This window comes from Rhinoderma darwinii, chromosome 1 (assembly GCF_050947455.1).
Source record: "Rhinoderma darwinii isolate aRhiDar2 chromosome 1, aRhiDar2.hap1, whole genome shotgun sequence".
NCBI classification, from domain to species: Eukaryota; Metazoa; Chordata; class Amphibia; order Anura; family Rhinodermatidae; genus Rhinoderma; species Rhinoderma darwinii.
Window position 1 is genome coordinate 160,796,981 of NC_134687.1, and position 72,089 is coordinate 160,869,069.

Genomic DNA, 72,089 nt, shown 5'->3' on the forward strand with positions numbered 1-72,089 from the left:
ACATATAATAGTAAATCAGAAGTTACAATAAAAGTCGTTTTTATTTTTTTTTAATAAAGTCAATGTGGTATTTATACTTCAAAAAACCCTCTCACATATTTGTAGGCCTAATTAAAAAAATAGCTCCAGTCTTTATGGTTCGACTTGTGGGCCCCCGATTTTTTTTGCTCTGCAATGCGCCAGTATAGGAGCGATTAGTGGGACTGTGTTGTAGTTATCTGCAAAGTGTCTCTATTTTTGTGGCCAAACTCCTTTAAGTTTCAACTTTTTAGGTCTGGAAACTCATATTTTATTGAAACATAAAATAAGAGCACATGATGTAAGCACATAGTTAAACATTTTGTGAAGAAGATGATAACACACTAATGCACAAGCCATGAACAATAGATTTCTGGTAATGACTGTCTTCAAATGTCCAAAAATTGCCATAGGCATGTTATTTAACTAGTAATAAATAGTGATCTATGGATGTATGACAGAGTGAGCCTAAGGCTAGGGAAGATGACTTATCTGGATTCCTCAAGGTTGTCTTCACCAACAGATACACATCTTTAATAGATACTCCGTTTTCTATAAGTTTTTCTGGACATTCCTCAAGAGAATACCCTGTAGAAATATTTTAGAAAAAAATGTCTACTCATAGGGGTTCTCCCCTTACATTTTACCAATAAATACTTTAAGCTAGCCACAAACTAAAGATTATGGCATGCCGAAAAAGGCAGATTTAGACCATTCTCTGCCGACTGTGAGTGACTTCCGTGACAGAAACAAGCATGACAGATGCCAACCAAGGGCAGATATGTGTGGAAAAGTTGTTCTGTATATCTTTTCAGCATTGTTGAATGCAGTCTTGTAAAGTAGTTCATGCAAAACAACAGATCTGCATCCCATCAACAGGAGCCCAGACCAGGCCACAGATCAAGGCAGATATCGATTGGTGATTTGTCATTTTTACTTATTGCATTGTTGTCCAGAACGACAGCCTACCCAGACAAACCGTGTACAGCAAGTCATTCAAAACACGTCTCAAATCCCTCGTTTATAGTCAGCTTTAGATTATTACGAGGGATCAGCATTAAAGACAGTGATAGATAGCTGCACAGTGCTGTACTTATCTCTGTAAATGTAAGTAGTAAAGTTAAGGTCCTATTACATGGCCCAATATAAGCTGTGAAACCAAATGAGCGCCGATCAACGAGACAGGCGCTCGTTTGCTCCTTTCACAGGAAGCAATGACTGGTTATGTATGGGGACGAGCGATCATTACTACGATCGTTCGACCATATACATTCCCATCATGTCGGCAGCACATCCCCTGTTTATACAGGTAAATGTGCTGGCGACAACGATAATATTTATTGCTGCATAAAAGAGCAGATCAGCCGATGAATGAGCGTTTGCTCGTTCATCGACTGGTCGTTGCCCTTTAACAATTTGGCCGATCATTGGTCCGTGTGAAACGGCCTTTATATGCAGAGAAGAGTAATGGCCTATTTACATGAAATTAGTATTAGCGATTGCCGATACAATCAAACACTGATTATAGACACACAGTCACGCAAAATGTAATTGGATAAATAATCATGCTAATTTCATTGTTTGAGTGCTTAAAGAGGACCTGTCACTAGGTCTTATAAGTTGAACTGGTTATCTAACCTAAATAGCGCAGTCTCCCTGATTCCAGTGCTGGTTTTTTTCCTAGACCCCCTGTTCCAAAGATATGGCCACTATTGTGTTAGCTCCCTAATTTCCGGTAGTGAGCCAACAGGGTGGAGCTAGTTCCCTCGCCACTGATGCTAACTAATCAGCGCAAGGCAGCTTGAAGGTAGTTCATGCCCTGTTGGCTGACTACATCAAATTAGCATATAGGGAGCCAACAAAACAGTGGGAAATATCTCTGGAACGGGAGGGGGGAGGGGGTTCAGGAGAAAAAGAAAAACAGCGCTGGAATCAGGGAGACAGCACTATTCAGATCAGCACACCGTTTCAACTTAGTGACAGGTCCTCTTTGAGTAAACATCGTTCTCTGCATTCAGACATGTAGGATATTGTTAGTTAATTGGTAGGCTATGCCGCCTCTTTAATAATGTTACATGTTGTCGATCGATCAAACGATACAAGTTTACATATCCCAATATCACAACGACCAACGTTTTTTTTTTATGTTCGCATAAATGATTTTATCACACGATTAACGATTTTATTACTAATAGATAATCCGCTTCATGTATTTACATTAAACGATTATCGTGCACGCTCTCTCTTTAGCGTTAGAATATGACCGATATTCTGCTTGTGTAAATGGGCCTTAAACCATAAGAATGTTAAATGTTTCATATTGTTCACATTACTTGAGTTTACTCTAAGTACAGAAACATAATTGACTTCTATTCAAAATTTTCTATGAAGCTCTATCAGAGTTCTATGAATTTTCCTACAGACGTAAAATGATCTGTTGGATAAGTATTGCACATGGTGTGAATTTTTTGGGAAGAAGAATCCAATAGCTCATATTTCTTGTAGCTCATAGGTCTATAAGTCACCTTCATTCAGACTCCACACACTAGTGAGCTCAGAGGTCTAAAGAGCCAAGAGGTTTGGCTCGCCTGTAAGGCTACATTCAGACGAGCGTGTCCGATTTGGGCGCATATAAAACGCAGCGTTTTTCCTACATTTCTTGTCCGTGTGCATTGCATATTGTCATCAGTGTGCTTTGCGTGTGGCATGCGTTTTTCACATCCATGCAAGCACTTCATGTTTTTTTTAAATTTATGTCTTTTCAATTTATTTCATGTGTGAAACACGGACAGCACACAGATGTCGTCTGTGTGCTGTCCGTGGTTTTTACGCACTCATAGACTTCAATGGGCGACTAGGTGCGTGAAAACGCACCAATATAGGACATGCAGTGAGTTTCTCACAACGGACACACGCTGCGTGAAAAACAACGTATGATTTAATAGCCCCATTGAATTGCATGGGTCCGTGTGCTGTGAGTGATTTCAACGCACAGCACATGGTCCTAAGCCTAAATTTATCAGAGTAGCAGTACAAAGGAATGTAGACTGCCCAGTCATAATGAGATTAGATAATCCATAAAACATTTACCTAGACATAGACTAAAGGCCCTTTTACACTTGCCAATTATCGGGCAAACGAGCGTTCACAGGACACTCGTTCCCGATAATTGCCCTGTGTAAACAGGGCAAGGATCAGCCAATGAGCGAGCAAACGCTCGTTCATCTGCTGATCGTATCATTTTAAATGTGTCAAATATTATCGTTGCCGGCAGCACATCTCCCTGTCTAAATTTTTTTGGGAAGTAGAATTCAATAGCTCATATTTCTCGGAGCTCATAGGTCTATGAGTCACCTTCATTCTGACTCCACACTTTAGTGAGCCCAGAGGTCTAAGGAGCCAAAAGGTTTGGATCACCTGTAACGCTACATTCAGACGAGTGTGTCCGATTTGCACGCGTAAAAAACGCATTTTTCCTACATTTCTTGTCCAAGTGCGTTGCGTATTAGCATCAGTGTGTTTTTTGCGTGTGCCATGCGTTTTTCACGTCTCTGCTTTTTAATGTATTCAATGGGGTCTAGCTGCAGACATGATAGAAATGTATGGGGACGAGTGATCGTAGAAATGAGCGCTCGTCCCCATACTAGCTCCTTGTGAAAGGAGCAAATGTACGCCCGTCAACGACCTGTCTCGTTGATCAGCACTCCTTTACACGGCCCACGTGGGGCCATGTAAAAGTACCACAAAGCTCGTCATATGCTGGCAATTTCTGACAGCTAAATTCTGAACGACTTGCCATTAAGGGCACGTTCAGACGTGGCAGAATTTTTCCGCTGCAAATGTTGCTGCAGATTTGGGGCAATTACACAACATTTGCATATTTGACAGGTAATTCAGACGTTGCAGATATCACAGCGGACTTGCCACAGATTTCAGTTTTTGCATTGCAAAGGCTGAAATCCGCAGTGAAATTCCGCTTCTTCTCCGCAATGGAATGAGCATGCTGCGGAGGGAAAATTCTGCACGGCAGCCTGATTTCCGCACAGTTATTTTCTGCAACGTCTGAACTAACTTTCCTAAAAATTTATAGAAACAAATGGAAAAAATGGCTGCAGCAGAATTCCACTGCGGACTGTCTGCAGCGGAATTCCACAGCAATTCCGCCACGTCTGAATGTGCCCTTATAGTTGGTCTGTGAAGGCTGTTGTTCTGAACAACACTGCCATAAGTTGAAATCTCTTACAATTCGCCTGCCTTGGGTTGGTTTCCGGTAGCTCTTTTGTGTCACAAACAGATTTGAGGCACCAACATATGGTAGAAATAGTTTAAATCGGCCTATTGGGCCAACTGAAGTCTCTAGATTATTGCCAGCTCTAAACTGACTATACACTTTCTATAAAATCAGCTGATCCGGATGATTTTGGCAGAATTCAATCCCAGTCTAATGTGTCTGAGGGCCTCTCAACTGTTTTACAATGGCATATTTTAGGAGAATGTAGGATCAGGCATATTGGAATTCGATACGCCTGATCTTTTTGTTCTGTCAGGAGATAAGTCACTGTCAGAGATGTCTGGTTGTGGCTTGTTTCCCTCTACTCTATGGAATAAACATGCATACTTGGCTAAGCATGCATGTTTATAGGTATGTTTGGAGGAGAAAACTATGGTTTGAACGCTTGATATCTTATGTATATGGCCAGCTTAAGTGGCTGAAGGATCAATAAAGCCTCTGGAAGGCCTGTAGGACTTTTTTCCCCACAAACAGCCATTTAGTCAAAATTATATGCAGTTGTTGCAGGTTCCTTAACTCTCATTCCTACAAATCTGGTAATCATCTATGAACTTAAAGGAACAGTGTCACGGAAAAAAATTTTTTTACATCAGTTTGATTTTAGTGTTTTATTAAAAACTTTTAGATTTATTTGTGTGTTTGTGTTTTACTTTTTTTTGTTTTTTAACTTTTTCTTCCCTATGGGGGCTGCCATTTTTTTTTCCATCTCTGTATGTGTCGATTAACGACACATACAGGCATGGAATACGGCAGCTACAGTCCCATAGTGAATGCGAACGGGGCCCGTTCCATCCACTATGCTGTACGCCGTCTGTGTGGGAACGGCGCATGCGCCACTCCCACACAGTCCAAGTTGAACTGTGCGCCGTCCGGCGCCATTTTCCTGTAGACCGGAAGTCGCGGCCGGACAGTAAGATTACTACATCCGGTCGCGGCTTCCGAACTTGTGCACTTGGAGCGGCGGTAGCAGACGGAGCGGACGGACCGGAGGGAGCGGCGGCGACTGGAGCAGGTAAGTTATTTCTGTGTATGTAAGTGTTTTACTGTGTGTTTACTAGTGTATGTAAACCTACTACACTGTGTGTTAGCTTAAAAAATGGCGACACACAGTGTAGGAGGTTTGACCGTTCAATCCCCTCGTTTCTCCCGGCACTAGCCAGGATAAAGGAGGGGGGGATTCTGAGAGCTCACTAGAGCGAGTGAGTTTTTTCCAATTTTGCAGCATAAAGCAATGTGGTTGCTTTACCACATGCAATGCTGAAATTTTGGTAATTGCTCCATCTAGTGACCAGCACTGGGAAATATTATAAATTAGAATCTAATTTATAATATTTCCTGACTCGTGAAAAAAATTAAAAAAATTAGAACAATGTTTAATCACCTATACACTAATTGTTTAACTAAAAAAAAAAAAAATTTTTTTCTAGCATCACATTCCCTTTAAGAAGGCTCTGTACATAAAGGCTGTATTTGTGCTATAGACCAGTTGGCATAAAGAAAGAAATTATATGTTCTAAATGAGGATTAACTACCTGTTTTTGATGCATGAAGGGATTGCGCTATACAAATATTTCAAGAAGGCCTTGGTGTTTTTTGCAGTGCTCATGGAATTTTGGCTAATTTTTGACTGACATATCTCAATTTTGCAGATTAGTTCAGATTCAAGTTACTACAATATTTATTGGAAGGTGTAAAATTGATGCATTTATTCCATAAACTTATTTCTGATGTAATCAGTTATATAATATTGTGTCACATCAAGACACCTACATATTTTACATACATATGTCCCAGAAATGGCCATTTTTTCCCCAGAACTCCGTGTACCATCCTAAGTATATAAAACATATAGAATCATGTCCTCAGAAGCTCACTTTGTTGTTTCTTTCTGTACTTTTGGTCTCTGGTTCCTCTGTTGAACTCTATGCATGGACAAAGTAAATTGGGCTATCTTTATAAGCGTCCCACGTGACCACCGATTCATCGAGGTCACTACATTTTGTCAGACGATACTCACGTTGTAAGTGTTTTTTTTTTTCCATTGGTGGTTCTAATGGATGTTCTTAGTGCACAATCGGCTGCAGCTGTGACAGCCAAGCGACGCTTATTGAGTGCAGGGCAGAGAGACACAGACACAGTCTTCTCTACACCTCTACACATGGTCGCCCTGTGTGCTGAAGAAGGAAAACCACGCATGTGCGGTTTATCTACACAGGGAGACATCGATTGAATAGAAGAATAGGGAAGGAACTGCGCATGCGTGACCGCCGAGTAAAGAACTACTGGAAGACGTGTCCTAGCAACGCAAGGTAAAAAGAGAATGGGGGCGGCATATTTAGAGGGGTGACAAGTGAGGAACGTTATATTTTGGAAAAATAAGTGTATTAGCAAAAAGTTATGATTTTAGGTTTAGAACATACTGAGCCACCAATGTGATTTTCAGAATACCGCTTTAATACTAGTCTATTATCTGAATTGCTGCAACTCGATCTGGTGCTTACATTCATGTCTTTATGATTTGGTGGATTTACTTAGAACCTGGTATCAGATGTTTTTACTGTCTATGTTATACATTTTTATCTCTATCTGTTGTGTTAAATAGATTGCCACTGTTTGTGATAGATAAAAATACCCTTCTTTGAACTAGAGTAGTATTGTCTCTGAATGGATGATCTTTCAGTTAGTAATGTTTGTCGTGAGTGAGATATGGCTTCTCTATCACTGATATCAGTGTACATGTACTTAATGCCTCAATACCAACAAAGATAACTGTTTGGAATCCCCATTGGCATTCATAGCAATGAAAAGATGAGCGAATAGCACAATGATATGGGTTTATCTTTGGTATCAGCAGGTTTGCATTGTTACATTCAGAGAATGGTTCTACACAATTACAAAGAAAAGCTAGCTTCAGTGTAGAATAATCGGGCAGCCAAGAGACAATGCCTAAATCATTTCATGACCATGATAGGTTTGGGCCTTAACAACCAGACGCTAATTTACCAATTATTGGTATGCACTAGTTTAAAGTGCTATAACTTATTATTATTGTAGTTATTCAGGGCAAAACGGATATAAATAATTTTAAAAAATATTCATTTTTAAATTTGTAACCCTCTTAATGTAAATCATATAAAATGTTCCTAAAATCTAGTCCTGAAATTGGTTTACCATAGTCTAATGTACTTTTTTTTATTTTTTTTTACAACATTTGGCTTTGACAAAGAATATACCCGATCCATGGCCCCCTCCGGCAGAACTACCATGTGGTAACAGCAATAAGTGAGGCCCAAATAGCAAAGTCAAAATCGGGTCTCTCTTCTGGTATGGACTCCTTTTGTCCTAACCAGAGCACCCTTGGATGCAAGCTCAAGAATACATCTGACAACCAACTTTCCCCCTCCACCGTGTGCTTCCTTAGTCAGGCAGACAAGGCATATGCCCCCTATCACCCCCATTCCTTAAATCAGTAGTGTTGAACCCCTATTACTGAAATGATGTTGGGGCTCTGCTACACAAAACATATAGTGCTGCAGATATGGAGTAGAGGCCAGAAGCGAACCTGGCTCCAAAGCAGCCTGGGCACAGGCACTCTTTTCCATGGCACCCTTTTTCCAGCAATAAAATCAGGTGCATTTTGTAACCGGGCCCCCGACTCCAAGGCCTATTAGTGGTGTGTCCTGGCAAGCGCACTAGTAAGAAACCTGTAATGCTATTTCTTTTCTGTTTATTATTTCAATTGATCCCCTGTATCTTTGAATATTTAGTTTATACATGTCGAGTTATTTACCCATAGCTTAAATCATAATTATCACTGTGTTGAATAATATTCTTTTATAACAATTCTCCCATGTTATAATTTCTAATGCTGTCAAATTGCGCTAGGATTACATAGCAGAAATGATGAAACTTTGCTGCAGTGTTAACTTCAGCCTTTATTTTTTTAAATAATTCCCATAATAAAATTAAAGTAATGTAACAATGTTGTAATAATTTAGCAAACTGCATTATGGAGCAATTGCAAAATTTTGTTTGAGGCTGCAGTAAGATCAGCTCCTGGAAATAGATGCAGAAAGCTGTCCATATATCGTGATCCATAGAACTGCACACAATATTGCAAGGCAACACTATCAGTGTTACTGCATAAAAGTGAGCTCGGTAGTCAGCCCTAGCCTTATTTAGTTATATTTATGACGGAACAGTGTACTTAGTCAGCCCGGTGGTATAGGGTAATGTTTTGTGGGAACTAGAATCCATAATTTTACAATATGTGCTACCAGACATGCATATTTGCCAATGTTGCAGTTTCGACGTATACTCAACATTAAGCTATAAAATCCAACTTGCCTGAGAGCTCTTTGAAGTTTTCTGCTCGATACTTATAAATAACCATATTGTGATGCCCATCATGAAACTGTGACAGGAGTTTGAACAAACATAGGTGTATTAACCTATAAACCTCTTAAGACAATTATGAGACACAAGCTATGTAAACATGTTACACACCCGCCTCCCACCATTGTTCTCCCGGTATAAGTGTGGCACTCCCGTGGAGACTGCTGTAAAGTTTAGACAATGTAAAGTGCGGCCCTCACACATGCTGGAAGCACCATAAACCCCAACATACTCAATCTGACTCCTTTGAGGAAGGATTGAGTAGACGCTGCTTAATATTGCGCTTCATATTCTCAATTCCCACCCATGAAACCTGAGAAAAAGCTGGGATTTGGTGTTTGCAAAGGAGGGACTATCCAAAAAAATACAAGTATAGAATACAGATATGAAAAAAGCTTCTTGTAATATTGTGAAATGTATCAGTATGACAGGAGCAGAGACATATAATTATATAACATTTCAAATGCATTTATTTTTTTAAGCATATAGTTGTAATGGGTGAAGTCAAGCTGTCATACCTTACAGAATTATGATAAGAATCCATTAATTATAACTTACAACCAATTCATTTTAGGTCACCATGCAGAATATCCACACTGCTCCCCATTTTACTGTGGTCTTTCCTCAAAAGTTTTCAAACAAAATGTTGTTTATGGCCCTGTTCACACTTGTAATAAAATATCCTACAGTGTTTGACATTGACTGATGCATATGCATTATAATCTGTTACCGTATATGACATTCTAATGCAAGTGTGAACATGCGATCCCTGCAATTGCATTTTTCACTAAGTAGTTCTAGGAACATTTCCCACAACTGTTCGTTTATCAAAAAAATGCATGTACTTACAAAACTCGGTAGAGGTCATCTGTCAATACAATTATATTTTTGCTGTAATTGAATTGAAAAAAATGGCGTTCAGTATGAATGCCATATGAATAGAGGTCCACCACCATTTTTAAAGTCACATATGACTAGTGTCAGGGAAAAGAGAGAGTATGGCTTTCCAATTGTTCCAAGTGATTTACTAAATGTCCTTCATCACATTTTTTTTGTGGCAGTGAACATCAGGTGAGGATTGTATACGTCAGTACGGTGGGATGTATTCCCTTAAAGTTGTGTTCTGTGCTGGAGAATACAGTGCCCAGACTCAACACTGAGATGTAAAGGTCCTTTTACACTGGCACTTTTTGGCCGGTGCAACGAGCACCGATTAACGAGACAACTTTTTGATCGGCTCTCGTTTTCTCCTTTCACAAGGAGCTATGTATGGGGACGATGTGCTGCCAACAACGATAATATTTTTCACTTTTTAAATGATACGATCAGCTGATGCTCGTCCATCCGCTGATCGCTGCCCTATTTACACAGGGCAATTATCGTGAACGAGCGTTTGCCCGATAATTGGCCAGTGTAAAAGGGCCTTAAGTCTTCATACATCCTTCCTAATGATAGTGTGGGGAACAATTTAAAAAAGGTTATCATGAAGTGGCAAATGGCCATTCAATGTTAATATTATTATAAAATATTAAAATATTGTATTGTAAACTTATTTATACTTATTTTAAAAATAAGTGTTTTAAAGTTTTAATGTGTTTATGTGGCTTTAAATTTACTGGATTTGCTTAAAATGTGTTCTCCTGTTATTGCTATACTTAAAGCATTTAAAAGAAATTTAAAACTGATTTTCTATTATGAGTCAATGTGTAACAGCAATGGGAAAAACCTAATTGTCTCAAAATAGCTGTGAATGTATGTCCTGGTCAGAAGAATGTTCCAGTAATAACTAGAATATATATTTCACTCTATGGTCTTTTAAATAATGATAATACCATTATTCAATTATGGTAGCAAGAGACAGGATTGTGAAAATATCTCATTTATGGTGGTGGGTGCAATATAAAATGGAACCATTGTTAAGCTGGAAACACACATCGATTTTATGTTGCAGAGTTTGGTGCAGATGTTGATGCAGTTTTTGGAGCCAAACTCATGAGTAGATTAAAAAAGAATAGGAAAAGAAATACAAAGGAAGGTCTTAGGCCTTATGCACACGACTAAGCTGTATTGATGGTCAGTAAATACTGCACGGATAGGCTGCGGAGTATCACTCGCATTTGCGGACTGTGCTCACAGTAATAAGTATAGGAGCACAGTCCGTAAATGCGAAAAATAGGACAAGTACTATTTTTTGAGGGTCGTTTCTACGGCCCAGACACAAACACCCGTAAATATACAGGAAGGTATCAGTATTTTATCCGCAATTACGGATCCATAACTGCGGATAAAACTACGGTCGTTGTCATAAGGCCTTATACTTCTCCCTCCTCCTGGATCCACTTCTGGCTTTGGCTCAAAAAACTGAATTAAAATCTGCAACAAAAACTATTCAACGCTTTAAAGTTAAAATGATACGATGTCATTTCAGGTCCAATATTGTGTGCTGATTCATTTCTTAATATATCTTTACAAGGTTTAGAACTCCAATAGATACAGTATTCCAAATTCCCTGCATAAAATGTTTGCCGTCAGAAACAACTACACGGAGATTAGGAGTTTACGACATACTGTTTTACTATTGAGTTCAATAGTCTAAAATAGTTACATAGTTACATAGCCTATAGTTTAATAGTAGATACCTAGTGAGCTGTACATATAGAGTGCTTGCTTATAGTAGTCAGTGGCCTTTTCTGAGTCCACTCCTGGTCATTGGTTTATTCAATGACTGTTCCAATCCTGGTGATATCAAGAGTGAGAGGGTGAACATACAAGGACACTGTGCCCAATCATGTGACTACACCCCATACAAGATCATTGTTGTCATCATTGCATTGTTCAGGTAGTTCGACAAATCTGAATAATTATGATTAGGGGAATAGATGAGGATTAGCAAAAACGGCTCCATGTGTCCTGAGCCACATCCACCCCATTTGGTTTTTTTGGTGCACAGTTGGCTTTTTGGTGCACAGTTGGCTTACAAAAATACATAATATGGCAGCTATTTACATATGTTCTCAATTGTAAAGTAATTGTGTACTTTCCAAATATTTTACAAATCTTCTCATATATATGCAATATCAGCTGTTTTTCTGAGGCTAACTTACTATGCCAAATGAGAAACTTCAACTGATTTGAGAAATATTTTTGGATACATATCAAACATTGGTGACAAAATATGGTTACTTTCCCACCGTTCACAGTAACTGATGCCTTCATTGTTATGTCATTGTAAATGTTATCAAACAAGAATACACAAACCTTTGACACAATATAAAGTGTATAAATACAATAATGATACTTCAAAGCCGGCAAGAACTTCATGTTAATGTCAGCAATAATTAACAGACTCATTAAGTCATCCACCATATATAATCTTGCAAACCTAAGAAGAAACCTAAGATGACAACATTCTCGATGTTATTGTTGGCTTTCTAGTCTGTTTGGCTAACTCCACACCCAATTAAAATAAAGTTACAATCATCACAGCAGTTAGGCTATATTCACACGACAGTGACAAAAATGTCCATTAAAAACTGATCAACTGTCAGTATTTCATGGCCATTTTACATCAGTGTGTCTCTAAATTTTCATCCATTTCCAGTCCGTCTGTCTGTTTTTAATGGCCGTTTGACATCCGTTTTGCATGGCCGTTAAAAAAACTGATGAATTTCATTGGTCAGGCTTTTTTTGTCCGAGTCCCCTGAAAACACCCAAGGGAAGGTCACATGTTCACCTAGACACTATTTAAAGCCTCCCTATATATGATGCCACACACCTCCTGTATATGATGCCACACACCACCCTGTATATGATGCCACACACCTCCTGTAAATGATGCCACACACCTCCTGTATATGATGCCACACACCTCCCTGTATATGATGCCACACACCTCCTGTATATGATGCCACACACCTCCCTGTATATGATGCCACACACCTCCTGTATATGATGCCACACACCTCCCTGTATATGATGCCACACACCTCCTGTATATGATGCCACACACCTCCCTGTATATGATGCCACACACCTCCCTGTATATGATGCCACACACCTCCTGTATATGATGCCACACACCTCCTGTATATGATGCCACACACCTCCCTGTATATGCTGCCACACACCTCCCTGTGTATTATGCCACGCACCTCCTGTATATGATGCCTCACACCTCCCTGTATATGATGCCACACACCTCCTGTATATGATGCCACACACCTCCCTGTATATGATTCCACATAACTCCCTGTATATGATGCCACACACATCCCTGTATATGATGCCCCACGCACATCCCTGTATATGATGCCACACACATCCCTGTATATGATGCCACACACATCCCTGCATATGATGCCCCACGCACCTCCCTGTATATGATGCCACACACCTCCTGCATATGATGGCACACACCTCCCTGTATATGATGCCACACACATCCTGTATATGATGCCACACACCTCCTGTATACGATGCCACACACCTCCCTGTATATGATGCCACACACCTCCTGTATATGATGCCGCACACCTCCCTGTATATGATGCACCTCTCCCTGTATATGATGCCACACAGACCCCCTGTATGTAATGCCACACACCTCCCTGTATATGATGCCACACAGACCCCCTGTATATGCCACATACCTCCCCGTATATGCCACACAGCCCCCTGAATATGATGCCACACCTCCCTGTATATGTTACACAGCCTCCCTGTATATGCCACACAGCCCCCTGTATATGATGCCACACACCTCCCTGTATATGCTACACAGCCTCCCTGTATATTCCACACAGCCCCCTGTATATGATGCTAAACACCTCCCTGTATAGGCCACTCAGCCCCGATGTATATGATGCCATACAGCCCGACATGAATGCCCTACATATCCACTGATGCAGCCCTGTCTTCTTCAGGTAAGGTCTCTCATCTTCACGGGATCTGCGACACCGTGATGACACTCACCGATGCAGCTCGTCTTCACACGTGGTCTCTCGACTTCACAGGATCTGCGAAGGCAGCGTGATGACGTCATCGCGTCGCCTTCGCAGAACCCGTGAAGATGAGAGACCACACCTGAAGAGGTCGGCGGTGCATCGGTGAGTGTCATTGAGCCGCCGATAGCCAGCAAGGGAACTAGTAGTTCCCTTGCCAATCTCCATGTCACAGATCAGTTTTTAACGGTTGTTACATGTATTGACAGCCGTTAAAACGGATCAACTGACTTCTATGGGGGCCGTCAGGCCGTGAAAACGGCCAAAAATAGGACATGTCCTAATTTTTGACAGCCATTATTCATGGGCCGTTAAAAAAACGGCCGTGTGAATACACCCATAGAACATCATTGTTCTGAAAACGGCCGTGTGATGGCCGTTAAAAGAATGTCCGTCACACGGCCGATTTTCACTGTCGTGTGAAGAAGGCCTTGCACCTTTTGCTGGGAACTTTATATAAAATTGTTCTCTACATGTTTTTGAACACTAGTGCATGGTAAATATCCCTAAGGCACTGCTGAAGGGTCCTTTTTTTTACAGGAGAAAGTGCCAAAACTGTCATTGTCGCTCTGATTCACTCTCGTCTTGACAACTTATTACTAATCGGTCTTCCCCTCACTAAACTCTCCCCTCCCCAATGTATCCTAAATGCAGCAGTCAGGCTCATCTTTCAGACCAACATCTACACCAATACCTCTACCCTTGTTCCACTTCAGAATTCAATTCAAACTTATTACTCTCACCCACAAAGCTCTCCACAGTGCTGCACCTCCTTACATCTCCTCCCTCATCTCTGTCTACTACCCTACTCGCGCTCTACGTTCTGCCAACGACCTCAGATTAAATATCCGCCATAATTCGAACCTCCCACTTCTGTCTCCAAGATATTTCTCGTGCTGCACCAGTCCTCTGGAATGTGCTACCCCAGACAATTAGATTAATTCCCAATATCCACAGCTTTAAACGTGCCCTGAAAACACATTTTTAGACAGGCCTATAACATTCCCTAATCTGACTACTTTCCCTGGCCCCCCTTTTACATTAGTAAGGACTTGACCCCCTCATGCAGTAGTATCCCCCACACCCCTTGTACCCTAAGGTAATGCACTTCATGTCTGACATACACAGATACTGGCTGGTGTCCGGCTCATGCAGCTTTATGTGAACCACCCCATGTTTATAAAAGATGGCTGGACCATTGTACTTAAAAAGCACTTTACATTTTGTTTCGCCCTTATTTCCTCATAGATTGTAAGCTCTTGCGAGCAGGGTTCCCCCTCCTCTTGTTTGAATTGTTAATTAGTTTTGTCACTATGTAATGACATATTGTCTGTACATGCTCCCTCTGAATTGTAAAGTGCTGCGGAATATGTTGGCGCTATATAAATAAAGATGAATAAATTACCACATTCTTTGAATGGATTAATACAATTATTTTTAGAATTTTATGATAAAATTATATTGTGCATAAGGGAGTCATCATACAGAAAATGACATACACTATGCTACAGGGAGTGAAGGTGATATGGGGAATAAAATTGTTCTTATCTCTGATATAAATAGATATTTCAATAAACGGATAAAAAGAAACATAGAAGAGGCAGAAGATCCTTTTCTCAGTAGTATATTTTATATCCCACTTGTAAAGCAAGACTTTAATGAGATCCACGGGGAAAGACTTCTGTCAATCACAGCACACTTTTTCAAATAGTCATCTCTGCCCTCATCACAGAACCACAGGGCATAAAATAATTAGAAAACCCTCGGTAACTGCTCTGTTTTACAAGAGTAAAATCTGTGTGTGGATCATTTACATAAGCAAGTCACTTTTCATTACACTGCTCCAGGCTGAGTAACAATCCTAAAACTCGGGGAAAATAAAAAGACTATTTTCAGTATTTTAAATTGAATACCAGAAAGTGGCCATGTGATTTGTATTAAATATATGTAATTTTTTTCTCGAAGCATATCACATATTTTTCAGCGTTTTAAAGCTGCCTATTCACGCTGCTCTATGGTAGCTGAGTCTCTAAAGCTTCCTTTGCTAAATCAAGGCTATTTGGCAGCCCTATTGTTCATTGGGAAAATGAACTTTCAGAACTGATATGATCAGTAAGAGGAATAGTGATAAATGCAAAGTCAATTATAATTATATGTGCAATTTGTCCAAAAATACCATTATCTCTGTAAAAGTAGCCTCCTGCCATATATAAAGGCTAGTGTTCATACGTCTCACTCACAGCCTGATGTATGAATAGGCTGATAGGATTTAGGGCAATCTACATTTGAATAGTGTTTTCCAAACAAGGCAGCTATGAAAGATCTTTGCAGGCTATTAATAATGGAAAACATAAAAGCCGGCCATCGATGCCGATTGTAGGGGCGGTTATGAGCCAATGGAGTCCCAGTTTTTCATCTTCACAGTCAAACAGTCCAGGTAATTTTCAAAAACAAAGAACAGAGACATTTTTAGACAAAAGCCTGTAGATGGATACAATTGTTTATAAGCCTTTTCATTCAATTCATAATAGTTCCGTTATTGGACTGACTTAATAATTAACTTTTTTTTATCTTGTACAAAAGCATATATTAATTATAGGAAAGAAAAGACACTTAGACACGTTTTATATTGTAATATGTCATATAGATCAAAACCATGGGGTTCTAAAAAGATATATTTTAAATCAACGTCTTGATGCCATTATAACCTTTGTTGGGGTTCAACACCCAATATCCTTGTCCAGCAAATAGACCAATATGAGATTAATCACAAAGCTACATTTTTCTTTTGCTCTGGTACTAAATGCTCATGTTTGTAGTCCATGCCAACTTTGACGCATCCACATAGACATATTTGGCTATTTGCACTACACATACGGTTGGAAAGGAAAATGTCAAGTAGGTCTAATATACATCTGTTTGTAATCTATTTTTAATCTATTTTACACGTGTTTTGTACATTAATATGAGATTAACATCTGTTAGCAATACATGTTTTTATGTCAGTTTGTGTCCTGATTCCTATACCCAGAATTGAACTTTTTGGAATGTGGGTGAGAACTAATGAAGCAAATGTAGATTTAGTTGTGTTAATTTTTACACTTGCCTTTGACATCTCACTTGTCCAGTTCTATAAATGGACGAATTTGTAAAATTCCAACAGTTGGCAGAACATCCTGGGAGTCATGGATACAATACAGCTGGAGGAAATGAAATATTGTACCAAGTTCAAAACACTATAGCCTGCATAAATCAAGTAGATACCAACCCAACTTCAACTTATTTATTTTGCAGAAGAAAAGGCTTGTAGACATTTTTGCATGAACAAGTGATCTAAAGTCATTCAGAATAAAAAAATAGAATCCACTGTATACTTCTAAAGTCTTTCAGAATGAATGCGTGCGGAAAACATAATCTCTACAATAATAAGAATATTGAATTGTATATTGGTTTATCGCCCAATATTCACTCAGGACTTGATGGGAGATCAAGGGCGAGATGTAAACCTAGAGACATCATATCTCAATTGTGTTACATAACAGTGAAAACAACACAAATTATGCAACATTTTATGGACAACAAGACAATTAAAATATATTTGACGAGTCCCTGAAGAATATTTTGGCCGTTATATGTACCCTAAATATTCATAAAATTACAGTTCCAAACTGGACTGCACTGGATAGTTCCACTTCCATGTCTCGAAAACCTTGCTATGACAATGCCAGTGGTGTGACATCCCCAAATCTCCATAGACAGAGACTGAAGCGATAGCCTGAAGTTACAGCAACATGACTACCACCAGCTTGGCTATTAGCCAATTGGGGGAAAGGATGTAAGGGTTAAATATAACTATTCAGCCCTGACATAATATTCAAAGTGACTGTCCAACCAGACAGCCGCTTTAACTCTTTAAAGATGCAACCTATTTTAGTCTTTCTGGAGGCATACATTTTTTTTTTCATCATTGCCGATCATCATCACCTAAGAGCTGTAACCTTTTTTTTTTCTCTTTAACAAAGCTGTATGTTTTTTTTTTACATTTTTTATTTACATCATGCAATTTATACGCCAAGAATGAATGATGCAAGTGGACTGTTGAACTGATGAAATATAGTACCCACAGATGGTCTAAAGAAGGCTTCTCAAACTCGTTCTACTGGAGTGTCACCAGCCAGAACCTAGTGATGCCTAGGCAGTGGTAGAAGTCCATGCCAAAATTGAAATATTGCTTAACTTAAAGGACGGGTGTCGCAAAAAAAATTTTTTTAATAGAAATTAGATTTTAGAGTGTTATTAAAATACATTTTATTGATTTGTGTGTTTGTGTTTTACTTTTTATTTTTTCTAACTTTTACTTCACTATGGGGGCTGCCATTTTTTTGGAATACGGCACATACATCCCCATAGAGAATGCGAACGGGAGCCGTTCCATTCACTATGGTGTACGCCGTCTGTGTGGGAACGGCGCATGCGCCGCTCCCACACAGTCCAAAAGGAAGGTCTTCGGCTGAGCGACATCCGGAGCCATTTTCATGTGGACCGGAAGCCGCGGCCAGACAGTAAGATGACTACTTCCGGTCGCGGCTTCCGGACATGTGATTAGAAGCAGGTACTAGGAGCGGAGAGAGCGGACGGAGCGAAGGGAGCGGTGGCAGCGGCAGCGGCGGCGGCGGCAGGAGCAGGTAAGTTATGTATGTGTATGTTCGTGTTTTAGTGTGTGATTACTACTGTATCTAAGCCTGCTACACTGTGCATTCGCTCAAAAAATGGCGGCACACAGTGTAGTAGGTTTGAACATTCAATTCCCTCCTTTCTCCTGGCACTAGCCAAGATAAGGGAGGGGGGATTCTGTGAGCTCACTAGAGCATGTGTGTCTACACCAATTTTGCAGCATAAAGCAATGTGGTTGCTTTACCACATGCCAATGCTGCAATTTTGGGAATTTCCCCCTCTAGTGACTAGCACAGAGAAATGTTATAAATTAGAATCTAATTTATAATATTTCCTGACTTGTGAAAAAAAAAATAAAAAAATAAGACAATGTCTAATCCTGTTAAACTAAAAAAAACAAAAAAAAAACAAACTTCTAGCGACAAATTCCCTTTAAAGAGGCTCTGTCACCACATTATAAGTGCCCTATCTCCTACATAAGGAGATGGGCGCTATAATGTAGGTGACAGTAATGCTTTTTATTTTAAAAAAACGATCTATTTTCACAACGTTAGGAGCGATTTTGGTTTATGCTAATGAGTTGCTTAATGCCCAAGTGGGCGTATTTTTACTTTCGACCAAGTGGGCGTTATACAGAGGAGTGTATGACACTGACCAATCGGCATCATGCACTCCTCTCCATTCATTTAGACAGCAGAATCGCGTTCTTACTAGAACATGATCTGCAGCCACATACACAGCGATTCTGCTTGATTAACATTAATCAAGTGTCCTGATAATGAATACACATGACCATCCAGCCTGGACGTCATGTGTATTCAGAATCCTGACACTTCTGAATCTTTTCTGTGAGATTTACAGCAAGGGAAACAAAATCTCGTTTACCTACGTGATCTCGCGAGATTTCGTATCCGTTGCTGGAATCTCACAGAAAAGATTCAGAAGTGTCAGGATTCTGAATACACATGACGTCCAGGATAGTGCCTTTTTTACAAACCCCCTTTTGATAACGCCATACAGCCCCCTTTGTAGATATCTACAGAGGGGGCTGTATGGCGCTATCTACAGAGGGGGGTGTATGGCGTTCCCTACAGGGGGGACTGTATGGCGTTCCCTACAGGGGGGGACTGTATGGCGTTCCCTACAGGGGGGGACTGTATGGCGTTCCCTACAGGGGGGGACTGTATGGTGTTCCCTACAGGGGGGGCTGTATGGCGCTATCTACAGGGGGGCTGTATGGCGTTATCTAGAGGGGGGACTGCATGGCGTTACCTACAGGGAGTCTGTATGGCGTTCCCTACAAGGGGGATCTGTAGGGAACGCCATACAGCCCCCCCCTGTAGGGAACGCCATACAGCTCCCCCTGTAGGGAACGCCACACAGCCCCCCTTGTAGGGAACGCCATACAGCGTCCCCCCTGTAGGGAACGCCATACAGCGTCCCCCCTGTAGGGAACGCCATACAGCGTCCCCCCCTGTAGGGAACGCCATACAGCCCCCCCCTGTAGGGAACGCCATACAGCCCCCCCTGTAGGGAACGCCATACAGCGTCCCCCCTGTAGGGAGCGCCATACAGCGTCCCCCCCTGTAGGGAACGCCATACAGCGTCGTCCCCCCTGTAGGGAACGCCATACAGCGTCGTCCCCCCAGTAGGGAACACCATACAGCGTCCCCCCTCCCAAAAAAATGCGACCTACAGTGTGTCCTAATAAAAGACAAGTATCCCCTATCCACAGGATAGGGGATACATGTGTGATCACTGGTAGCGATAGGGAGAACGGGGGACTGAAAGTCCCCCTGAAGTTCTCCATGACTAACCTCGGACTTCCGGCGTCTGCGCAGCTCAATAAAAATGAAAGGAGTGCTGGTCACGCATGCGCACAAGCGGGACCGGCGCTCCATTCATTTCTACGGAGCTGCCGACACAGACCCCGGAAGTCCGAGGTTTGTGATGGAGAACTTCAGGGGACTTTCGGTCCCCCGTTCTCCCTATCGCTACCAGCGATCACACATGTATCCCCTATCCTGTGGAGAGGGGATACATGTCTTATGTTTAATGGCAGAGCGGGGAGATACCTCCCTGCTCTGCCGTAGTGTTCAGTGGCGTCGCGCTGTAGCAGCCATAGCGGCTGCTAGCGGAGCCTCCGGCCATGGTGGGGGCCCGTGCCGGCGGGCGACACAGGCCCCCTCATGCCGCGGGCCCCGTAGCAGCCGCTACTGCTGCTACGGCGGTAGTTACGCCACTGACTCCTCTGTACAACGCCCACTTGGTCGAAAGTAAAAACACGCCCACTTGAGCATTAAGCAACTCATTAGCATAAACCAAAATCGCTCCTAACGTTGTGAAAATAGATCGTTTTTTTTAAATAAAAAGCATTACTGTCACCTACATTATAGTAGGAGATAGGGCACTTATAATGTGGTGAACTCGTATTTGTCTCCTGAACTCAGTATAACATTAGAATAAGGAATCAATTATTACTAAACCAGAGATTGGTGCAGCCAGGGTAAGGACAGTGCAGATTATGATCGCTTCTATCAAAACTGCCTCCACAGTTGACCCTCACCCACAATTGGAGGGCACCCCAATCGTGAGGCCCGCCTCAGAGTTTGAGGAGCCCTGGTGTGGGAAAGAAATAGCCCAGTAACAAGTTGACCATGTGTATATTGCAAGCTGTGTTGTTGCTTGCTAATGATTTCAACCTGTACAGCGCTGCTCAGAATGTCAGCATGTGGGCCCATTTTAGGTATTTTCAAGTGTTTCGCATGAGCCCACTACTGAGATTAGTAATTGGTGTCTCTTTAAATAACACTGTGGACAACTGGTTGGCTTCAGCAATGTATCTTTCTGTGGCCACATTTATTAAGAGGGCACCCAGACCATGTCAGACAGTAACCATTTTAACTTTAGGAAAGCACTGACACCCCTTGGTAGAAGCTTAGGCTTCACCAGAACCCCCTAGTAATTTATGTTAGCCTGCTGTGTTATTCCCTCCATTTACAATACATAGATGTCTTTGGTAGATGTTTAATTCAACCCCTTAATGACCGCCGATAAACCTTTTCACGGCGGCCTAATCAAAGTCCTGCACGGGTGTCCCGTGCAGGCTGGAGCGGGTGCTTGGCTGTCTGATGACAGCCGGACTCCTGCTCCAACAGTAGCGATCAAAGTTACCTTAGATTGTGACCGTTTAACCCCTCAGATGCTGTGGTCATTAACGGCTGCTGCATCTGAGTAGTTTACAGAGGGAGGGGGCTCGCTCTGTCACCCGTCGGCCCGCAAATGTGTTTGCGGGCCGCCAATGTGTTTCCATGGCAGTCGGGGCCTAACAAAGGCCTGCCCTAGCTATATGTCTATTAGGCCGTGACATAGGCATGGCTAATAGATTGTCTGTCCGTTTTATACTGACAGGCAATAATGCTTTGGTATATTAAGTATACCTAAGCATTATTTAAGCGATCAAAAGATCGCACAGTAAAGTCCCTGGTGGAACTGAAAAAATAATTAATGTGAAATAAAAATTATTTATAAAGGCACACAGAAAAAATATAAAACCATTTTTTTTTCTAAGAAGTGCTTTTATTTAGTAAAATTGTAAAAAATAAAATAAAAACGACACATATATGGTATTGCCGCAATCGTAATGAAAAAAACAAGTCCTCATACAGCCACGTCGACAAGAAAATAAAAAAGTTATAGCACTTTGAATGCGACGATGGAAAAACTAAAAATATTGCTTGGTCATTAAGGCCCAGAATGCATAAAGGGGGAAGGGGTTAAAATACAACTTTTGTCAGCAAAGAAATATTATTATATTATAAACAGTAACAGTATAAAGCTTTATTTTTATTTTTTAAATTTCACCATGATATACGTTTTGCTAAACATGAACCACACTAATATGAAGATGTAAAATGGGACATATGTTGGTCTATTTCACCTTTCCAAAAATACTGTATGACATGCATTACTTTATTTTATTCACGGTGTCTGAAAAGGGCCATAAATTCCACTAGTAAATGCCTTTCTTCCAGCTTTCATGACTTTTCCAGATTACATGAGGCGATGTAAAGGTCGTTCTTTTCAAGCAGGTATCTTCCCACCACTCCCCATTCGGCTTCTATGGTTTCAAACAAACTCCAGGTCATAGGGGGGCAGGTTTAAGAATATATGTTCTTCAGAAGACCACTGCTAATTTGTAAACAGAGCACATATTTACAAGAGCATAACAAGATCATGTTGTCCTTAATGACACCATGTGTGAAGCTCATTTGAGCCTCCGGTGATCAGGTAATCCTTAGCTCCCAGTGTTCAAGGAGAGGGGCAGCCTAAATACTGACCCAAGTGACTAATCCTCTCGAAGTGTTATGTTAGCCATAGGCAATTTTAATAATTACACCAGAGAAGCTTGAAATGACAAATTATAGACACATATTCTCACTTGTCCTGTACTGTGGCTGGAATGCAGGAACTACAGTGTTAAGTACGCAGACTTCAATCACTAAGAAAAATAGCGAATATCCATACATTTAACTGTGCAATGCACCTTCTAGCATAAAACAAGAAATTAAAATGAAATTAAAATCTTCCTAAGGATTTGTGTCTACAGCTCCTGTGCAGACTGATCTGTAGCATGTTTACAGGCTACCAAAAAAACCTTTATAGCTGTAGCGCCGGCAGCCGCGGGTCTCACTCACTCCAGTGGCCGCCAGCTTGTTCGTCCACGTTGCCGGCGTCTCCCTGCCCAGGAAAACCGGCGCGCTCTGCTCTCTCCTCCACTCTCAGCCTATGCCCGTAGGGTGGACATGCTCGTCACAGCTCTTAAAGGGCCGCGCTGGCCCCAAGCCTATATACAAATAATGCTGAGTATTTATACTACTCCGGCTGACACTTGAGGAGCTTATGGCTGCCAATCGGCATACAATAAGAATTATACAATGAGGAATATTGCCCCCAGCCTATCCCAGCACATCCTGAACCCTTTGAGGAACTCTGCCCACTTCCTCAGTGCCTGAGCAATGTTAGTTCTAACCCAGTGTTAGGCTGCGAAGGTTCCGTATCTAGTTCCCTGAAACCTGTTTTTGTGACTAACCAGTATCCGTGTCCAGTCCTGTATCCCGTGTCCAGGGTCCGTGTCAAGTCCAGTGTGCATGACGACTTCAGTATCGGTGTCCAGTATCCGTGTCAAGTCCAGTGTGCGTGACGACTCCAGTATCCGTGTCCAGTGTCCGTGTCAAGTCTAGTGGCCGTGACGACTCCAGTATGTGTCCAGTGTCTGTGTCAAGTCCAGCTTCTGTTACGACTCCAGTATCCGTGTCCAGTATCTGTGTCAAGTCCAATGTCTGAGAAGATTCCAGTATCTGTGTCCAGTGTCCGTGACAAGTCCGATATTCCAGCACAAGCCAGCTTCCGATTATCCAGCACAAGCCAGCTCCCGATTATCCAGCACAAGCCAGCTTCCGATTATCCAGCACAAACCAGCTTCCGATGATCCAGCACAAGCCAGCATCCAGCTACCCTACACAAGCCAGCTTCCGATTATCCAGCACAAGCCAGCTTCCGATTATATAGCGCAAGCCAGCTTCCGATTATCCAGCACAAACCAGCTTCCGATTATCCAGCACAAGCCAGCTTTCAGCTACCCTGCACAAGCCAGCTTCCGATTATCCAGCACAAGCCAGCTTCCGACTATCCAGCACAAACCAGCTTCCGATTATCCAGCACAAGCCAGCTTCCAGCTACCCTGCACAAGCCAGCTTCCAGCTATCCTGCACAAGCCAGCTTCCAGCTATCCTGCACAAGCCAGCTTCCAATTATCCAGCACAAGCCAGCTTCCGATTATCCTGCACAAGCCAGCTTCCAGCTATCCTGCCCAAGCCTACTTCCGGTGATCCGGCATTAGCCTGCCATCCAGGTACCATCGAACTGTGACTGCCATAGACTTGTCTGGCCAGCAGCTACCCGTTACGGCGGAGTAGCGCAGTGGGTTCACTTTCTAAGAGACGTTACAATAGTCTGCTCCTGCAGTCATACTCCCTGACATTGTCCCCTATTTCTTGCTAACTTACATTTGGGAGGTTAGCTAGAAGCAAAAGACAGGTGAAAGGTAGCATAACTACAGCATCAGACTACAAAGAGTTTGTTTGTAGTCTGTAATCATGAAGACACATAAATCTGCATAGGAACTTTAGACACAAACAGTAGGATATTTTTAAGCAACACTGTTTGCAAAAGTTTTCTTTTTTCTTTTAGGCCTCATTCACACAACCGTGCAGTTTTTCCGGTCAGTAAGAAGTATAGGCGCACGGCCCATAAATGCGAAAAATAGGACATGTCCTAATTTTTGCAGGTAATTTCTATGGCCCAGACACACACCTGTTAATATATAAATGGGAAGGTGTCCGTGGCAGATAGAAATGAATGGGTCAGTATTTTATCCGCAATCACGAATCGTGTGCATGAGGCCTTAATGACAGTTTTACTATACAACAGACATGACATTGCATAAAATATTCCACAATGCTTGGTATGTTTAAATAGTTCGCATAGTGTACAATTATACACAGAAATATAAACTGGAAACGGCTAGCATAGTGGGTTGGATATGAGCCAGTTACCTTGGCTTTTGCAGATTGTCATGGATCCTAAAAAGGAAAAAAATTAGAGAACCCCTTGTTCCCCAGATTATAATCTTATGTACTCCAACGATTTAGTGGATGAGCGCTAGATATAAACATGTTGTAAATAAATAATAATATGTGTCTTTCGCTTCCCATTAGGAGACCTAAATCTCCTTATGTTCAGCTGTAAGATGCCATTTACTATATTTGATTGGTGTTATTATACAAAACTATTTCTTGTCTGGTATAATTCTTAGACATAAATCGACCCAATTTTTTAAAGAACTGCTTGGTTCTGGTCTTTTTTATTTTACAGTGCTTCAATTCACTCCAATTCCCTAAACCTTCTTAGTTGTACCAACCATCATCTATAGTTGGGGTAGAAGGAAGTTGCTGTTCATCTCCTACTCCTAGTTGGCATAATCTAGCAATCTAACTGACTACCACGACAACATATTAATCACTCAAATGAGTAAATAAAACAAAACACATAACAATTATAAACATATAAAAAAATATACAAATAAATAATGATAAAGTATATACAAACAAGAATCGTGTTTATTGTTGTCAACTTCTGTCTCTACAAATTTGACAAAATGTTATCATCTGTTTTAATCTCACACTGCAATTCAACTCACATCGGCTCAAACTTACATACTACTTAAATATATCTTTCTACCTTCTAACTGCATTGATAATGTCGATACAGTGTTCGCAAACAAAATAAAAAACAAAAATATATACTCACAAAAGAATCTATACAGAACTCGGGATCCTCTTTCAAGACGCAATACAGTAGAGCCACTTCCGGTTTGCGTTCCACGAAAACATGTGACACTGAAACGCAAATACAATAACAAACTTATGTTAGACCGGAAATGACACTCATTCTATGACAAACCTGAGGAGTCAAACAACGTAGCGTTACCCCGACTTTCTGTAATTTCATTTTCTTCACATTAAACAGCAATAGTCCGAACCCCCATACACTTATCCAAGACGTTGAATCAACAGTTTAAAAACTAAAAAAAATAAAAAAATAAAAGTATTCTTACATAAGTAACCATGCCCTGAAACAAATGGAACGCATAGCAAATCAGACTTCCGGTTTGCGTTCCAGGAGATTGCAAACACATGGAACACAATTAAACACATATGCAGATATAGATAAATACACGAGACAAGTCAGTTAGTATCAATACAGCCATGATTAAGAACGCAGGAAGCGTTTGAAACGCGTAGGCTCCTTAAAATCCCGCACATCTCTCCTAAGCACCTCAGGACATCGTCTGGATTGCTCCTGAATCTTTTTAAGAAAATTGCCCATTAAACTTGGAACAAGTTCCGTTTTATCTACAGCTCCGCTGGATCCACATCGTCCTTGTCTCCCATTCAGTACATCGCGTGCCGACGCGAGGATCCGTGCGGCATTTGAAGTGCAAAGTCTACACACAAAAGGTGAGCTGGAGGTTTCGTCTCCCCCTCTTGAGTCTGCTCCTGCAGTCATACTCCCTGACATTGTCCCCTATTTCTTGCTAACTTACATTTGGGAGGTTAGCTAGAAGCAAAAGACAGGTGAAAGGTAGCATAACTACAGCATCAGACTACAAAGAGTTTGTTTGTAGTCTGTAATCATGAAGACACATAAATCTGCATAGGAACTTTAGACACAAACAGTAGGATATTTTTAAGCAACACTGTTTGCAAAAGTTTTCTTTTTTCTTTTAGGCCTCATTCACACAACCGTGCAGTTTTTCCGGTCAGTAAGAAGTATAGGCGCACGGCCCATAAATGCGAAAAATAGGACATGTCCTAATTTTTGCAGGTAATTTCTATGGCCCAGACACACACCTGTTAATATATAAATGGGAAGGTGTCCGTGGCAGATAGAAATGAATGGGTCAGTATTTTATCCGCAATCACGAATCGTGTGCATGAGGCCTTAATGACAGTTTTACTATACAACAGACATGACATTGCATAAAATATTCCACAATGCTTGGTATGTTTAAATAGTTCGCATAGTGTACAATTATACACAGAAATATAAACTGGAAACGGCTAGCATAGTGGGTTGGATATGAGCCAGTTACCTTGGCTTTTGCAGATTGTCATGGATCCTAAAAAGGAAAAAAATTAGAGAACCCCTTGTTCCCCAGATTATAATCTTATGTACTCCAACGATTTAGTGGATGAGCGCTAGATATAAACATGTTGTAAATAAATAATAATATGTGTCTTTCGCTTCCCATTAGGAGACCTAAATCTCCTTATGTTCAGCTGTAAGATGCCATTTACTATATTTGATTGGTGTTATTATACAAAACTATTTCTTGTCTGGTATAATTCTTAGACATAAATCGACCCAATTTTTTAAAGAACTGCTTGGTTCTGGTCTTTTTTATTTTACAGTGCTTCAATTCACTCCAATTCCCTAAACCTTCTTAGTTGTACCAACCATCATCTATAGTTGGGGTAGAAGGAAGTTTTAATTTTCAATGCATTGAAGTAATAAAAAAAAATGGTTGCAGAGTTGGAAATTGTTTTTAATTGTAATCGGGTGACCAAACTTACAAAATACATAGTGATATCACTTAAACAGAATGTCTCAGTCTTAGAACATGATGCTGCTTTCAGTGCTATTAGCAAAGCCAATACCTGCTCCACATCAACTAGTATACCATAGACAATTGAACGTGTTTAAAGGCAAACCCGTATTTGCCACTAGGCACTGGGGGTGCAGTGCCTAGGGTGTCCAATAGGGGGTGGGGCGCTGCAGGATCGTAAATTTTTTCCTAAAAAAAATTAAGTTTGTGACCTAACCAACTGGCGGTCAGGTCACTCACAGGGCGGGGGTGGGGGGCTACACCAGTGCTTCTCAGACCTAGTGTAAGAGATGACCTCTGTTCATAGATTGGAGCAGCTGTAGCCAATCCAAGAACAGTGGGAGTGTCTCAGGGCCGGCATATTGGTTACATACATGGAGGAGACAGGAGCAGAGGCAGCAAGAGAGAAGGGAGCTCCGCCCAGAGCCAGAAGTAAGTGCCTAATGGAGAATCTGTCTACTGTTTGTGCCTCTATCTGTGTGTATATGTCTCCTTGTGTGTGTATATTTGTCTGTGTGTGTATATGTCTCTGTGTTTGTATGTGTATATGTTCCAATATGTGTGTATATGTGTCTTTGAGCATGTATTTGTGTGCCTAAGTGCCTATATATGAGTCTGTATGTGTATATGTTTCTGTGTGTGTGTATCTACTACATTATCTGTACTCAGAGAGTTATCACTGTGTGTTATCTATGGTGTTAAATAGGACTGCAGGTAACACTACTACATTAGGCTTCGTTCGTGTGGTGCGCTAGAATCCCGTTCCGACGTTCCGTCAGAGCTTTCCGATGGAACGGAACCCTGACTGACACAGACGGAAACCAAAGGTGACGGATCCGGTGCCAATGGTTTCCGTTTGTCTCCGTTGCGCAAGGGTTCCGTCGTTTTCACGGAATCAACACTGTAGTTGACTACGCTATTGATTCCGTCAAAACGAATATGATGGCCACCATCTACATGGGCACTGTGGCACTATGTGGGCACATGCACTTTATATATGGGCACTGGCACTTAATATGTGGGGACAGTGGCACTATGTGGGCACTGTGGCACTATCTACAGTGGGCACTGTGGCATATGTGGGGGCTGTGGTGGTATGTGGGCACTGACACTATCTATGTGGGCACTAAATACAGTGGGCACTGTGGCACTATCTACAGGGGCATTGTGGCTCTCTGGGGTATTATACAGTATGGGGGCATCTGTGTGGGCATTACACTGTATAAAGGCAGCTATGGGGGCATTACACTGTATGTGGGCAAGCATGGGGCATTTTGCTGTATGGGGACAACTATGGGGAATTATACTATATGGAGTCATCTGTGTGGGCACTATACTGTATGGGTGCATCTGTGTTGGCTTTATACTGTATGGGTGCATCTATGGGGGCATTATACTTCATGGGGGCATTATACTGTGTGGGAGAAAGCTATAGTGGCATTATATAGTGCCTCATCGGAACACTTTTGTTGTACACCCTGACATGTTTTGCCTACATATATGTCCTATCTATGGTCTTTTCCCTCCATTGTATCTCATCATCTTTCTTTATTTAAATGGGCCAGTCTTAGCCACTAGGGTTCTATTCATTAGTTAGGACTTACATGCACAACAGCGGGTCTATTTTAGCCCCTAGGATTCCATTCTTCAGTTTATACTGACACATACGTCTTAAAGAGGCTCTGTCACCACATTATAAGTGGCCTATATTGTACATGATGTGATCGGCGCTGTAATGTAGATTACAGCAGTGTTCTTTATTTAGAAAAACGATCATTTTTGACGGAGTTATGACCTATATTAGCCTTATGCTAATGAGTTTTTCAATGGACAACTGGGCGTGTTTTACTATATGGCCAAGTGGGCGTTGTGGAGAGAAGTGTATGATGCTGACCAATCAGCGTCATACACTTCTCCCCATTGATTTATACAGCACATAGCGATACAGCTATGTCGCTATGTGCAGCCACATAAACACACTATAACGTTACTGCAGTGTCCTGAAAATGAATATACATTACCTCCAGCCAGGACGTGATGTCTATTCAGAATCCTGACACTTCGCTAATACAATCCCGACACTACAGCACAGCAAGCGTAATCTCGTTTGAAATGACAGGTTACAGCGTAATCTCGCCAGATTACGCCTCCTGTGCTGTAGTGTCGGGATTGTATTAGCGAAGTGTCAGGATTCTGAATACACATCACGTCCTGGCAGGACTATGTTCATTGTCAGGACACTGCAGTAACATTATAGTGTGTTTATGTGGCTGCACATAGCGATATAGCTATATCGCTATGTGTTGTATAAATGAATGGGGAGAAGTGTATGACGCTGATTGGTCAGCATCATACACTTCTCTCCACAACGCCCACTTGGCCATATAGTAAAACACGCCCAGTTGTCCATTGAGAAACTCATTAGCATAAAGCTAATATAGGTCATAACTCAGTCAAAAATGATTGTTTTTCTAAACAGAAAACACTGCTGTAATCTACATTACAGCGCCGATCACATCATGTACAATATAGGCCACTTATAATGGCGTGACAGAGCCTCTTTAACTGGAGATATACGTCCTCTAATACCATGTTGCATTATTCTATAAACAGGTGTATCTATTATTTTATAAAAAGGTGTATCTAGTATTCTTCTCCGCAAAATCCTCCCCACATTATGTCACGTGTTAAGGGTCTATAAAGAAATATCTCATATGGCCACTTGTCCATTTCAACTTTATAGTATTACACCCGTTACAGAACGGTTTCTTTCTACCTCCTCTGGCTGAGGGGAGCATATATATATGTACATGTGTACAAATTCATATATCATAATGTCTCAGACAAACCATTATATCAACTATGTATTCACTGATTTAGATTTATTTGTAGTGTCTGATGAAGGTCTGAATTAAGACCGAAACGTTACGATATTTGCTACTTATTTACCATATGGAAAATAACCAACACAATCTTTGCAAATTATATTGGAGTGCGAAGTCTTTAATAGAAATATAAATGGCGTTGAAGCCTACTTACCGTATGCACCCAAGACCACACAGTGCTAAAGGATTAGAACACAACAATGCTTTTACCTACTGCATTTAACGTAAATAATAAAGACAGAAAAATAAAGAACTACAGAGGACCCTTAGTTTGCTATTTTTACTTTCTTTTAGTGATGAAGACTTACAAGGGGAGGGTATAACAATGTCACCTGGTCAGAATCAAAGCAGCAACTCGTTTATTACACCATGTCCTTATTTACCATCTCACATTCTTTACTTACATTAGTATACAATTGTACAATCTCATACAAAGTTTTATATTTAATAATGTAAAATAGTGAACTTACTTATTTATGCTGATGTTGAAGACATGTCAACATTACTTTATTCTTCATTAGTACAATCAAAAAATCAGCCATGCAGATCTAAATAAAAAGGAAATGTGAACATATTGCATAAACTAAGAGGCAGGACTCTATGGATAGGAAATACAAAAACTTTATAATACCAGTATTGTATATTCTTTATATACTGGTATTAATATTGATCATAGATAAGAATAAGGAGAGCTTCAATTTCCAGAGATCTGCCTGGTCCACACTTTGTGATAGACATGAAGAAAAAATTATTATTGTCCAAGCACTTCCATGATCTAGTATTTTTAGTGGCGGATTTAGTAGACCATAGGCCCTGGACTGCTACCCAAACTTGGGCCCCCCTTCCGCCCTGCCGCGCCGTAACTATTGTTAACACTACCTTTCTGTGCGAGCATTAACAAATGGGTGTTACGGATTCCCCTTGTCACAGGGCTGTGTCCCTACATACTGACAGTATCACACTGTGCTGGGACACATCCTCCTGACAAGGGGAATTGTCTATCAGTCCTGGACTGCAGAAAGACTTTTTGTGAAGTACAAGGATTTCCTATAATAAACATGCCAGGAGAGGTGACAGATTCTCTATAAATCTATTGACTCACAGGTGACGATGTCTCAGATTCTAGTAGTTTTGTTTTTCTCTTTTCTTCTCCATCCGGTTCAGAGCTCATGACGACTTCTCCTGGCGATGACCCATTTCTGCAGAATTTGCCACTCAGATGTCTTCGGCTCCTAACTTTTCCAACATTTCCACACCTATAAATTATCATGGTGCCACATACTTTGCCCCTAAATATAATAGCACCAAACACTGCGCGCCTGAATATAATAATACCATACACTGTAAAACACCACATACACACAGCCCCCTGTACATAGTGCCACACACAGCCCCCTGTATATATCACACATCCCCCCTATAGCTAGCACCACACACATCCCTCCCGTAGAGAGCGTTACACACAGCCCCTATAGATAGCACCATACTTCCCCCTGTAGAGAGCGCCACACAGCACTCCCCCTCTTGTAAATAGCGCCACAGAGCCCACCTGTAAAAAGCGCCACACACATACCGCTGTGGATAGCGCCACACTTCCCCTCCTTGTATATAGTGCTACACAGCCCTCCCTCTTTGTATATAGTGTTACACAGCGCTTCCCCCTGGTATATAGTGTCACACAGCGCTCCCCCCTTTTTATATAGGGACACACAGCACTTCCACCGTTGCATATAGGGCCACTTAGCGCTCCCCCCTTGTGTATAGTGCACACAGCGCTCCCCCCTTTGTATATAGTGCCACACAACACTCCCCCCCTTGAATATAGGGCCACATAGTGCTCCCCCTTCTATATAGTGCACACAGCGCTCCCCCTTTATATATAGTGCACACAGCGCTCCCCCTTTGTATATAGGGTCACACAGCACTCCCCCCTTGTATATAATGTCACAGAGCACTCCCCCCTTTGTATATAGTCACACAGCGCTCCCCTCCCCCTTGTATATAGGCCCACACATCGCTACCCTCCACCTTGTATATAGGGCCACCCAGCACTCCCCTTTGTATATAGTGTAACGGAGCACTCCCCCCCTCCTTGAATATATACACAGCGCTACCCTCGCCTAAAAAAAAATATATATTTTACTTACCTTGCCCTGTGGCGGCCGCTCCAGCTGGACGCATGTGAATCCTCCGGACTAGACGCATGCGCAGACCGGCGTGATGCAGTACCTCATCACACTGGCCTGCGCAGGGAGTCTTCCCAGCGCCTTATAGGCTACAGGCCTAACGTGGCCTGCAGCCTATAATATTCATTTGTATCTGAGTCCTCAGGACTCAGATACAAATTAATGCAACTGCCGCTAGCACCCGGGCCCCCTCCAGTGCTAGCGACGCCACCGGGCATGAGGGGGCCCGTGCGGTCATATGTGGTTCAGGCGGCCATGGGCCCCCCCGGGAGCTTTGGGCCCCGGATGGCCGCCCGAACCGCCCTAATGATGATCCGCCACTGAGTATTTTCATTGCAACCTTTTTGACAAAGATCCATAGAGAAAGAACAGATTATTTTAATGAAAGAGGGTAGCACAGTTGCTCAGTGGATAACACTGTTTCTTTGCTTCACTGGGGTCCTAGATTCAGATCTGACCACTGGTAACAATCTGAATAGAGTTTGTATGATCTCCTAGAGTACAAACAAATATACTGATAATTGGAAGATTATGAAATTGGCCCAATAAAATGATTAGAGCTCTGTGGAATATGTTGGTGCTATATAAGCAATGGATAATAATAAAGCAGCTTGTTTTGACCTGCTGGGTAGCCATAGTCTTCAGATTCTCTGATGAGATCCATGTTGGATGTTTTGTTCCTCTTTCCTCTCGTTAGGCATCATACTGTTATTTCTAATACAAGAATATGGCTTGTTGGCATATTTTTTACTTGGGGTCTAAAACTATGTATGTGTCTAATACTATGGTAATATTCTGAATGTTAACAACAAGGTGCAACTAGAGCAAGGAATGCTGAGGCAGCATGGCAGGATCATCTAACATCTAAGTGATAATCATAGCTTTGACTACTTCCTTTCATGAAAGCTTGAGAAAGTGTTCTTTGACTCTACACAGTCATATAGGTGTTATTAACAGTCACAGTTCACTACCTGATACAGTAACTACTATAGAGAAGGAAGAACCAGTTTTCTCATGTGGCGTAAAGTAAGAGCAGAAATTCACATTTTTATCAGGTTCCAAGGGACAATTAGATCTACTTTATTTCTAATTTTTGCAAAATTATATCTATATGGTGTGTAATCTAGATTTTATGCATGTTCCTTGCTTAGAGCAAGATTTGTTGAAAAACAGATTGTGCTCTCTTCTAACCAAGTGCAAAAGAAAAGCATGATGTACATCACACAAATAGTGCACTAGGATACAGTCTATGTCAAACCCTCTCCAAAAGGTTCATTGACCTGAGCTCGAAGGCCCTACCTGGGTCAATGACCAGTACTGAACTTCCCTAAGTTAAGTTTAGGGAGGCATCTTGGACCATGGTATTTGTTTGGTTGACCCCTAAAACATTTCCCAGGGATGTTGAAGAGTTGGAAGGGAGGAACCTGATGGCCTTGTCTACCTGATGGCCTCATTAACCTGATGGCCTCGTCTACCCTGCCATAACATAATGAGCTGAAAAATATCAGGTCTTGACCAATTTGTTAAGAGAATTTGCAAATAAATAATACTTATATTGGGATTCAGTAAGCATCCATATTTCTAAAACAGCTATTGATAGATGATAACTTTGGTCACACAACTGAAGTGTGACTTAAAGGGATTGTCCCATTTGGACAGACCCTTTTTATCCTTGTAGCAATTAATAAATTATACACAATGTTAATGTATTGTTTCTTCTAAATATGTCATAAATAGTTTTAGCTACGTGTAAGCCTCTCTTCACATCTGTTGTGGTTCCGCCGTGGTGTTCAAATGGAGCCTCCAACGCAAATGTGAACTACAAATGTGAACTACAGTCACATATAGTTTTATGCAATTTACTATAAAATGCTACAAAGGCTTAAACATAGTTAAAAAATGAATAAAAAATAGACAAGATTTAAGAATTTATTTCAGCGTGATAATATTCACTAAACTTGATATCAACAGTACGTCCAAATTGAGGCACTATAAACAATTTATGGTATAGTAAATGCTTGTTAACATTTATAAATTATACATACCGTATATATCGGCGTACAAGACGACTTTTTACACCCTTAAAAAAATGTCAAAAGTGTGGGGTCGTCTTATATGCCGGATATTGTCTACATTAGGGATGCACGTTGCAGCCGCACAGCTCAGTATAGTAACACATGAATGTATGGGAGCGCGGCTGCGGCTGTGTAATTCAGCCACAGCCCCGCTCCTGAGTCATGATAAGTTCGCGGGGTCAGTATGATGCAATGCGGCCAGCGCTGCACTAATGAGCGGCGGCACTGGAGACAGAAAATGGCAGGCGCGCTACAAAACACCCCCATGTTCTGTCTTCAGTGCCTGAACTGCCGCTCATTAGTGCAGCGCCGGCCGCACCTCCTCATGCTGACCGCGCGCGAACTTCCTGTCAGGAGCGGGGCAATGACTGTATTACACAGCCGCAGCCCCGCTCTATAACGGCGGAGATCAGAGAAACCGCTCATCTCCGCCGTTATTCCCCTGAATGCTGCGATCACAGCTGACTGCAGCATTCAGGGGAAAGTGAGAAGGGGGGATGCCCCTGGATCGCGTCACAGGGAATTCCTGTGACGCGATCGAGGGCCATACCATATATGGGCAGACAGCCCAGGGTCTATTGACGGACCCCAGGGCTGTCTTACCATATTTCATGTTGTTAGGACATACCCAAGTATGTCCTAACAACTGCCTGTGTATTATCCGTCCACAGGTTAATGTACTGGCACATATCTGATATATGTCAGTACATTAAAGTTTAAAAATAAAGTAAAAACAAAGTATTGTTAAATTTTTAAAAAAATACACCTTCACCTTTTTTACAATAAACATTAAAATAAGTCTCAATACATAAAATACACACATTCAGTAATGGCGCGGACAACAATGTTTTTGCATCATTTATGATGTGTACGCTGTAAAAAAATGAAATAAACACGGCTTTCATTCACTTATTAATGTGAGGCGCGAGGTGCGATGAATTTACCCTCCATGTTCCTCACATTAATAGTAATTAACCCCATCATGTACCTCGCACATTAACCCAATATGACTGAGAAACATGATGGGATTAATTACTATTAATGTGAGGCGCGTTCAAAATTCATCACACGTCGCGCCTCACATCAGAAAACGGAAGAATTTTTTTTTTATTACTGTTGGCAAAAGTATCGAAATTGGTATCGAAATCGCAATACTAAACGAAGTATCGGTATCGAAGTCCAAATTCTGGTATCGTGACATCCCTAGTCTACATATTGTCTACACACAGGTTGTGTGTTACCTTGTGAGCCTGCAGTCCGGTACACATGCTCCCGGGATGCACGGAATCCGCCACGGATCTGAGGGAAGCCGGTATTAGCCGCCAGGGAACATCTCTGTAAGATCCTCTGGCCCGCCCTTTCCTCTCATTCCATGCCTCTCAGATCTCGCGCGATGAAGCAGCCTATCTGCGCATGCGCGAGTTCAAAGAGACAGAGAGTCCTGGGTCCTGCCGCCGATGGCCATAGTGAAGCGCTCCTGCACGAAATGGTGAGTATATCTTAAATTCTATATTTTAAGGGTAAAAGTTGGGGGTCGTCTTATACGCCCCGTCGTCTTATACGCCGACATATACGGGTATATTTTTCATTTTATAGTGAATTAAATTAACCACCAAGATCAAATAAATAAATAAATAATCATCCCATTTATATTCTCTGATAAATAAGAACCCTATTATGTCAGTATAGTTTACCCTAACATATGATATGTAATGTATAGGCCTTTAATTAACATTTCCGCATGTGTCAATACCGCAGAAAAAGAGGCTACATACATGCACACACGCACTCACTCCCTACCTCCCTCCCTCAATCTAGTCAATTGGATAGATATACTATATGGACAAAAGTATTGGGATGTTTGCACATTTCACGTACAGAAGCTTTTATGACTCCCATTCTAAATCCATAGGCATTAAGTTCTTAAAGACAAGGCCAATTTTTGTTTTTTCATTTTAGTTTTTTCCTCCCCGTCTTCCAAATGTCATAACTTTTTTATTATTTCGTCGGCATAGCCGTATGAGCGCTTGTATTTTGCAGAACAAGTTTTAGTTTTTTATGGCACCATTTAATGTACTGTATAATGTACTGGGAAACTGAAAAATATTTGTGGAGTGAAATGGGCAAAACAACAGAGATTACTTCATATTTTGGTGGCTTTAGTTTATACGTTGTCCATCAGGCGATAAAAACGACATGTTCACTCTATTCTACGGGTTGATACGATTACAGCAATACCAAATTTATATGTTTTTTGAATGTATTACCGCTTATAGAAAAAAAAAGCTATTTGCAGAAAAAACAATGTGTCACGATCCAGGGGTATGTGGACCCACTAGGCCGAGGAGAGGCCGGGTACGAGCGCACGCGCTTACTACGGGACACTGCAGAGCTGAGCGGAAATGAGTGCTGGCGTCTCCTAGGGAGGAGATGCCGGCCAGCACTCAAAAGTCCATGGCCACTGCCATCGAGGGGTGAGTAGGAACGACGGTCCTCGGACGTGGACGTTTGAGTATCCCCCCTTTTATGTCCCCTCTTCTTGGGACCAGAACAAGAGAGGAATTTCTTAATGAGGGTAGGTGCATTAAGGTTCTCTTCTGGTTCACAGGACCTCTCCTCAGGACCAAACCCTCTCCAGTTAAACTAAATAGAAAGTCCTTCCTCCTACCCTCTTGCAGTCCAGGATCTCCTTCACCTCAACACATCAGATGAACCGCTCGGAGCAACTGCAGGACTAGGAGTTTTACTGTAGCCGTTCAGGACCACAGGTTTCACAAGGGACACATGAAAGGAGTTGGGGATTCTGAGGATAGGGGGCAGCCGAAGCTTATAGGAGACAGGGTTTATCTGTTGTAGGATCTCAAAGGGTCTGAGGAATCTGGAAGCAAATTTGTATGAGGGCACCTTCAAACGAATGTTCCTTGAGGATAGCCAGACCTTAACTCCCGGAGAGAACTGAGGAGGAACTTTTCTTCTTTTATCGGCATTCTTTTTCATGCGGTCCACTGCCTGGAGGATTGCAGACTTAGTTTTCTGCCAGATATGAATAAAAGTCCCAAATGAGGAATTGGCTCCTGGTACTTGAGTCATGGCTGGCACAGGAAGAGGAACTTGAGGATGCTGGCTGTACACAATGTAGAAAGGAGACAAGGCTGTTGATTCACTTGTGTGATTGTTGTTATGGCAGAAAGAAGGGGAAGGGGATAAGTGAGCCCTAATCTACCCACCGCCCTGTCCCTGCCTACTTGCAACAACCCGCCCTAGGCGACGGGGTACAACTGGGCGGCGGTCCCTACGCTGACTAAGTGCAAGGGAATACAAACAGGGAACAAGCAAGGGAAGGGGCAGTAGCCCACGGAACACCGTGAGGAAACCAGAGTGGTCAACGAGCCAGTCAGAATCAGGATGTCACGAAGTATACGAACGCACAGCAAGGAGCAGGAAGCAAGCCGGGGTCAGAGCGAAGCAGGATAAGCGGAAGCTGTAGCAAGGCTGAAGCAAGGCACTAGCAGGCTGGAGCAAGGCTGTAGCAGGGCCAGGAAACCAGGAAGAATCACAAGCAATGAGGAAGAGAAAACGGCAGGTATAAATGGACAGGGGGCGGAGCTAACTCCGACTGACCGGGCCGCGATAGGCTCTCCCACTCCTGAGCCTGCCACCCTGATTGGTGGGAGCTGAAGTCAGTCTAAGAGGTCCGCCCTCAGGTGTCGATTGATTAATCCTGGGAGTATCCACAGACGTAGTGCCTGGCAGATCCTTTACAGTACCCCCCTTTTATGAGGGGCTACCGGACCCTTACTAAGAGGACCTGGTTTAGTGGGGAAGAGAAGGTGGAACCTCCTGACCAATACCCCAGCGTGAACATCTCGAGCAGGTACCCAAGTCCTCTCCTCCGGCCCGTATCCTCTCCAATGGACCAGGTACTGGAGGGAGCCCTGGATCATCCTACTGTCCACAATCTTGGCCACCTCGAATTCCACCCCCTCAGGGGTGAGAATGGGAACAGGAGGTTTCCTCGAGGGGGACCAGGACGGGGAGCAGCGTTTAAGGAGGGAGGCATGAAAGACGTCGTGTATGCGAAAGGATGGGGGCAGCTCCAGACGGAAGGATACAGGGTTGAGGACTTCAATGACCTTATAAGGCCCAATAAATCGGGGAGCAAACTTCCTGGACGGGACCTTAAGGCGCAAGTTCCTAGACGACAACCACACCAGATCCCCGACGACAAACCGGGGGTTAGCAGAACGTTTTCTATCAGCCTGAATTTTTTGTACGCTCTGGGACGCCTCTAGGTTCTTCTGAACCTGGGCCCAGACTGTGCACAGTTCCCGATGAACGACCTCTACCTCGGGATTATTGGAACTACCAGGAGAAACGGAGGAGAACCGTGGATTAAACCTGAAATTACAGAAAAACGGGGAGACCCCTGACGAGTTACTGACCCGGTTATTCAGGAAAAATTCGGCGAGGGGAATGAATGAGACCCAATCAAATTGACAGTCAGAGATGAAACACCTTAAATATTGTTCCAGGGATTGATTAGTCTTCTCCGTTTGGCCATTAGTTTCGGGATGGAAGGCGGAGGAGAAGGATAGATCAATCTCCAACTTTTTACAAAAGGCTCTCCAAAATAAAGAAACAAATTGTACCCCTCTGTCAGAAACGATATTGACTGGGACCCCATGGAGACGCAGAATGTGTTTAACAAACAAAGAAGCTAACGTCTTGGCGTTAGGTAGTTTCTTAAAGAGGCTCTGTCACCAGATTTTGCAACCCCTATCTGCTATTGCAGCAGATCGGCGCTGCAATGTAGAGAACAGTAGCGTTTTTATTTTTAAAAAACGAGCATTTTTGGCCAAGTTATGACCATTTTCGTATTTATGCAAATGAGGCTTGCAAAAGTCCAAGTGGGCGTGTTGAAAAGTAAAAGTACAACTGGGCGTGTATTATGTGCGTACATCGGGGCGTGTTTACTACTTTTACTAGCTGGGCTTTCTGATGAGAAGTATCATCCACTTCTCTTCAGAACGCCCAGCTTCTGGCAGTGCAGATCTGTGACGTCACTCACAGGTCCTGCATCGTGTCGGCACCAGAGGCTACAGTTGATTCTGCAGCAGCATCAGCATTTGCAGGTAAGTAGCTACATCGACTTACCTGCAAACGCCGATGCTGCTGCAGAATCATCTGTAGCCTCTGGTGCCGATGTGTCCTCGCTCGTCTGACACGATGCAGGACCTGTGAGTGACGTCACAGCGTGATCTCTCGAGAACACGGCTGTGTCTGCACTGCCAGAAGCTGGGCGTTCTGAAGAGAAGTGGATGATACTTCTATACACAACGCCCAGCTAGTAAAAGTAGTAAACACGCCCCGATGTACGCAATTAATACACGCCCAGTTGTACTTTTACTTTTCAACACGCCCAGTTGGACTTTTGCAAGCCTCATTTGCATAAATACGAAAATGGTCATAACTTGGCCAAAAATGCTCGTTTTTTTAAAATAAAAACGTTACTGTAATCTACATTGCAGCGCCGATCTGCTGCAATAGCAGATAGGGGTTGCAAAATCTGGTGACAGAGCCTCTTTAAGGGGCACAAAGTGGCAAATCTTGCTGAAGCGGTCTACTACCACCCACACCACCGACTTGCCTTGAGATGGAGGCAAATCGGTGATAAAATCCATGGAGATATGGGTCCAAGGTCTCTGGGGAATGGGCAAAGAACGTAGTAAGCCCGCAGGTCGGGACCTAGGGGTCTTAGACCTAGCACAAACCTCACAAGCGGCGACGTAAGCCCTAACGTCTTTAGGCAACCCAGGCCACGAATAGTTTCTGGTAATGAGGTGTTTGGTACCCAAGATGCCAGGATGACCAGATAGTGCGGAGTCATGGTTTTCCCTAAGTACCCTTAGCCGGTATTGCAGGGGGACAAACAGCTTGTCCACAGGGAGGTTCCCGGGGGCTGAACCTTGATCAGCCGCAATATCAGAGACTAAATCAGAATCAGTGGCAGAAACGATTATACCAGGGGGTAAAATACAAGCAGGATCCTTAGGAGGATTGGCCATGAAACTACGTGACAGTGCATCAGCCTTAATATTTTTGGACCCAGCCCTATAGGTAACCAAAAAGTTAAATCTGGTAAAAAATAGCGCCCATCGAGCTTGTCTCGGATTAAGCCTCCGGGCAGATTCTAGGAAAACCAGATTCTTGTGGTCAGTAAGGACCGTTACCTGGTGTCTGGCCCCCTCCAGGAAGTGACGCCACTCTTCAAAAGCCCATTTAATGGCTAAAAGTTCGCGGTTGCCAATATCATAGTTACTCTCCGTGGGCGAAAACTTCCTGGAGAAGTAAGCACAGGGGCGGAGATGGGTGAGGGACCTGGTACCCTGGGACAAGACAGCCCCCACTCCCACCTCAGACGCGTCAACCTCCACGATAAATGGCTCCCTTTGGTTGGGCTGAACCAGCACAGGGGCCGAGATAAAGCACTTCTTGAGGGTCTCAAAAGCCTGGACGGCCTCAGGAGGCCAGTGGAGGACATCAGCACCCTTGCGAGTGAGGTCCGTAAGAGGCTTAGCGACGACCGAGAAGTTGGCAATAAATCTCCTGTAATAGTTAGCGAACCCCAAAAAACACTGCAGCGCCTTCAGGGAGGCAGGTTGGACCCATTCCACCACAGCCTGAACCTTGGCAGGGTCCATGCGGAATTCATGAGGAGTGAGGATTTGACCCAAAAATGGTATCTCCTGTACCCCAAACACACATTTTTCGGTTTTCGCAAACAGATTATTTTCCCGGAGGACCTGGAGCACCTTCCTGACATGCTCCACGTGGGAGGACCAGTCCTTGGAAAACACCAGTATGTCATCAAGGTACACTACAAGAAAATTTCCCAGGTAATCTCTCAGAATTTCATTAATAAAATTCTGGAAGACAGCAGGGGCATTACACAACCCAAAGGGCATGACCAGGTATTCGAAATGACCTTCGGGCGTGTTGAACGCAGTCTTCCACTCATCCCGCTCTTTGATGCGGATAAGGTTATACGCCCCCCGTAGATCAAACTTAGAGAACCATTGGGCCCCCTGAACCTGATTAAAAAGATCCGGAATCAAAGGAAGGGGATACTGGTTCCTTACAGTGACCTTATTCAAGTTACGATAGTCAATGCACGGCCTAACACCACCATCCTTCTTCCCCACGAAGAAGAAACCAGCACCTACAGGAGAAGTAGAGGGGCGAATGTAACCCTTGGCCAGGCATTCTTGGATATATTCCCTCATGGCTTCACGTTCAGGACATGAAAGATTAAATATCCTACCCTTAGGAAGCTTAGCACCTGGTACCAATTCGATGGCGCAATCGTAATCTCTATGAGGGGGCAACACCTCGGAGGCCTACTTAGAGAAAACATCAGCGAAGTCCTGAACAAACTCAGGTAGCGTGTTTACCTCCTCACGGGGAGAAATAGAGTTAACCGAAAGACATGACGTCAGGCATTCACTACCCCATTTGGTGAGATCCCCAGTATTCCAATCAAACGTGGGATTATGCAACTGCAACCAGGGAAGACCTAATACCAGATCGGACGATAATCCCTGCATCAACAGTACAGAGCACTGCTCCAAATGCATGGAGCCAACAAGGAGTTCAAAAATAGGAGTATGCTGAGTAAAATAACCATTAGCAAGAGGAGTGGAGTCGATACCCACTACCGGGACAGGATTAGGCAAATCAATAAAAGGCATTTTTAGAGACATAGCAAATTCCAGAGACATGATATTAGCAGATGAGCCTGAATCCACGAAGGCACTGCCGGTGGCAGACCGACCACCAAACGAGACCTGAAAGGGAAGCAAAATTTTATTGCGTTTCATATTAACGGGAAATACCTGTGCGCCCAAGTGACCTCCCCGATGATCACTTAGGCGCGGAAGTTTTCCGGCTGCTTATTCTTGCGCCTGGGACAGGTGTTCAGTTGATGCTTGTCATCCCCACAATAGAAGCAGAGACCATTCTTCCTGCGGAACTCTCTACGTTATCGGGGGGACACGGAGGCCCCGAGTTGCATAGGTACCTCCGAGTCTTCCGTGGAAGAGCGAGGAGACGGGACCTCGGGGGGAATCGCAGGGAAGTCAGAGGGGAAAACACTGAAACGTTCAAGCTGTCGTTCCCTGAGACGTCGGTCAAGTCGTACTGCTAAGGCCATAACCTGGTCTAGGGAGTCAGAAGAGGGGTAGCTAACAAGCAGATCCTTCAGGGCGTTAGATAAGCCTAACCTAAACTGGCACCTTAGGGCAGGGTCATTCCACCGAGAAGCTACGCACCACTTTCTAAAGTCAGAACAGTATTCCTCAACAGGTCTCCTACCCTGACGTAAGGTCACCAGCTGACTCTCGGCCAAAGCAGTCCTGTCAGTCTCGTCGTAAATGAGTCCGAGGGCAGAGAAAAAACGATCAACGGAGGAAAGTTCAGGGGCGTCAAGAGCCAAGGAGAAGGCCCACTCTTGGGGCCCTTCCTGGAGTCGGGATATAATGATTCCCACCCGCTGGTTCTCGGAACCTGAGGAGTGAGGTTTTAGACGGAAGTAAAGTCTGCAACTCTCCCGAAAGGAGAGAAAAGTCTTACGGTCCCCTGAGAACCGGTCAGGTAACTTGAGGTCAGGTTCTAGAGGTGAGGCGAGGGGTACTACTATGGCAGCGTCAGGCTGGTTGACCCTCTGAGCCAGGGCCTGGACCTGTAGGGAGAGGCCCTGCATCTGCTGGGTCAGGGTCTCAAGGGGGTCCATGATAGAGTAGGAGAAAGGGTAGACTAGGTATGGGCTTGTGATTATGTTATGGCAGGAAGAAGGGGAAGGGGATAAGTGAGCCCTAATCTACCCACCGCCCTGTCCCTGCTTACTTGCAACGACCCGCCCTAGGCGACGGGGTACAACTGGGCGGCGGTCCCTACGCTGACTAAGTGCAAGGGAATACAAACAGGGAACAAGCAAGGGAAGGGGCAGTAGCCCACGGAACACCGTGAGGAAACCAGAGTGGTCAACGAGCCAGTCAGAATCAGGATGTCACGAAGTATATGAACGCAGAGCAAGGAGCAGGAAGCAAGCCGGGGTCAGAGCGAAGCAGGATAAGCGGAAGCTGTAGCAAGGCTGAAGCAAGGCAGTTGCAGGCTGGAGCAAGGCTGTAGCAGGGCCAGGAAACCAGGAAGAATCACAAGCAATGAGGAAGAGAAAACGGCAGGTATAAATGGACAGGGGGCGGAGCTAACTCCGACTGACCGGGCCGCGATAGGCTCTCCCACTCCTGAGCCTGCCACCCTGACTGGTGGGAGCCGGAGTCAGTCTAAGAGGTCCGGCCTCAGGTGTCGATTGATTAATCCTGGGAGTATCCACAGACGTAGTGCCTGGCAGATCCTTTACAATTGTTGTACGAGAATTCTGCCCAAGGCAGAATTTTCTCAAATTTAGCATATATGCAATTCCCTCTTAACCGCGAAAGAACTTGGCGAACATGCTTCCGATGTGTCATCAAATCAGGTAAGTAAAGCAGGTAAGTAAATCAGGATGTCGTTTAGATAGACCACCATGCAGACATACAGCAGGTCTCAGAAAATGTAATTTACAAACTCCTGGAACACAGCTGGGGCGTTACATAGTCCAAAGGGCATTACAAGGTATTCGTAATGGCTGTCTCAAGTGTTAATTGCGGTTTTCCACATGCCACCTTTGTGGATACGGATCGAGTTATAAGCTCCGTGAAGATCCAGCTTTGTGAACACCTTGGCCCCACGTATCCTATCGAAAAGTTCTGAGATAAGCGTCAGGAAATACTTCTTTTTAACCGTAATTTGGTTCAGGCTCCGGTAGTCGATACATGGACAAAGAGATCCGTCATTCTTCATGAAGAAGAATCTGGCTATGGCCAGAGAAGATGACTTCCGGATGAACCCTCTCTCTCTCTCTCTCTCGAGGTTCTTCTTAACGTAGGCAGACATGGCTAAGGTCTCTGGCAGGGAGAGAGGATAAACTCGACCTCAAGGTGGCGAGGCATCAGGAAGTAATTCAACAGGGCAAGCGTAGATGCGATGGGGAGCAAGAGTCTCTGCTTCCTTCTTACTGAAGACGTCTGCAAAACTAGCATAATGTGATGGTAGATTGGAGAGTGACTGAGGCATTGGAGGCAAAACAGGACAAACCTGTGGCAGGCAATGGCTAAAGCATCTGGGTCCCCATTGGAGGACCTCTCCAGAACTCCAGTCGAGAACCGGAGCGTGTAGACGAAGCCAAGGCAGTCCCAACAGAACAGTGTTGATTGCTTTAGGTAGAACGTGGAAGGTAATCTGTTCTGAGTGGAGAACTCCAATTTGGTTGTTTAGTAACAGACACAATAGGATCGGGCAATGGTAGTCCATTTACAGAGGTAACAGCCAGAGGTCTCTTTAGACATACTGTGGGTAGATGTAGGCGATCCACTAAATCCTGCTGGATGAAATTTGCAGCTGCTCCGGAATCCAGATAGGCAGAGGAGGAGTGTGATGTCTCTCCAGAGATGATGGTCACAGGAATCAATATCTTGGGAGAGGCTTTGAAGTTTGGCGTCGTCCCAACTAGCGTTGTCTCGCCAACCAAACCTAGGTGCTGGAGTTTCCCGGCTTTTGTGGACATTGGCACACAAAATGGCCTTTAAGGCCGCAATACAGACACAGACCTGAAGAGCGTCTGCACTGTTTCTCCTGCTTGGACAATTTGATTCTGTCTACATGCATAGGTTCTTCAGGTAGAGCAACAGGAGGAGGCAATAGTGGTCTCTGGAACGAGGGTGCCAATCTGTGGAAACGTCTCTCCCGCCAAACCACCAAAGCACGTTCCTGGATCCTCATGTCGGCCCAGGTAGCCAACAGGATAAGAGCATCCAGGGTAGAAGGAAGCTCATGGGCTGCTAACTCGTCCTTGATGTGCGAAGACAGTCCCTGCCAAAATTTTGCCACCAATGCCTCATTGTTCCAAGCCAACTCTGCTGCCAGTATACGGAAGGAGACAGCATACTCTCCTACCATGGACTCTCCTTAATTGAGAGTTAAAAGAGTGGATGTTCGACCTGGCTCCTCGAACACAGTACAAAAAGTCTCTAAGAATAAAGCCAGGTCCGAGAATTCAGGGCCTTCTCGTTCCATGATGGGGTTTGCCCATGCCGGGGCCTTACCAGCAAAAAGGGAAATTATGAATGCCTCCTTGGCCTCATCAGAGGGGAAGAGGTGAGCACGCAGTCTAAAATAGCTGGTACATTGTTTGAGGAAACCTCTACAGGCTCTAAGATCATGGTCATAGCGAGGTGGTAGAGGCAGCGAAACTGCGGATCCGGAACAGACAAGAGGAATAACAGGCAGTGGAGCGGCAACAGTAACCTGAAGAGGAGCAGGGTACTGATCCAGTCGGGTAATGATTGAATTTACTGCCACGAGGAGTTGATCCTGGCTTGCACGCAGGTCACGAATGACTGATTGCATCACCTGAACCGCGGTTTTAGGTTAGCCAGCGGGTTCCATGGCCTGATCTAGGGGTATATGGACACGCTAGGCCGCTCTGCCGTAGTGGAGAGGCAGCTGGCCAAGTCACAGTCTATGCAAAGTCTTATACAAAGAGTTCATAGCACAAGGATACCTGTGATAGTCCAGGCAATGGCAGAGGCTCTGGCACGGATGGGGCTAGATGTCGCAGGTTGCACCAGACATGGAGGATGTACCAGGAGTAGCAGATGACACCAGACGTGGTGTATACCAGCAGGCGTGGCAGGTTGCGCCAGATGTGGCGGATGATACCAGGAGTGGCAGATAACACCAGACATGTTGTATAACAGCAGGCGGCACAACACGACACTAGAGAGGCTCAGGAACTAAACACAGCACGATACAGCATACAGGTAGCAGGGCACGGGAACACTGGGAGCAGGATAACACTAAGGGACAATTTGCAATACGAACATGGGAAAACTACAACAACGCTCAGGCAAGTAGTGAATGGGCAGAGCCCTTTTTATAGACCATGGTGATTATGGCTAATTAACCATATTTTACATGTGCACTTGCTAGCCCTTTAAGGCTGGGCAGGAGCGCGCACGCACACACTACGGGACACTGCAGAGCGGAATGGTGGCGTCTTCTAGGGAGGGTTTTTCTATCTTTGGCTGGCACTGCATAAATATTGCCACATACCCTATAAACCACAGTATATACCACAAAGCACAAACGGGTATGTATGTAAGGCAAAAAATACTATAGAATCACTATGTATATCACAAAAGTATAAATTTTATTCACAGTAAATACACCTCATAAATGATAAAAACACTTAAAACAGCATAAACATGCTCTACAAAATCTAAGGGGGGGGGGGGGGAGAGAGTTGCCACCCTGATATCTCATATGCCTGTGGTGATTGCAATGTTTGCCAATTTGTAAACCCCACTGATGTATTTGTAGATCTGTTGGATCAAAGACAATTCCAATTGAAATCATACATTAACTGTCAAACAAAAAATTTGATATATGCACTTACATGTTCCTGTCTAAAGGACTATATAGGTCAAACAAGCCAAGAGCTACGCAAGAGAATGCAACAACACATATCAACCATCACCCTGGCGGACAGGGATTTCAAACAAGACAAGACATTGACCTCAGTGGCTTCACATTTTCTACAAAAACGGTAAGGCTACCAGCATACAAGTAACAGGTTTAGAATCTATGCAGAATAACATTAGAGGAGGTAATATTATCCCTAGACTTCTACAACATGAATCTAGATGGATTTATAACGTTAGATGTATGGCTCCTAGGGGCATGAATGAGGAACTTTTGTATACAGAATTTTACAAAGTATAAATTCTAATCAAATACAATTATTCCCCCCCCCCCCTCGTCCCCCCTCACACTCACTCAGTTTATCTCAGTTTACACATATATAGCTAGCTTATGGTTACTTAAGTTTCTTAACACATTATTCACTGTAAAATAATTTTCACACAGCACGATCACTTTGGCCACTCAGGCCCTTCATATATTGTTATCACTTTTACCACACCCTACACATTTATCATTGTTTAAGGCCACTTTTGCATTGATACACACACACACACACACACACACACACACATATATATATATATATATATATATATACACACACACACACGAAACAAGAGCAAATAAACACAGCACTCCACGGATCCAGAAAATCAGGCCATCTGCTCGTCACCAGGGGATGAATCAATTCCCCTTCTGTTTAGATAGAAAACAGCATAGGATGTAGTAACGGCTCCAGATGGCTTGAGAAAGGTTCATGTTGAACCGAAACGTTGCTGTGTTTGAGGTGAATAAATCCACCCTGTTTTTATCTGCCGTGAAGTCCTGGTGCCGTTACTACATCCTATGCTGTTATATATATATATATATATATATATATATATATATATATATATATATTTAAAATATTAGGTTCCTATTGTCATCCAGATAAACAACAAGAATTTTTTCCTAAACCATTAAAAGTAATTTATATCTATCTAGGTTACATCAACATTTCTAACTTAGTTCCATCTTTTCTCCTCGAGAACGTGAGGTCCGCAAACAAAGATGAAGAAGAAAAAACCTAAAATGGCATTGAAAAACAAGATTGTGTATTGTTGTAATATAAATAACTTCTTGCATTTGCTTCTGTGGGATAATTCCCCTATTTGCCATTATGTTGTCTTACTGTTTTCTCTCTCTCTCGGTGGGCATTATGCACCTTGAGGAGGTTGTAGCGGGCAGCATTTGTCATGGCGCAGACATCACATACACCATGACATATCATATCTTTTTCTTTTCATATTTACATTTAAACCAACACATGTTCAACTCACTGGTTTGGCGTGTGTGTGCATCTCAAAGGTCATTACAATCCAGTTCATAAACATATATAACATCATTAGTCACTTTCTTTAGTCTATTGAATGGTGATGAGTAATATAATTTTTATTATATTACATCTCATTATTCCTTATGTTGGTACCAACGGCCCATATTTGAATATATGGGTCTTACGCTATGATTCTATTTATTCTATACACACATACACCTAAATTGCACAATCATAATTATTTATGTTGCGATATATAGTATGCTTCAAATGTGTGAGGGCACCATATACTTATTGACTATAATTCTCCATTGTATTCTTGTGTGTTGCCTGCTGCCTGTACGGCTTCGTCCTTCGCTCTGCGCCTGCGCAAGGCTTACCAGCGTGAACCACGGCCGCTTTCCTTGCTCTGCTTGTGGTGCTGCGCATGCGCGGGGAGCCGCCTCACGTGACTGTGGTCGCGGCCCCGGCGCATGCGCACCACACACGAGCAGACGCCGTTGTTTGCGGCAGCATGGTGTCCACGGGAGAGAGAACCAGGTAAGTGCGCCTGACTGTGCACAGACTATTTAATTATTATAACTAATTATATGATTATATATAGAGATAAACTTAATTACAGAAAATTACCCCTGAGGAAGCCACATTTGTGGCGATACATGTGGGGCATTCAGTCCCCTCTTCCCCTCTCTGACTATCATGGGATTATGCTGTTTCCAGCAAACTGTTTGATGCAATATTTTCTTCAGACTCATGCTTATATAACTTAAATGCATGTTTAGGGGAATTGGCGGAAGTGTGGGGATATTTGTTGGTTTCCACTTATCAGGGTGGCAACTCTCTCCCCCCCTTAGATTTTGTAGAGCATGCTTATGCTTTTTTTTAAGTGTTTTTATCATTTATGAGGTGTATTTACTGTGAATAAAATGTATACTTTTGTACTATACATAGTGATTCTATACAATTTTTTACCTTACATACATACCCGATTGTGCTTTGTGGTATATACTGTCTTCTAGGAAGGGGATGCCAGCCAGCACTCGCAAGTCCATGGCCGCGGCCGTTGAGGGATGAGTAGGAACTACGGTCCGCGGCTGTGGACATTACACATTGTTTTGTGCCGCCTAATTTTGAGAGCTATAACATTCTCATTTTTTCATCGATTAGGCGATGTGAGGACTTATTTTTTGGGGGGCGAGTTGTAGTTTTTATTGGTGCCATTTTGTGGTACAGGTGACTTTTTGATCACTGTTTCTTCCATTATTTTGGAAAAAACAGCAATTTGGATGTTTCGCTTTTTTATTACGCCGTTCACTGAGCTGGTTAAATAACATTATATTGTAATAGTTCAGACTTTTACAGACACAGCAATACCAGTTCTGATAACTTTATTTCTTTTAACAAACCTTTAGGGAAAATTTTTTTGTTTTTAACTTTAAATATTAATTTTTGATTGGAAGATTAAAAAAAAACTTGATATAACAGTTTTTTACTTTTTTTTTTATTAGTCACTATAGGGGACTTGAGCTAGCGATCGTTGGATTGCTTATATGATATACTGTAAGGGTATGTTCACATAGCTTATTTTCAGCCGTTTTTTGGGCCGTAAACGCCCCGAAAAACAGCTAAAAATACGGAGGCTGAACGCCTCCAAACATTTGGCTATTGATTTCAATGGGAAAAATGGCATTTAGTTTGTAAAAACTATACGTAAAATAACGCCCCCGTAAAAAAGAAGTGCATGTCAGTTCTTGAGCGTTTTTTGGAGCCGTTTTTCATTGTCAAAAACTTCTGTAAAAAACGCACCGAAAAATGCTTGATGCATAAAAACAGCTGAAAATCAGAGGCTGTTTTCCCTTAGAAACAGCTCCGTATTTTACAGGTGTTTTTTGTTCAGCGTGTGAACATACCCTAATAGTAATGTATTGCATGTAGTCTCCTATGAAGCCCTGCTGGAGGCAGCGCAGGGATTATAGGAGTACTAAGATGGCAGACCTGGAGCCTTCATTAGGAATCAGGCTGCCATGATGACCATTGGCACCCCGCTATTGTGTCGCGGGGGGGGGGGGGCCCATGGCACATTGGAAGGGGCCGTCCCCTCATTCTAACACTTTAGATGCCACCGTCGCGATTGACCGCAGCATCTAATTGGTTAAACGGGCTGAATCAAAGTGATCTTTGACTCCGTTGCCGTGAGGTGTCGTCTGTATTGCACAGCCGTCACCCGCTAAGTATGGAGCGAGCACAGTCCATGAGCCAGCTCCATGCTTCCCCTTAACCCCTTTCCGCTTTGGCCACTTTTGGCTTTCCTGACAGAGCCTCATTTTTCAAATCTGACATGTTTCACTAAAGCATCCAAGCGATTCTGAGATTGTTTTCTCGTGACACATTGGACTTTATGTTACTGGTAAAATTTGCTCAATACATTCAGTATTTAATTCTGAAAAACACCAAAATGTAGCGGAAAATTGCAAAAATGTGAATTTTTCTAAATTTCAATGTATCTGCTTATAAGACAGGCAGTTATACCACACAAGATCGCTGCTCATTAACATCCCCCATATGTCTACTTTATATTGCCATAGTTTTTTGAACATCCTTTTATTTTTCTAGGACGTTACAAGCTTAGAACTTTAGCAGTAATTTCTCACATTTTCATGAAAATTTCAATAGGCTATACTTACAGGGGTCAGTTCAGTTGTGAAGTGGCTTTGAGGGCCTTATATATTAGAAACCCGCAATAAGTCACCCCATTTTAAAAACTTCACCCCTCAAAGTCTTCAAAACAGCATTTATAAAGTTTCTTAACCATCTAGATGTTTCACAGGAATTAAAGCAATGTAGAGGTGAAATTGACAAATTTTTTTATTTTTTTTCAGAAATTAACTTTTAATCCTTTTTTTTGTAACACAGAAAGTTTTACCAGATAAGCGCAACTCAATATTTATTGCCCAGGTTCTGCAGTTTTAGGAAATATTGGACATGTTACCCTAGTGCGCATATGGACTGAAGCACAGGCCTCAGAAGCAAAGGAACACCTAGTGGATTTTGGGCCTTCTTTTTATTACAATATATTTTAGGCACCATGTCAGGTTTGAAGGGCTCTTGCAGTGCCAAAACAGTGGAAATCCCCCAAAAGTCACCCTATTTGGGAAACTACACCCCTCAAGGAAATGATCTAGGGCTATAGTGAGCATTTTGACCCCACAGGTTTATTGCAGAAATTATTGGAAGTAGGCCATCAAAATTTAAATCTAAATTTTTTCAAAGAAAATGTTGGTTTAGCAAATTTTTTCTCATTTCCTCAAGGACAAGGAGAAAAAGCACCACAATATTTGTAGAGCAATTTCTCCTGAGTAAAATAATACCCCACATGTGGTCATAAACGACTGTTTGGACACTCAGCAGGGCTTAGAAGGGAATGAGCGCCATTTGGCTTTTGAAGCTCAAATTTAGCAGGAATGGTTTGCGGAGACCACGTCGCATTTGCAAAGCCCTGAGGGGACAAAACAGTGGAAATCCCCCACAAGTGACCAAATTTTGAAAACTACACACCTTGAGGAAATTATCTAGTGGTATAGTGAGCATTTTGATCCCACAGGTTTTTTGCAGAAATTATTGGAAGTAGGCCGTGAAAATGAAAATATAAATTTTTTCAAAGAAAATGTAGGTTTAGCTATTTTTTTCTAATTTCCACAAGGACTAAATGAGAAAAAGCACCACAACGTTTGTAAAGCAATTTCTCCCGAGTAAAACAATACCCCAAAAGTGGTCATAAATGGCTGTTTGGACGCACAGCAGGGCAGGGGCGTAGCTAAAGGCTCATGGGCCCCGATGCAAAAATTCTTACTGGGCCCCCCCCCCGCAAACTTCTCATGGCCGACGGTCCGCAGCTTTCAGCTGCATCGCTGGGTCTAAGTGACCCAACAATGCAGCACTAGCAGCCGGGGCGTCACTAAGGGCTTAAAATGTCAGGGGAAATAGCCCCAATACATATGTGTCTGCCCAAAAAAATGTGTGTATAGGAGACCGCATATCTATAGCACTACGACCCTATAAACTATGGATAGGATTAGATACAGTGGCTCAGCAGACAGTATCACACATGATAAGATTAGATACAATGACTCAGCAGACAGTATCACACATGATAGGATAAGGCCTCATTTACACGAGCGTGTGCGTTTTGCGCACGCAAAAAAACGCTGCGTTTTGCGTGCGCAAAAGGCAATTGACAGCTCCGTGTGTCATCCGTGTATGATGCGCGGCTGCGTGATTTTCGCGCAGCCGCCATCATAGAGATGAGGTAGTCGACGCCCGTCACTGTCCAAGGTGCTGAAAGAGCTAACTGATCGGCAGTAACTCTTTCAGCACCCTCGACAGTGAATGCCGATCACAATCTACACCAACCTGTGAATAAAAAAAGACGTTCACACTTACCATGAACTGCCTGCTTCCTCCAGTCCGGTCTCCCGGCCGTTGCCTTGGTGACGCGTCCCTCTCTTGTCATCCGGCCCCACCTCCCAGGATGACGCGGCAGGCCATGAGACCGCTGCAGCCTGTGATTGGCTGCAGCCTGTGCTTGGCCTGTGATTGGCTGCAGCTGTCACTTGGCCTGAATTGTCATCCCGGGAGGTCGGACTGGAGGAAGAAGCCGGGAGTTATCGGTAAGTCAGAACTTCTTTTTTTTTTTTACACGTATATGTATATTGTGATCGAAAGTCACTGTCCATGGTGCTGAAACAGTTTAAGTCTTTCAGCACCGTGGGCAGTGACTGTCTCCTGACGTCGCGTACCCGAACATTTTTTGCCGGGTTCGGTTAAAACGAGTTCGGCCGAACCCGGTGAAGTTCGGTGCGCTCATCTCTAATTTGACACTCCGTTTGGATGTTTGTAACCAGAAAAGCACGTGGTGCTTTTCTGTTTACATTCAGGAGTTTGACAGCTCTTGCGTGATTTTCGCGCATGCAACGCAGGACCGTCAGTGTGGCATGCGTTGTTTTCACGCACCCATTGAAGTCAATGGGTGCGTGTTGCGTGAAAAACGCAAGAATATAGAACATCTCGTGAGTTTTACGCAACGCACTCACGCTGCGCAAAATTCACGCATCGTCTAAACAGCCCCATAGACTATTATAGGTGCGTACGACACGCGTGAAAAGCACGCGCGTCGCACGCGCGTATAATACGCTCGTGTAAATGAGGCCTAAGAGATAGGGCCCAGCAGACAGTATCACACATGATAGGATTAGATACAATGACTCAGCAGACAGTATCACACATGATAGGATTAGAGATAGGGCCCAGCAGACAGTATCACACATGATAGGATTAGATACAGAGGCTCAGCAGACAGTATCACACATGATAGGATTAGATACAGTGGCTGAGCAGACAGTATCACACATGATAGGATTAGATACAGTGGCTCAGCAGACAGTATCACACATGATTGGATTAGATACACAGCTCAGCAGACAGTATCACACATGATAGGAGTAGATACAGTGGCTCAGAAGGAAGTATCACACATGATAGGATTAGATACACAGCTCAGCAGACAGTATCACACATGAGAGGATTAGATACACAGCTCAGCAGACAGTATCACACATGATAGGATTAGATACACAGCTCAGCAGACAGTATCACACATGATAGGATTAGATACAGAGCTCAGCAGACAGTATCACACATGATAGGATTAGATACAGTGGCTCAGCAGACAGTATCACACATGATTGGATTAGATACACAGCTCAGCAGACAGTATCACACATGATAGGATTAGATACAGTGGCTCAGCAGACAGTATCACACATGTTAGGATTAGATATAGGGCCCAGCAGACAGTATCACACATGATAGGATTAGATACACAGCTCAGCAGACAGTATCACACATGAGAGGATTAGATACACAGCTCAGCAGACAGTATCACACATGATAGGATTAGATACAGAGCTCAGCAGACAGTATCACACATGATAGGATTAGATACAGTGGCTCAGCAGACAGTATCACACATGATTGGATTAGATACACAGCTCAGCAGACAGTATCACACATGATAGGATTAGATACAGTGGCTCAGCAGACAGTATCACACATGATAGGATTAGATACAGAGCTCAGAAGACAGTATCACACATGATAGGATTAGATACAGTGGCTCAGCAGACAGTATCACACATGATTGGATTAGATATAGGGCCCAGCAGACAGTATCACACATGATCGGATTAGATACAGGACTCAGCAGACAGTATCACACATGATAGGATTAGATATAGGGCCCAGCAGACAGTATCACACATGATCGGATTAGATACAGGACTCAGCAGACAGTATCACACATGATAGGATTAGATATAGGGCCCAGCAGACAGTATCACACATGATTGGATTAGATACACAGCTCAGCAGACAGTATCACACATGATTGGATTAGATACAGGGCCCAGCTCGCTGACATTGCGGCTCCAACGCTGGACCCAGGACAGGTAAGAATAATAATTTTGCTTCTTTATGTGTTACTGATTATTTTTGTGTGTTTGTGTTTTTTTTACAGGTTCGGTTGTTGGACTTCGGATACGAGGACTTCAATTACGGCGTTTTTTATTCTCAATAAAATGGTTAATGAGGGTTGTGTTTTTTTATTTCAATAAAATATTTTTTCTATGTGCTTGTATCTTTTTAAACTTTATTATCACCGCCTTAGTAATGGCCGCTGGCTGATTGACAACCTCCATTACTAAGGCGGGGCTTAATGTTAGCTGGTGCAAAGGCCAACACTAACCCCCATTATTACCCCGGTACCCCCCACCACCAGGGGTGCTGGGAAGAGCCGGGTACGAACCAGTACACGACCATCTGTAGTAACGGTCAGGCACCGGGGTGGCCGCAGGCTGGTAGTATTAGGCTGGGGAAGGCCAAAAACAGTGGCCCCTACCACCCTGGTAATGCTGCCTGCTGCTGTTGCTGTGTTGTATCTGTCTGGTTATGAAAATTGGGGGGGACCCCACATCGTTCTTTCCAATTATTTTTATTTAAATTTTTCTAAATGACGTGGGGTCCCCCCCATTTTTCATAACCAGGCAGATACAATAAAGCAGCAGCAGCCTAGCATCACCAGGGTGGGAAGGGCCACTGTTTTTGGCCTTTCCCCTCCTGATAATACCAGCCTGTGGCCACCCCAGTGGCCGACCATCACTACAGATGGTCAAGTACTGGATCGTACCCGGCTCTTCCCAGCACCGCTGGTGGCGGTGGGTACCGGGGTAATAAAGGGGGTTAGTGATAGCCTCTGCACCGGCTAACACTAAGCCCCGCCTTAGCAATGGATGCTGTCAATCAGCCGGCGGCCATTACTAAGGCGGTAGTAATATAGTTTAAAAAAAAACACAAGGACATAGAAAAAATATTTTATTGAAATAAAAAAAAACCCACACAACCCTCATTAACCATTTTATTGATAATAAAAAAATCCGTCATCGAAGTAGTCCTGGAATCCGACGTAGTTCACCGACCGAAACTGTAAGAAAACACACAAAAAACTATTAGTAACACATGTGTTAGGCTTAGATACAGGGCCCATGTGTGATACTGTCTGTGAGACCCTGTATCTAAGCCTACCACAAGGTAGGCTTAGATACAGGGTCCAGCAGACAGTAATCTTATAAAGTATAAGATTACTGTGTGCTGGGGCCCTGTATCTAAACCGACAGTGTGGTAGGCTTAGATACAGGGTCCCACAGACAGGATCACACATGGGCCATGTATCTAAGCCTACCATGTGATTGTCTTAGATACAGGGCCCAGCAGACAGGATCACACAATCTGTGATCCTGTCTCATGGGCCCTCTAAGCCTGCTACATCGTAGGCTTAAAGGGGTTGTGCAGTCCCTAAACATTGATGGCCTGTCCTCAGGATAGGCCATGAATAGCTGATGTGTCTGGGTCCGACTCCCGGGACCTTCCTGGTTCCGGATCGCAGCGGAGGTCCTGACGTCACAGTGCAATGCGCCGCGCACAACATCGAGAGGACAGAACTTCCGCCGCGGCTGAAGAGGAAGGTAAGATTAGTTGCCCTGACTGGCGGGGTCCGACACCCGGGACCCGCCAATCAGCTGTTTTGAAGGGGCCGCAGCACTCGTACGAGAGCTGCTTCCTCTTCATTTCACTACTCGCTCACACTGTGAATCGCCGACACCGATTCACAGTGTGCCGGAATGAAGTGACAGGAATGAAGGGGAGCAGCTCTCGTACGAGTGCTGCGGCCCCTTCAAAACAGCTGATCGGCGGGTCCCGGGAGTCGGACCCCGCCAGTCAGGGCAACTAATCTTACCTTCCCCTTCAGCCGCAGCGGGAGTTCTGTCCTCTCGATGTTGTGCGCGGCGCATAGCGCTGTGACGTCAGGACCTCCGCTGCGATCCGGAACCAGGAAGGTAAGGTCAGTCTGTTACTATAGTAACTATAGTAACTTTTTATTGATGTGGTGCGGGGGGCTGTGTGCCCCCCTGGCTTCGGGCCCGGTCGCAATTGCGACCGCTGCGACCCCTATAGCTACGCCAGTGTAGTTATGAGAGAGATAGATAGATAGATAGATAGATAGATAGATAGATAGATATGAGATAGATAGATAGATAGATAGATAGATAGATAGATAGATAGATAGATAGATAGATAGATAGATAGATAGATAGATAGATATGAGAGAGATAGATAGATAGATATGAGAGAGATAGATAGATAGATAGATAGATAGATAGATAGATAGATAGATAGATAGATAGATAGATAGATAGATAGATAGATAGATAGATAGATAGATAGATAGATAGATAGATAGATATGAGAGAGATGATAGATAGATAGATAGATAGATAGATAGATAGATAGATAGATAGATAGATAGATAGATAGATAGATAGATAGATAGATAGATAGATAGATAGATAGATATGAGAGAGATGATAGATAGATAGATAGATAGATAGATAGATAGATAGATAGATAGATAGATAGATAGATAGATAGATAGATAGATAGATAGATAGATAGATATGAGAGAGATAGATAGATAGATAGATAGATAGATAGATAGATAGATAGATAGATAGATAGATAGATAGATAGATAGATAGATAGATAGATAGATAGATAGATAGATAGATATGAGAGAGATGATAGATAGATAGATAGATAGATAGATAGATAGATAGATAGATAGATAGATAGATAGATAGATAGATAGATAGATAGATAGATATCTGCAGTCATGGGTGTTCTTGCACCTGCATACATTTTGTATCATTTAGTTGGAATGTGCTGTTCAATTTTTGTTGTGTTTATGTGATCCATACATGTGGGGTTAGTGACTGCCTCCATTTTTGTTCTTGCACTCCTCCCATTCTGCCCTCGGTGATTTTAATCAGTTCAATGCTGGATCCTACCATCCCCAGGTATATATGTAGGCTTAGTCCCAGTTCTGGGTGTATGTGCAGCGTAGGTTCCCACCTTACAGAGGTCACATTGCTGTGGCAGGTGGGCTAACACTTTTTGATCAAAATGTGCACTAAGAACCTCCCTATTTGTAGGTAGATTTAGCTTTAGTGCATATTTATTTATATTTAGTGGTTTAGGTGGCATTAGTGTTGCAGGGTGCTGTCGCCATTTTTTATATCTGCTGTATATCTGCAGTCATAGGTGTTCTTGCACCTGCGTATTTTGTATCATTTAGTTGGAATGTGCTGTTCAATTTTTGTTGTGTTTATAGATAGATAGATAGATATGAGAGAGATAGATAGATAGATAGATAGATAGATAGATAGATAGATAGATAGATAGATAGATAGATAGATAGATAGATAGATAGATAGATAGATAGATAGATAGATAGATAGATAGATATGAGAGAGAGATATGAGAGAGATAGATAGATATGAGAGAGATAGATAGATAGATAGATAGATAGATAGATAGATAGATAGATAGATAGATAGATAGATAGATAGATAGATAGATAGATAGATAGATAGATAGATAGATATGAGAGAGATAGATAGATAGCTATGAGAGAGATAGATATGAGAGAGATAGATAGATAGATAGATAGATAGATAGATAGATAGATAGATAGATAGATAGATAGATAGATAGATAGATAGATAGATAGATAGATAGATAGATAGATAGATAGATAGATAGATACTTTGTCTGTTATGCTAAACTGTCAGCCCTGAGGTGTGACTGCTCAGCATGACAGACATACATACACACAGTGAAGGGGTTAAGAGCTGGATTACTAGTTGCTACTTACATCTGCTGTGGGGTCAGAGAGCAGCTGGTACTGCAGGGGAGCAGCAGACACGCACACCATCTTCTTGCTGTAGCCATTCCTTTCCCTCTGAACAGGTCACGAGGAAGAGGGAAACAGCAAGAAGTGAGCTGATTGGGTGGACAGTACAGTGGGCGGGGCTGGGTCTCGTAAGATGAGTGGATTCATCTATCATTCATTTTCCACCCTCTTGTTCCCCCTCCACGCAATGACTCTCTGACAGCTGAGCTGCCACCAATGCTTTAAGCTACATTACTGGGTCTCTTTTGTACCACAGCAGGGACCCAGCAATGTAGAGCAATCATTGCAGCGCTAGTGTGGTGAGGGGGGCCTGCGGGCCCCCCTAGCTACGGGGCCCGGTCGCAGTTGCGACCGCTGCGACCCCTATAGCTACGCCACTGCAGCAGGGCTTAAAAGGGAAAGAGCGCCATTTGGCTTTTGAAGCTCAAATTTAGCAGGAATGGTTTGCGGAGGCCATGTCGCATTTGCAAAGCCCCTGAGGGGACAAAACAGTGAAAACGCCCAAAAAGTGACTCCATTCATACAGTAGCAGAGGAGTGTAAATCAAGAAATCTCATCCACACGCTGCGTTTGTGATATGCCGTTATGTTGCGGGCTTTCCCCATTGAATTCAATAAGGATCTAAAACCCGCTACAAACAGTCAAGTGTTGCGACTTTTGGGGCGGAATCGCAACGAATTAGAAAGCAAATTAGGAAGAAAAAAACAAAACACTTAATACTTACCTCTGACGTCAGAGGGCCAGCCTCCTGGGATGACGTTTCATCCCATGTGACCGCCAATCACGGCGGTCTCCTGGTATAAAACATCATACGGGTAGAACATTCCAGGCAAAAAACTGCCCCACAATTTGGAGCGGTTTTTTGCCCGGAATTCCCTGTAGCCACCGGGGTGGATACGCTTATAGGTACATCCCGTAAAATACTTCTTTCAAGATATACATATTGTTTAATGAAGAATAGTAATAATTATGTTGTCCCTGAAATTAAAGGAATAGGCCATAAATATCTAAAAGATGCAGGTCCCAGCTCTGGGACCCACATCTATGTTAAAAACGTGGGTCTTCCAACCCCTATCCTGCCTAATTAGACAGCCGCCGCACCCAGACAAAGAATGAATGGACATCTGGCTGCGCATGTACACGGCTCTCTCCATTCCATTCTAGGGAAGCAAGCCCGGCTGTCATCGTAACTCTCATGGAAGCGAATGGAGAGAGCAGTGCATATGTGAGGCCATCTCTCCATTCATTGTCTGCCTTGAATCGGCCACCATCCTCGACATAGGAGTGGCTCCCATCTCTCCCGTGGATATGACATAAATGTTTTAGATGGGACTAACCCTTTGATACAACAGCACCCTATAGAGTTAGACTGTATGAAATGCTGTCCTGGAGCATATCTATTTGTTTGGCCCAGTAAAAATTTAGTGACAGTGGCCTAAACCCAATAAAATGAGAATGATTTTGGCTTCTTGTAACTGCTAACACTCTGGTCATAGCCTTGAGCAGCCCCATTTGAGGTGTGTCCTCTCAAATCAGAACATAGCTGAGGGACCGATTAGTCATGGGTTATAAAAGAGTTAATGAAAAAGATAGTTGGAAGAAAGGGTGGGAAAGACTCTAATTGGTCTAAGTCTCAGAGTAATGCTACTGTTCTGCTAGGCATCCCCACTAGAGGCAGTTTACGGGAGGTATGCGAATAATGGTATTTATTGATCACTGATTACACACTACGTTTCTAGTAAATGTTATATGATGCGTAATTACCAAGACATTTATGCTGTAAAGCAAATTACTATTGAGTCTTAACCAACTAAGAGACACTGTTAACTTTAACACAACTCTTGCATATTTTCTGCTTGATTTTCCTGGTTGTCTGCTATTAGTCTTGCATTAGCCTTTAACCCCTTCCCTCTTTAGCCACTTTTGACCTTCCTGACAGAGCCTCATTTTTCAAATCTGACATGTGTCACTTTATGTGGTAATAACTCCGGAATGCTTTCACCTATCCAAGCGATTCTGAGATTGTTTTCTCGTGACAAATTGGACTTTATGTTACTGGCAAAATTTGCTCGATATGTTCAGTATTTAATTGTGAAAAACACCAAAAATTAGCGAAAAATTGCAAAAATTAGCATTTTTCTCAATTTAAATGTATCTGCTTGTAAGACAGGCAGTTATACCACACCAAATTGTTGCTAATTAACATCACCCATATGTCTACTTTAGATTGGCATCGTTTTTTGAACATCCTTTTATTTTTCTATGACCTCACAAGGCTTAGAACTTTAGCAGCAATTTCTCACATTTTCAAGAAAATGTCAAAAGGCTATTTTTACAGGGGCCAGTTCAGTTGTGAAGTGGTTTTGAGGGCCTTATATATTAGAAACCCCAAAAAAGTCACCCCATTTTAAAAACTTCACCCCTCAAAGTATTCAAAACAGCATTTAGAAAATGTCTTAACCCTTTACACATTTCACAGGAATTAAAGCAAAGTAGAGGTGAAATTTACAAATTTCATATTTTTCTGCAGAAATACATTTTTAATACAATTTTTTTTATAAAACAGAAGGTTTTACCAGAGAAATGCAACTCAATATTTGTTGCCCAGTTTCTGCAGTTTTAGGAAATATCCCACATGTGGCCGTAGCGTGCTACTGGACTGAAGCACCGGCCTCAGAAGCAAAGGAGCACCTAGTGGATTTTGGGGCCTTATTTTTGTTAGAATATATTTTAGGCACCATGTCAGGTTTGAAGGGCTCTTGCGGTGCCAAAACAGTCAAAATCAACGAAAAGTGACCCCATCTGGGAAACTAGACACCTCAAGGAAATTATCTAGGGGTGTAGTGAGCATTTTGACCGCACAGGTTTTTTACAGAAATTATTTGAAGTAGGCCGTGAAAATTAAAATCAACATTTCTTCAAAGAAAATGTAGGTTTAGCGATTTTTTTTCTCATTTCCACAAGGACTAAAGGAGAAAAAGCACCGCAAAATTTGTAAAGCAATTTTTCCCGATTAAAACAATACCTCACATGCGGTAATAAACTGTTTTTTGGAGACACGGCGTGGCTGAGAAGGGAAAAAGCGCTATTTGGCTTTTGGAGTTCACATTTAGCAGGAATGGTTTGCGGAGGCCATGTCACATTTACAAAGCCCCTGAGGTGACAAAACAGTGGAAACCCCAAACAAGTGACCCCATTTTGGAAACTATACCCCTTGAGGAAATTATCTAGGGGTATAGTGAGCATTTTGACCCCACAGGTTTTTTGCAGAAATTTTTGCAAGTAGGCTGTGAAAATTCAAATCTACATTTTTTCAAATAAAATGTAGGTTTAGCTAATTTTTTTTCATTTCCACAAGGACTAAAGGAGAAAAAGCACCATAAAATTTGTAAAGAAATTTCTCCCGAGTAAAACAATACCCCACATGTGGTAATAAACGGCTGTTTGGAGACACGGCGTGGCTGAGAAGGGAAAGAGCGCTATTTGGCTTTTGGAGTTCACATTTAGCAGGAATGGTTTGCGGAGGCCATGTCGCATTTACAAAGCCCCTGAGGGGATAAAACAGTGGAAACCCCCCACAAGTGACCCCATTTTGGAAACTACACCCATTGAGGAAATTATCTAGGGGTATAGTGAGCGATTTGACACCACAGTTTTTTTGCAGAAATTATTGGAAGTAGGCCCTGAAAATAATAATCTACATTTTTTCAAAGAAAATGTAGGTTTAGCTAATTTTTTCTCATTTCCAGAAGGACTGAAGGAGAAAAAGCACCACAAAATTTGTAAAGCAATTTCTCCCGAGTAAAACAATACCCCACATGTGGTAATAAACGGCTGTTTAGACACACGGCAGGGCTTAGAAGGGAAATAGCGCTATTTGGCTTTTTGAGATCACATTTAGCAGGAATGGTTTGCGGCGGCCATGTCACATTTGCAAAGCCCCTGAGGGGACAAAACAATGAAAACGCCCAAAAAGGGACTCCATTTAGGAAACTACACCTCTTGAGGAATGCATCTAGGGGTGTAGTGAGCATTTTGACCCCACAGATGTTTCATAGAATTTATTAGAATTAGGCAGTGAAAATAAAAACAGTCCTTTTTCTTCAATAAGACGTAGCTTTAGCGCAAATTTTTTCATTTTCTCAACAAATAAAGGAAAAAAAGAACCCAACATTTGTAAAGCTATTTCTCCCGAGTACGGCAATACCCCATATGTGGTCATAAACTGCTGTTTGGGCACACGGCAGGGCTCAGAAGGGAAGGACCGCCATTTGGAGTGCAGATGTTGCTGGATTGGTTTCTGGGCACCTGTGGGCCCAAAACAGTGGAAACCCCCCAGAAGTGACCCCATTTTGGAAACTACACCCCTCAATGCATTTACCAAGGGGTGTAGTAAGCATTTTAACCCTGCAGGTGTTTTGTAGAAATTAGTGTGCGCTCAATGTTGCAGAGTGAAAATGGGATTTTTTTCCATAGATATGCCAATATGTGGTGCCTGGCTTGTGCCACCATAACAAGACAGCTCTCTAATTATTATGCAGTGTTTCCCGGTTTTAGAAACACCCTACATGGGGCACTAATCTTTTATCTGGACATATGACAGGGCTCAGAAGTGAAGAGTACCATGCGGAGTGGAGGCCTAATTTGGCGATTTACAAAGTATTGGTTCACAACTGCAGAGGCTCAGATGTGAAATAATAAAAAGAAACCCCTGATAAGTGACCCCCACTATGGAAACTGCACCCCTCAAGGCATTTATTAAGGGGTGTAGTGAGCATTTTCACCCCACAGGTCTTTTCCATAAATGAATGCGCTGTGGATGGTGCAAATTAAAAATGTATATTTTTCCCTAGATATGCCATTCAGTGGCAAATATGTCATGCCCAGCTTATGACGCTGGAGACACACCCCAAAAATTGTTAAAAGGGTTCTCCCGGGTATGACGATGCCATATATGTTGAAGGAAACTGCTGTTTGGGGACGCTGCAGGGTTCAGGGCCGAGGGAGCACCATTTGGCTTTTGGAGAGCGGATTTTGCTTGGTACTATATTTGTTTGAGTATTGCTGGTGTTTTATAATGTGGGGGTACATGTAAGCGGGGCGGAGTATATAAGGGGCATAGTCAGGTGGTATAAAAAAATAAAAATAATCCATAGATGTGTGTTACGCTGTGAAGCAATCCTTTCTGCACAGGCCGGTGTCGCACTGATAAATGGTGTCATTTCTTATCCCCCTTTTGGTCCACACTCCGCGCCTTTGTAGTTTGGGGAATTTTGCTGGGAAAGTATTATCCTGGTATAATACGGGCATCGTCGCTTCCAGCGGATATGTTTGGGCTCTCCCCTTCCTGGTTCCCTAATTTTAGGTCCTGGATAAATCGCCTCTTGAAACTGAAGAAATGTTCCCCTCGGGCACAACTGCATATTTTTTTATTTCCTGACTTATTGGAGCCATAACTGATTTTATTGTTCATAGACGTAGCGGTATGAGGGCTGGTTTGTTGCGGGACGAGCTGTAGTTATTATTGGTACCATTTTGGGGTACATGCGACTTTTTGATCACCTTTTATCCTATTTTTTGGGATGCCAGGTAAACAAAAAAACGCAATTCTGGCACAGCTTTTTTTGTTTTTTTTATACAGCGTTCACCATGCGTTATAAATTACATGTTAACTTTATTCTGCGGGTCAGTACGATTCCGGCGATACCTAATTTATAGCACTTTTTTATGTTTTACAACTTTTTTCACAATAAAATTACTTTTGTAAAAAGAATGTATTTTTTCTGTCGCCAAGTTGTGAGAACCATAACTTTTTAATTTTTTTGTCGACGGACGTGTATGAGGGCTTGTTTTTTGCGGGACGAGCTATAGTTTTTATAGGTACCATTTTTGGATACGTGCGACTTTTTGATCACTTTTTATTGTAATATTTGTAGGGCAAAGTGACCAAAAAACAGAAACTCTGGTAACGTTTTTTACGGGGTTTTTTTACGCTGTTCACCGCGTGCAATAAATAATATAATATTTTGATACCTCCGGTCGTTACGGTCGTGGCGATACCAAATACATATGGTTTATTATTATTTTTCAATAATAAAGGACTTGATAAGAGTAAAAGGGGGATTGTGTTTTATTTGATTACTTGAAACTTTTATTGTTTTCAAACTTTTATTTTTTGCACTTTTTTTTACACTTTTTTATACTTTTTTTACACTTTTTCTCAAGTCCCACTAGGGGACTTGAAGGTCCAACGGTCAGATTTTTTTTTTTCTAATACAGTCATTCACTGACAGCAAGCCGTTTAGGCTTCGCCTCCCGGCGGGGCCTAAATCGGCTTCCGTAATGGCAGAGCAGGAGACCATTGTGTCTCCTGTTGCCATAACAGCAGTCGCCAGTCCCGATTGCCTGTCAGGGCTGGCGATCTGCTAGTAACCGCTACGATGCAGCAATCGCTTTCGATTGCTGCATCGAAGGGGTTAATGGCAGGGATCGGAGCTAGCTCCGGTTCCTGCCGTTACAGGTGGATGTCAGCTGTACAGTACAGCTGACCTCCACCGCTGATGACGCCGGATCAGCTCCTGACCCGGCGCCATCTTGCCGGCAGCTACGGAAGCCGATCAGGCTCCGCCGCCAGGCGGATCTTGACCGGCTTCGGTGCTAGGCAGACCGGGAGGCCAGTATTAGGCCTCCGGTTGCCATTGCAGCCACCGGAACTCCGGCAATTTCATTGCTGGGGCTCCGATGAGCTGCAAACACCTTAAGTGCAGCGATCGCGTTTGAGCGCTGCACTTAAGGGGTTAATGGCGGGGATCGAAGCTAATTTCGGTCCCCGCCGTTACAGTCGGATGTCAGCTGTAAGATACAGCTGAGATCCGACGATGATGGCACCGACTCAGCTTCTGAGCCGGTGCCAAACGTTTGACGTACATGTACGGCATTTTGCGGGAAGTCAATGCTTTCCATGACGTACATGTACGTCAAATGTCGGGAAGGGGTTAAAGAGGCTCTGTCACCAGATTTTGCAACTCCTATCTGCTATTGCAGCAGATAGGCGCTGCAATGTAGATTACAGTAACGTTTTTATTTTTAAAAAACGAGCATTTTTGGCCAAGTTATGACCATTTTTGTATTTATGCAAATGAGGCTTGCAAAAGTACAACTGGGCGTGTTGAAAAGTAAAAGTACAACTGGGCGTGTATTATGTGCGTACATCGGGGCGTGTTTACTACTTTTACTAGCTGGGCGTTGTGTATAGAAGTATCATCCACTTCTCTTCAGAACGCCCAGCTTCTGGCAGTGCAGACACAGCGTGTTCTCGAGAGATCACGCTGTGACGTCACTTCCCCAGGTCCTGCATCGTGTCAGACGAGCGAGGACACATCGGCACCAGAGGCTACAGATGATTCTGCAGCAGCATCGGCGTTTGCAGGTAAATCGATGTAGCTACTTACTTGCAAACGCTGATGCTGCTGCAGAATCAACTGTAGCCTCTGGTGCCGATGTAGCCGACACGATGCAGGACCTGTGAGTGACGTCACAGATCTGCACTGCCAGAAGCTGGGCGTTCTGAAGAGAAGTGGATGATACTTCTCGTCAGAGCGCCCAGCTAGTAAAAGTAGTAAACACGCCCCGATGTACGCACATAATACACGCCCAGTTGTACTTTTACTTTTCAACACGCCCAGTTGTACTTTTGCAAGCCTCATTTGCATAAATACAAAAATGGCCATAACTTGGCCAAAAATGCTCGTTTTTTAAAAATAAAAACGTTACTGTAATCTACATTGCAGCGCCTATCTGCTGCAATAGCAGATAGGGGTTGCAAAATCTGGTGACAGAGCCTCTTTAAGTGTGTTTTTTCCATAGATTAACATTGTTCTTTTTGCTAAAATGGGTATTTAATACAAATGTTCCCATATTCATTATTTAAGTAGCAAACTAAAGAGGTATTCCCAAATTCAACATTTATCAACATCTAATCACTAGAATGGCGGTCCTGAGCCCCTGTTCCTTCACACTGCTACCCCCGCAGTGAGGAGTTTGAAAAGAGCAGTCAACGAGCATGTGCCCTGTCACTCCGTTTATGCCACTGCAGTTTTGCAGTGAGAAGGAATAGGGGCTCGGGATCCCCGTTCTAGTGATTGGTGGGGGTCCCAGCAATTGTCCACCAGGTTATGTACATGAAAGACCTATTTTATATGCGTACCTCTATAACGTGTATATTTACCAAATAAACACACTTACACCTGCAATGGAGGCAAGTGGGGTTGGCCAAAGCTTTATTGAACTCTATTTTAACATAAAAAATTTACCATGCCTAAGTTTTTCTTTCTCACATTCTCTTCGAAAACCAAGTATACAGTCCAGACTGCCACTGCGAGACAGAGGACTGACTTCAAGATTTTTCCAGGGCATGAAATACATTAATAGCTGTGACATCTGAAAAATAATAAAAGAAAATAATCCACAATAGAAAATAGCGGGCAGGGCGGGAGGGTGTTACTCTCACCAGTCTAGGCAGAAGATGCCCACTTCCTGACCGCTCCTCTATATAAAGTAAATGTCCCTCGCATCACCAATTTTCTTAAAGCTGCAGACAGTTTAAGTTCAGAGCTGGCCTAATCTATAGAATGTAGATTCTGCAGTCCCTGGGATTAGCGTTAGGCACTTCAAGGCCCACTATGATCTTGAGTTACAGCACAAATTATAGTCCAATTTAATCTACAGCTGCAATCAGGGTCAGACTGACTCACCTAAGTACTAGATGATCCTCCAGTGCCCCCAGTATTATAGGCCCCAACGGTCCAGCAGAAGACAGCCCCATTTAAAACAATCACTTGTTGCTAGGAACAATTTTTATGGGTTGATTTCCAAATACCTTATTACATTTTACGAATAATATTTGTTGTGATGATTACAGTACAATTTAGGATGTAATTAAAATTGGACGTCCATATGTTCTGTGTAGACTGACAGTAGGCCATCAAAGTAATTTCTTCTGTTGGGCGCAAGGCATATCAGTCTGACACTGGCTGCAATAACAATCCAACAAGTCTACACAAATCTTGCTTTGGTAATTCGCATTCTCACAACATTACTATATAGACCTGTATGTAATACGTGTACCAGCCTGGGTGTGGGAATTTGTAGCAGCGGTACTAAGCTCGTACCTGGGAAAGGCTGTAGTGGGGCCTAGTGAGGGAACCAGAGAGATCCCTTGATTTGCAGGCCAGTGAGGAAGCTAGAGTCAGGACTGGTTTCCCTGGAGTCCTGAAATGTGGCCTAGTGATTGTAGTCCTGGGAAACTCTGGACTACTGGAGTGAAGAAGGGGACCTGAGACAGAATCTGGAGACCTCCTCGTAGGAGTGCCTATCAGGCAAGATTGTTGGTAGAATGTTGGGAAGCTGTGTTCTTTAAGTATTTAACCCTTGAGAGTCAGGGAGCTGTCATAAGGGGGAACACTGCACCGTAACCACACAACCGTAAAAACGCTCGTAATTACGGGCCGTAATTACGGGCCCATAGACTTATATTGGTCACAGGTAGCTTCCCGTTTGCATACGAGAAGGTGCCCAGGCCATTGAAAAATATAGAACTTGTCCTATTTCAGGCCGTAATTTCGGCATGGGCAGGCCTATAGAATTCTATGGGGCTCCCGTAATTACGGGTGGCTACGTGTGTGCACCCGTAATTACGGGAGCATTGCTAGGCGACGTCAGGGGATTTCAATTTTTGAATAAAGAGAAGCTGAAAAAATGGCATCTCAGCGATCATGTGACCCTTTTAAGGGGTTTGGACATGATTGTGACATCATTTCCAGCCCCCTTTTTTTTACGGGTTCGTAAATGCGGGTGGAATGCGCATGACAACGGACCCATATTTACGGGCACGGGTCTGTAAATACGGGTTAAAAACGTGTGACAAAGGACCTGTATTTACGGCCAGTATTTACGGTAGGGAAAAAATATGGTCGTGTGCATGGGGCCTTAGAAAAAACAAAACATTTGAGAGTCAGGGAACTGTCATTAGAAAACTATCCTTTGTAGACTAAAACTCTTTAGATGTACGGACAGTGCCAGAGGGAGAGACCGGACCCTGAAAGACAGGTTTGGAAGGGAGAGAGAAAGCGTGCCCTATAGGCGACACGAAAGAGAAACAAATGTCTGTAGGAAAGGCATGAAATCTGTGGTGCTGTGAGGCTGTGAAAAGTTACCCAGCCTAAGTCTGTTATCATAAGACAAGCAGAGCGCTGTAGAGGGAGATATTCCTTAATTGTTGAAAATTCAATTGGTTAAGCAAATGTGTAATCAGGGGCGTAACTAGGAAAGACTGGGCCCCATAGCAAACTCTTGACCGGGGCCCCCCTGGGTGCCACAAGCAACCCCCCTTATAAATAGTGCCCCCGGTAGAATGTGCCATACAGCCCCCCCTGTAGACAGTGCTATATAGCCCCGCCTATTGACCTCCCCCTTGTAGATAGTGCTAAACAGCCCCCTGTAGATATCGCCATAAAGCCCCCACTGTATATAGAGCTATACAGCTCCCACTGTATATAGTGCCACACAGCCCCCCTCCCTTGTATATAGTGCCACACAGCCGCCCTTTGTAGAAAGTGCAGCACAGTCCCCCCCCTTAGTAGAAAGTGTCACACACAGACCCCTGTAGATTGTGCCACACTCAGCCCTGTAGATAGCGCCACAGCCCTCCCCTTGTAAATAGTGCCATACAGTTCCCCCATGTGTATAGTCCCATAAAGCTCCCCCTTGTGTATAGTGTCACACAGCTCCCCCTTGTGTATAGTGCCATACAGCCCCCCTTTGTGTATAGTGCCACACAGCTCCCCATTGTGTATAGTGGCACACAGCCCCCCTTTGTGTATAGTGCCACACAGCCCACCTTGAGATGTCACTCAAACATGGAAAGGTGGGTTTGGAGGCAGGACTATGTGACTCTTCAGGATAGCGGCACCGGCCCATGACCCTCTAATGAGTAATTAGCATATAGCATGGGCCGTTTTAAAAGTGGATTTTAAGGATTTTGCTGCATCTGGAAAAAAACATAGAAGGGAATGTTTGGAAATATTGCCAGGTCATGTATTACCGCATGGTGGCGGTTCAAGGGATTAAAACTACCTGACAGATTCCCATTAAATATACAATTGCAATTTTCTTATTATAAATATATCCTATATAACTACAGATCCAGAACCAATCTCTGACATACATACAGTACCACAACCAAGCTCAGTACAAAAATACAGCACTAGAACCAAGCTAAGTACATATATACAGCACCAGAACAAAGCTCATTACATATATACACAGCACCAAAACCAATCTCATACGTATATACAGCACCCGAACCAAGCTCAGTACTTACATACAGCATCAGAACCAAGATCAGTGCATAAATACAACACCAGAACAAATACAGCTCAATTTAGTGCAACCCGTGCCGTATAGGTTTGTACGGCGTAAAACTACAGCTCCCAGCATGGCCCGAACAATGGTAATGATATACTGGGAGATGCTGTTTCACAAAAAAAAAATCATACCACTCATCATCTTGCTGCAGATCATACAGTGACTGCAATACTGATTAGAGCAGAATAAACATTTACCTTAACCCCTTCAGGACTGAGCCTGTTTTGGCCTTCAGGACGAAGCCGATTTTTAAAATCTGACATGTGTCACTTTATGTGGTAATAACTCCGAAATGCTTTTACCTATCCAAGCGATTCTGAGATTGTTTTCTCGTGACACATTGGACTTTATGTTACTGGCAAAATTTGCCCGATAGATTCAGTATTTAATTGTGAAAAACACCAAAATTTAGCAAAAAATTGCAAAAATTAGCATTTTTCTAAATTTAAATGTATCTGCTTGTAAAACCGATAGTAATACCACACAAAATAGTTACTAGTTAACATCCCCCACATGTCTACTTTAGTTTGGCATCGTTTTTTGAACATTATTTTATTTTTCTAGGACGTTACAAGGCTTAGAACTTTAGCAGCGATTTCTCATATTTTCAAGAAAATTTCAAAAGGCGATTTTTACAAGGACAAGTTCAGTTCTGAAGTGACTTTGAGAGTCTTATATATTAGAAAGTCCCCATAAATCACCCCATTTTGAAAACTGCACCCCTCAAAGTATTCAAAACAGCATTCAGAAAGTGTATTAACCCTTTAGGCATTTCACAGGAATTAAAGCAAAGTAGAGGTGAAAGTTACAAATTTCATTTTTTTTATACAAAATTCATTTGTAATACATTTTTTTCTATACCACAGAAGGTTTTTCCCAAAAAATGTAACTTATTATTTATTACCCAGATTCTGCAGTTTTTAGAAATACCCCACATGTGGCCCTAGTTCGGTCATGGACTGAAACACAGGCCTCAGAAGCAAAGGAGCACCTAGTGGATTTTGGGGCCTTCTTTTTTTAGCATATATTTTAGGTACCATGTCAGGTTTGAAGAGGTCTTGTGGGGCCAAAACAATAAAGACCCCCAAAAGTGACCTCATTTTGGAAACTACACCCCTCAGGGAATTTATCTAGGGGTATAGTTAGCATTTTGAACCCACAGTTTTTTTGCTAAATTTATTTGAATTAGTTTGTGAAGATGAAAATCTACTTTTTTCTGAAAAAACGTAGAAATTTTTAATTTTTTCAAGGTATAAAAGAGAAAAAACACCCCAACATATGTAAAGCAATTTCTCCTGATTATAGCAATACCCCATATGTGGTAATAAACTGCTGTTTGGACCCACAGCAGGACTCAGAAGGAAAGGAGCACCATTTGGATTTTGAAATTCTGATTTTGCTGGAATGGTTTTCAGTGCCATGTCGCGTTTGAAATGCACTGGAGGGAACAAAATAGTGGAAACCCCCGGAAAGTGACCCCATTTTGGAAACTACACCCCTCAAGGAATTTTTCTAGGGGTAAAGTTAGCATTTTGACCCCACGGTTGTTTTGCTGAATTCATTGGAATTATTCTGTAAAGGTAAAAATCGACTTTTTTTCTGAAAATTTTAATTTTTACAAGAAATAAAGGAGAAAAAGCACCCCAACATTTGTAAAA

At 42.9% G+C, this 72,089-nt stretch overlaps 1 long non-coding RNA gene across 1 annotated transcript; it reads right to left on the reverse strand.

Annotated features, from left to right (window-relative positions):
* Positions 1-22,016: 22,016 nt before the first annotated feature.
* Positions 22,017-59,150, reverse strand: LOC142737877 (uncharacterized). Its single transcript, XR_012880586.1, has 4 exons — positions 58,969-59,150; positions 30,963-31,040; positions 25,750-25,838; positions 22,017-22,498 (listed from the first exon to the last, which is right to left on the reverse strand). It is a non-coding gene; the product is annotated as an uncharacterized LOC142737877 (long non-coding RNA).
* Positions 59,151-72,089: the final 12,939 nt, after the last annotated feature.